The following is a 72,089-nucleotide window of genomic DNA, read 5'->3' as shown; positions in this document are numbered from 1 at the left end:
TATGGAGCAACTGGAACTTTTTAACACATTGCTGGTGGTAATGCAAAATGTTACAGACACTTGTAAAACAGTTAAACAGTTTCTTATAAAATTAAGCATACACTTACCCTTCAACTCAGTAATACTACTCTTAAGTATTTTTCAAAGGCAAGTTCAAAGAGGCAAGACAAAACTTTTATGGGTGACAGAAATGTTGCATACTTTAATTTTGGTAGGAGTTGAATGACTGTTTATGTTCCTCAAAATCCATGGAACTATATACTTGCAAAGGATGAATTTTATGGTATGTATATTATATTGCAATTAAAAAAGAAAATTAAAATATAAAGACAAACTGGGAAAAAATGTTGTATATACATCAGAGACGAAGAACTATTAAAATTTGTAAAAAGGGGAAACAAAAGGTAAATATGTTAATAGGAGAAAATAGACAAACAGCAGGCACATTCTATACACAGGGCCAGTTATATGAATAAAAAGTCAACCTCAACAGTGATCAAATAAAAGCCAATTAAATGATATCACATTTATACTAGAAAATTGTCAAAGATTTTTTTTTAAAAAGAATAATTTTCAGTATTAATGAGAGCTCTCACAAGAGGCCCTTTTATACACTGCTAGCGGGAATTTAAAATGGTATACCTTATCTGGAAGGCAGTTTATAAATATATACCAGTAGGCTTAAATATATTAATGAGTTATAATGTAGTAATTTTCTTTTTAGAAATTTATCCTAAGAAAACAATTCAAGATACACACCAAGATTTATGTAAAAAGTTGCTAATTTCAGAATTATTATTTAATAATGAAAAATTGGAAATAACAAGTGATCAAGGACAGGGAACTAGGAAAATATATTTAGGTATGTCTATATAATGGAATTCTATGTAGTTTTCCAAAATCATGTTGAAAAATAATTTAAATGATTTTCAGAAATGCTCATTATATTTTGTTCAGTAAAAGAATGTAAAACAGTTATATTCATATATATGTATATAATATGGTTCCAATTTGTAAAAATAATTTTTATGCAACAAAAGTGACTGGGTATAGATCAAAATGTTAGCAGAGGTTGAGGAGTGATATAATTAAAATAGCAGTGTAAGACATCCCCAGGAACACTTCCCCTTAGAAACAGCTAAATAAAAGAACAGATTTACTTGCTTGGAACTCTGGAGGACAAGAGAGACCACAGAAAGATGCCATAAACTCTGAATGTAAGAAAAAAAAAAAAAAAAAACCACCAAAAAATGAAAAGTGGCAGGAGCACGGCATGGATCAGATAGACTCCCAAATGCTCAGTTCCACATAGTTTAAGAGACAAATTGTGGCGGCAGTTCACCTCGGGCACCCATTACCATGTTCACTGACCATGGAGCCACCCACAGCAGTGACTTGAGTCCCACACACATTCAGGAATGGGGACCTCAGGCCAAATAGTCCCAATGGAAGGCCCTAGCCATCAGCACATGCACACATACTCTACACTTTATTTCTTGTAAGATTTAGAATACAGTTGAATAAGAAATAATCCTTTTTCCATGTCATAAAAATATAAAGAGGTAATGTGTGACAGAACAGCATAAAGAGGAGAAATGGAGGGATATAGGAGCAGAGATTGTGAATGCTATTCAAGTTAAGTTGGTAGTTTTTGAACCAGTAGTTTATAGATGTATTAGTTAAGGTTCTCTAGGGAAACAGAATCAATGAGAGGTATCTCTGACTATCAAATTTGTGAAAGTGACTCACGCAACTGTGGGTATGCACGAGTCCAAATTCTGTAGAGCAGTCAGCAAACTGTCAGCTCCAAGGAATATGTCCGATGAACTCCTCAGGAAACGACTGGCAACTTCGACAAACTCCTCAGGAAATGAACTGGGATCTTCGATGAACGTGTTCGATGAATTCCTCAGGAACCAAACTGGAAACTTCGATGAACTCCTCAGGAAACTACACTGGGCAGCCGAAGAAGAAGTGAAGGTCCTCTATCTGTCTCGCTTATAAGTCTTCAACTGATTAACCGGATTAAATCCAGCCAATTGCATTCTCTCACTGTGGAAGACACACCCTTTGGTGAGTCATCAGTCACAGCTGCAGTCAATTGACTTATGATTTAATAAACCAGCCTGTTGGTTTATTAACCAGCCCCAAACGTCCTCACAGCAATTGTTAGGCCAGTGTTTGCTTGACCAGACAGCTGGGTACTATCACCTGGCCAAGTTGACACATGAACCTAACCATCACAATAGACTTAGGTAGTTTAACACAAAACCCAGGGTAAATATATTTAAAAGTATTTAAAATATATTTTAAAAATGGAAATGAGAAAAAGATCAATCAGTTACATCACACACACAAAAAACAAACTATACTCAAGGGAAGGATGAAATGAAGGAAAAGGGATAAAAAAGACATGATGCATAAGAGAAAAAGGACAAAATGTTTGAAGTAAGCCGTTTTAGTAATTATACTGAATGTAAATGGATTAAACTCAAGAATTAAAAGGCGTAGATCGGTAGAATGGGTTATAAAGCATGATCCAACCATATGTTGTTTACAAAAGATTCATCTTAGACCAAAAGACACAAACAGGTTGGAAGCAAAGGATGGAACAAAATATTCCATGAAACTACCAATCAAAAAAGAGCTGTGGTGGATTACTAATATCAGACAAAATAGACTTAGGTCAAAAACTTTTGCAAGAGACAAAGAACAACACTATATACTCATAAAAGGGTCAATCCATCAAGAAGTTACAATCATAAACATTTATGCACCTAACCACAGTGCTCCAAAATAAATGAGGCAAATGTTGACAAAGCTGAAGGGAGAAATAGACATCCATTTCATAATATGGAGAATTTTTTTAAAACGGTTTTATTCACATACCATACAATCCATCCTAAGTGTACAATCAATGGCTGGTAAAATCAACTTAGTTATACATTCACCACCACAAACTATATGGGAACATTCCCATTTCTCCTGAAAAGAAAAAAAACTCACACCCCTCCTCTATATCCCCCTATTATTGACATTTAGCTTTGGTATAGTGCCTTTGTTACAATTAATGAAAAAATATTACAATGCTATTGTTAACTATAGACCTTAGTTTGCATTAATTGTATTTTTCCTGTATATTACCCCATTATTAATACTTTGTAATAGTGACATATATTTGTTCTAGTTCATGTAAAAATTTTTCATATTTATACAATTAACCACCATCATCTTCCCCTCTAGGTTTCACTAAATTATACAGTCTCTGTTATTCTCTAGCTTTCCTTCTGGTAACCTGCATGACCCTAATTTTTGTCTTTCAGCCATACTCATACTCAGCTTTGTTAATTACAATTACAATATTTTGTTGCCATCACACGATGTTGTGCTACCCATTTCTGAACCTTTACAATCAACCTTATTAAACATTCTGTACTCCTTACACATCAATTGCCAATCTCTGTCCTCTTTCTATCTCTTGATGACCTATGCTCTCAAATTTAACTCTCAGAGTTTACTCATTATAGTTAGTTCATATTAATGAGACCAAACAATATTTGTCCTTTTGTTTCTGGCTTATTTTGCTCAACATAATGTCCTCAAGTTTCATCCATATTGTTGAATGTATCATGACTTCATTCCATCTTACAACTGCACAATATTCCATTGTATGTATATATATACCACAGTTTGTTTATCCACTTGTCAACTGATGTACATTTGGGCTATTTCCATTTATTGGCAATTGTGAATAATGCCACTATAATCACTGGTGAACAAGTACCTATTTGTTTCCCTGCTTTTAGTTCTTCCAAGTATATACCACTTTCATCAATGGATAGAACAACTACACAGAAGACCAATAAGAAAATGGAGAACTTGAATAATACTATAAATGAGCCAGACTTAATAGACATATACAGAACACTGCATTCAAAAGGAGCAGAATAGAAACTGACTCAATAGGAGAAAATATTTGGAAACCACACATCTAATAAGAGTTTGAGATCCAGAATATATAAAGAAATCCTAAACTCAACAATAAAAATGCAAACAGCCCAATAAAAAATGGGCAAAAGACATAAATAGACATTTTTCTGAAGAGGAAATACTGATGGCAAAAAGCACATGAAAAGATGCTCAGCTTCACTAGCTATTAGGGAAATGAAAATCAAAACCACAGTGACTATCATCTCACCCTCTTAGAATGACCACTGTTAAACAAACAGAAAGCTACAAGTGTTGGAGAGGATGTGGAGAAACTGGAAAACTTAGTTCACTGCTGGTGGCAATGTAGAGCCACTGTGGAGAATGATTTGGCCATTCCTCAGGAAGCTAAGTATAGCATTGCCTTATGACTTGCCAATTCTGCTACTCAGGATATACCCAGAAGATCTGAAAGCAGGGACATGAACAGACATCTGCATATCAATGTTCATAGTGACATTATTCACAATTGCCCATCAATGGAAACAACCCAAGTGTCCATCAGCAGATGAATGGATAAATAAAATACGGTATATACATATGATGAATATTATTCAGCAGTAAGAAAAAATGAAGTCCTGAAGCACATGACAACATGGATGAACAATAGAGGACATTATGTTAAGTGAAATAAGTCAGTTACTAAAGGACAAATATTGTTCGATCTCACTGTTGTGAACTAATTACAATATGTAAACTCATAGGCATAAAATATAGAGTATAGTTTACCAGGATAATGAATGAGGCTAAAGAATGGGGAGTGGTTGCTTAATATATGCAGAATGTTTAACTAGGCTGAACTTAAAAGTTTGGAAATGGACAGAGGTGATGGTAGCACATTATTGTGAGAATAATTAACAGTGCTGAATGGTGTGTGAATGTGGTGGAAATGGGATGTTTAGAGTCAGAAGGAAAGTTTGAAGTTAAAACACAGGAATGTATATGCAGTGAATCTTATGGTGGACAATGTCCATGATTAACTGTATAAATATTAAAAAATTCTTTCATGAACTAGAACAAATGTATGACACTATTATAAGGAATTAATAATATATAATATATTAAAAATAATGAGGAAAATGTACCTATTGCAAGCTATGGACTATAGTTAACAATAATAGTAGTTAATAAGTAAGTACAGTAAACAGTTATTCTTTAAAAAAGAATATTGAAATATTATTTTTCACAACAGTAACTAATGTACTACACCAAAAGTATGGGTAAATAATGTGGGGTGGATAGGAGGTAGGGGAGGTTTGGGGTTTCCTTTTTTATTTTTATTTTTCTGGAGTAATGAAAATGTTCTAAAATTGGTCCTGGGGTTGTATGTACAACTATGTGATGATAATGTGAGCCAGTGATTGTATACTTCAGATGGTTTGTATGGTGTGTGAATACATCTCAATAAAACTGCAAATAAATAAAAGAGCAGAATACACATTCTTCTCAAGAACACATGGATCATTCTCCAGGATAGACCGTATGTCAGGTCACAAAACAAGTCTCAGTAACTTAAAAAAGATTGAAATTATACAAAGCATCTTCTCTGACCACAATGGAATTAAGTTAGAAATCAATAGGAGAGTGAGAACTGGAAAATCCAGAAATATATGTAAGTTAAACAACATTCTTAAACAACCAGTGGTTCAAGGAAGAAATCACAAGGGAAATCAGGGAATACATTGAGACAAATGAAAATAAAGACACAATATACCAAAACTTATGGGACACAGTGAGGCAGTGCTCAGAGGAAAATTTATAGCTCTAAGTACATATATTTAAAAAGAATGAGGTCAAATCACAGACCTAATCTCACAACTGAAGGATCTAGAAAAAGCAAACAAAACCCAAAGTGGGCAGGAGGGAAGAAATAACAAAGATGAGTGCAGACAGAAATGAAATAGGGAATGAAAAAACAATAGAGAGTATCAGCAAAATCAAATGTTGGTTCTTTGAAAATATCAATGAAATTGAAAAACTTTAGCTAGAATGACAAAGACAAAAAGAGAGAGGATGCAAATAACTAAATTCAGAAATGAAAATAAGGGCATTACTACTGAGTCCACAGAAACAAAAAGGAATATAAGAAAATACTATGAACAAATCCTGGCCAACAAATTAGTAACTTAGATGAAATGGATAAATTCTTAGAAGCACACAAGCTACCTACACTTACTCAAGTAGAAATAGAAGATTCCAACAGACCAATAACAAATAAAGATATTGAATTACTAATCAAAAAACTTCCAACAAAGAAAATCCAAGACCAAATGGATTCAGTGAAAAACTTCACAAAATATTCCAAGAAGAATTAATGCCAATATTGCTCAAACTCTTCCAAAAAATTGAAGAGGAGAGAACACAATCCAACTCATTCCATGAGGTCAGCATCATCCCAATACCAAAGCCAGAGAAAGATATCACAAGAAAAGTAAATTACAGACCAATATCCTTTATGAATATGGATGTAAAAATCCTTAACAAAATGCTAACAAACTGAATCCAAAAGCACATTAAAAAGATTATACATCATGATCAAGTGGGATTTGCCCTAGGCATGCAAAGGTAGTTCAACATAAGAAAATCAATTAAAGTAATATGCCACATTAAGAGAACAAAGGGGAAAAAATGATCATCTCATTTGATGCAGAGAAGGCATTTGACAAAATTCAACACCTTTCCTGATAAAACCACTCAGGAAAATAGGAATAGAAGGAAACATCCTTAACATGATAAGGGCATAAATGGAAAACAAAAAACAAACAAACAAAAAAACCCAAAAAAACCCACAGCTAACATCATACTCAATGTTGAAAGACTGAAAGCTTTCCTTCTAGGATCAGGAACAAGACAAGGATGCCCACTGACACAGCTATTATTCAACATTGTACCAGAAGTTCTATACAGAGCAATTAGATGAAAGAAAGAGAAAGAAAGGAAGGAAGGAAGGAAGGAAGGAGGAGGGAGAGAGGGAGGAAGGAAGGAAGGAAGGAAGGAGGGCATCCAAATAGGGAAGGACTAAATAAAACTTTCCCTTTTGCAGATTATATGATCCTATAAATAGAGAATCCAGAAATATCCACAACAAAGCTACTAGAGCTAATAAATGAATTCAGTAAAGTGGTGGTATAGAAGCTCAAAACATGAATATCAGTGGTGTTCCTATACAATAGTAAAGAAAAATCTGAAGAGGAAAGCAAGAAAAAAATTCCCTTTAAAGTATCATCAAAAGAATCAAATATCTAGGAATAAATTTAACCAAGGATGTAAAGGACTAACACATGGAAAACTACAAAACATTACTCAAAGAAATCAAAGAAGACTCAAATAAATGGAAGGACACTGCATATTTATGGATCAGAAAACTAAATACTGGTAAGGTGACAATTCTACCTGAAGCATTTTACAGATTCAATTCAACCCTAATCAAAATTCTAACACCCTTCTTTGCAGAAATAGAAAAGAAACCATCAAATTTATTTGGACAAAGTGTCCTGAATAGCTAAAATCATATTGAAAAAGAAGAATGAAGTTGGAGGATTCACACTACCTGATTTTTTTTTTCATTTCTTTTTTTTATCTTCATTTTATTGAGATATATTCACATACCACGCAGTCATACAAAACAAATCGTACTTTCGATTGTTTACAGTACCATTACATAGTTGTACATTCATCACCTAAATCAATCCCTGACACCTTCATTAGCACACACACAAAAATAACAAGAATAATAATTAGAGTGAAAAAGAGCAATTGAAGTAAAAAAGAACACTGGGTACTTTTGTCTGTTTGTTTCCTTCCCCTATTTTTCTACTCATCCATCCATAAACTAGACAAAGTGGAGTGTGGTCCTTATGGCTTTCCCAATCCCATTGTCACCCTTCATAAGCTACACTTTTATACAACTGTCTTCGAGATTCATGGGTTCTGGGTTGTAGTTTGATAGTTTCAGGTATCCACCACCAGCTACCCCAGTTCTTTGGAACCTAAAAAGGGTTGTCTAAAGCGTGCGTAAGACTGCCCACCAGAGTGACCTCTCAGCTCCTTTTGGAATCTCTCTGCCACTGAAGCTTATTTCATTTCCTTTCACATCCCCCTTTTGGTCAAGAAGATGTTCTCCGTCCCACGATGCCGGGTCTACATTCCTCCCCGGGAGTCATATTCCATGTTGCCAGGGAGATTCACTCCCCTGGGTGTCTGATCCCACGTAGGGGGGAGGGCAGCGATTTCACCTTTCAAGTTGGCTTAGCCAGAGAGAGAGGGCCACATCTGAGCAACAAAGAGGCATTCGGGAGAAGGCTCTTAGGCACAACCATAGGGAGGCCTAGCCTCTCCTTTGCAGCAACCGTCTTCCCAAGGGTAAAACCTATGGTAGAGGGCTCATCCCATCAAACCACCAGTCCCCTATGTCTGTAGTCATGTTAGCAACCATGGAGGTGGGGTAGGCGAATACCCCTGCATTCTCCACAGGCTCCTCAAGGGGGCACTAGATCGTTTTTTTTCCTTGTTTTTCTTTTTTTTTTTTTTTAACTTCCCCTTCTTTTTTAAATCAACTGTATGAAAAAAAAGTTAAAAAGAAAACAAACATACAATAAAAGAACATTTCAAAGAGACCATAACAAGGGAGTAAGAAAAAGACAACTAACCTAAGATAACTGCTTAATTTCCAACATGTTCCTACTTTACCCCAAGAAAGTTACATAATATAGCAACATTTCTGTGAACTTGTTCCTACTATATCCATCAGAAACCAGCAGACCATAGTCATTCCTGGACATCCCCAGAACGTCAAATAGCTTATCTGTTCTTCTTGGATTATTGTTCCCCTTTCCTTAATTGCTCTCTATTGCTAGTTCCCCTACATTCTACATTATAAGCCATTTGTTTTACATTTTTCAAAGTTAACATTAGTGGTAGCATATAATATTTTTCTTTTTGTGCCTGGCTTATTTCGCTCAGCATTATGTCTTCAAGGTTCATCCATGTTGTCATATGTTTCACGAGATCGTTCCTTCTTACTGCCGCGTAGTATTCCATCGTGTGTATATACCACATTTTATTTATCCACTCATCTGCTGAAGGACATTTGGGTTGTTTCCATCTCTTGGCAATTGTGAATAATGCTGCTATGAACATTGGCGTGCAGATATCTGTTCGTGTCACTGCTTTCCGACCTTCCGGGTATATACCGAGAAGTGCAATCGCTGGATCGAATGGTAACTCTATATCTAGTTTTCTAAGGAACTGCCAGACTGACTTCCAGAGTGGCTAAACCATTATACAGTCCCACCAACAATGAATAAGAGTTCCAATTTCTCCACATCCCCTCCAGCATTTGTAGTTTCCTGTTTGTTTAGTGGCAGCCATTCTAACCGGTGTTAGACGGTATCTCATTGTGGTCTTAATTTGTGTCTCTCTAATAGTTAGTGAAGCTGAACATTTTTTCATGTGTTTCTTGGCCATTTGTATTTCCTCTTCAGAGAACTGTCTTTTCATATCTTTTGCCCATTTTATAATTGGGTTGTCTGTACTTTTGTCATTGAGTTGTAGGATTTCTTTATATATGCAAGATATCAGTCTTTTGTCAGATACATGGTTTCCAAAAATTTTTTCCCATTGAGTTGGCTGCCTCTTCACCTTTTTGAGAAATTCCTTTGAGGTGCAGAAACTTCTAAGCTTGAGGAGTTCCCATTTATCTATTTTCTCTTTTGTTGCTTGTGCTTTGGGTTTAAAGTGTAGGAAGTGTCCGCCTAATACAGGGTCTTGAAGATGTTTTCCTACATTATCTTCTAGGAGTTTTATGGTACTTTCTTTTATATTGAGATCTTTGGTCCATTTTGAGTTAATTTTTGTGTAGGGGGTGAGGTAGGGGTCCTCTTTCATTCTTTTGGATATGGATATTCAACTCTCCCAGCCCCATTTGTTGAAAAGACCATTATGACTCAGTTCATTGACTTTGGGGGCCTTATCAAAGATCAGTCGGCCATAGATCTGAGGGTCTATCTCTGAATTCTCAATTCGATTCCATTGATCTATATGTCTATCTTTGTGCCAGTACCATGCTGTTTTGGCAACTGTGGCTTTATAATAAGCTTCAAAGTCAAGGAGTGTAAGGCCTCCCACTTCGTTTTTCTTTTTTAGAGTGTCTTTAGCAATTCGAGCCATCTTCCCTTTCCAAATAAATTTGATAACTAGCTTTTCCAAGTCTGCAAAGTAGGTTGTTGGAATTTTGATTGGGATTGCATTGAATCTGTAGATGAGTTTGGGTAGAATTGACATCTTAATGACATTTAGTCTTCATGAACATGAACATGGAATATTTTTCCATCTTTTAAGGTCCCCTTCTATTTCTTTTAGTAGAGTTATGTAGTTTTCTTTGTATAGGTCTTTTACATCTTTGGTTAAGTTTATTCCTAGGTACTTGATTTTTTTAGTTGCTATTGAAAATGATATCTTTTTCTTGAGTGTCTCTTCAGTTTGTTCATTTCTAGCATATAGAAACATTACAGACTTATGTGCATTAATCTTGTATCCCGCTACTTTGCGGAATTTGTTTATTAGCTCTAGTAGCTGTATCGTCGATTTCTCAGGGTTTTCTAGATATAAGATCATATCATCTGCAAACAATGACAGTTTTACTTCTTCTTTTCCAATTTGGATGCCTTTTATTTCTTTGTCTTGCCGGATTGCCCTGGCTAGCACTTCCAGCACAATGTTGAATAACAGTGGTGACAGTGGGCATCCTTGTCTTGTTCCTGATCTTAGAGGGAAGGCTTTCAGTCTCTCACCATTGAGTACTATGCTGGCTGTGGGTTTTTCATATATGCTCTTTATCATGTTGAGGAAGTTTCCTTCAATTCCTACCTTTTGAAGTGTTTTTATCAAAAAGGGATGTTGGATTTTGTCAAATGCTTTTTCAGCATCTATTGAGATGATCAATTGATTTTTCCCTTTTGACTTGTTAATGTGTTGTAATACATTGATTGATTTTCTTATGTTGAACCATCCTTGCATGCCTGGAATGAACCCCACTTGGTCATGGTGTATGATTTTTTTAATGTGTCTTTGGATTCGATTTGCAAGTATTTTGTTGAGGATTTTTGCATCTATATTCATTAGGGAGATTGGCTGGTAGTTTTCCTTTTTTGTAGCATCTTTGCCTGGTTTTGGTATTAGATTGATGTTAGCTTCATAAAATGAGTTAGGTAGTGTTTCATTTTCTTCAATGTTCTGAAAGAGTTTGAGTAAGACTGGTGTCAGTTCTTTCTGGAAAGTTTGGTAGAATTCCCCTGTGAAGCCATCTGGCCCTGGGCATTTGTTTGTGGGAAGGTTTTTGATGACTGATTGGATCTCTTTGCTTGTGATGGGTTGGTTGAGGTCTTCTATTTCTTCTCTGGTCAGTCTAGGTTGTTCATATGTTTCCAGGAAATTGTCCATTTCTTCTACATTATCCAGTTTGTTGCCATACAGTTGTTCATAATATCCTCTTATAATTTTTTTAATGTCTTCAGGATCTGCAGTTATGTCACCTTTTTCATTCATTATTTTGTTTCTATGGGTCTTCTCTCTTTTTGATTTTGTCAGTCTAGCTAGGGGCTTGTCAATCTTGTTGATCTTCTCAAAGAACCAACTTTTGGTGATATTTATCCTCTCTATTGTTTTTTTGTTCTCTATGTCATTTATTTCTGCTTTAATCCTTGTTATTTCTTTTCTTCTACTTGGTTTAGGATTGGTTTGCTGTTCATTTTCTAGCTTCTTCAGTTGATCCATTAGTTCTTTGATTTTGGCTCTTTCTTCCTTTTTAATATATGTGTTTAGTGCTATAAATTTCCCCCTTAGCTCTGCTTTTGCTGCATCCCATAGGTTTTGGTATGTTGTGTTCTCATTTTCATTCATCTCTATATATTTAGCAATTTCTCTTGCTATTTCTTCTTTAACCCACTGATTGTTTAGGAGTGTGTTGTTTAACCTCCAGGTATTTGTGAATTTTCTAAGTCTCTGATGGTTATTGACTTCTAATTGTATTCCATTGTGGTCAGAGAATGTGCTTTGAATAATTTCAATCTTTTTAAATTTATTGATGCTTGTTTTATGTCCCAGCATATGATCTATTCTGGAGAAAGTTCCATGAGCACTAGAAAAGTATGTGTATCCTGGTGATTTGGGATGTAATGTCCTGTATATGTCTGTTAAATCTAATTCATTTATCAGATTGTTTAGGTTTTCAATTTCCTTATTGGTCTTCTGTCTGGTTGATCTATCTATAGGAGAGAGTGATGTGTTGAAGTCTCCCACAATTATTGTGGAAACATCAATTGCTTCCTTTAGTTTTGCCAGTGTTTCTTTCATGTATTTTGTGGCACCTTGATTGGGTGCATAGACATTTATGATTGTTATTTCTTCTTGTTGAATTGCCCCTTTTATTAGTATGTAGTGGCCTTCTTTGTCTCTCAAAACATCCCTGCATTTGAAGTCTATTTTATCTGACATTAATATTGCTACACCTGCTTTCTTTTGGCTGTAGCTTGCATGAAATATTTTTTTCCATCCTTTCACTTTCAGTTTCTTTGTGTCCCTGTGTCTCAGATGAGTCTCTTGTATGCAACATATTGATGGTTCATTTTTTTTTATCCATTCTGCGAATCTATATCTTTTAATTGGGGAGTTTATTCCATTTACATTCAACGTTAAAACCGTGAAGGCATTTCTTGAATCAGCCGTCTTATCCTTTGGTTTATGTTTGTCATATTTTTCCCCTCTATTTATTAATACCCTTTATTGTACCCATACCGAACCTCTTTAGTACTGAACCTTTCTCCAAGTCTCTCTGTCCTTTCTTTGTTTCTCTGTCTGTAGGGCTCCCTTTAGTATCTCCAGTAGGGCAGGTCTCTTGTTAGCAAATTCTCTCAGCATTTGTTTGTCTGTGAAAAATTTAAACTCTCCCTCAAATTTGAAGGATGGCTTTGCTGGATAAAGTATTCTTGGCTGGAAATTTTTCTCACTCAGAATTTTAAATATATCGTGCCACTGCCTTCTCGCCTCCATGGTGGCTGCTGAGTAGTCACTACTTAGTCTTATGCTGTTTCCTTTGTATGTGGTGAATTGCTTTTCTCTTGCTGCTTTCAGAACTTGCTCCTTCTCTTCTGTGTTTGACAGTGTAATCAGTATATGTCTCAGAGTGGGTTTATTTGGATTTATTCTATTTGGAGTTCGCTGAACATTTATGATTTGTGTATTTATGTTGTTTAGAAGATTTGGGAAGTTTTCCCCAACAATTTCTTTGAATACTCTTCCTAGACCTTTACTCTTTTCGTCCCCTTCTGGGACACCAATGAGTCTTATATTCGGATGTTTGATATTATCTATCATATCCCTGAGGTCCATTTCAATTTTTTCAATTTTTTTCCCCATTCTTTCTTTTATGCTTTCATTTTCCATTCTGTCATCTTCGAGGTCACTGATTCGTTGTTCAACTTCCTCTAGTCTTGTACTATGAGTGTCCAGAATCTTTTTAATTTGGTCAACAGTTTCTTTAATTTCCATAAGATCATCCATTTTTTTATTTAGTCTTGCAATATCTTCTTTATGCTCTTCTAGGGTCTTCTTGATTTCCTTTGTCTCCCGTACTATGGTCTCATTGTTCATCTTTAGTTCTTTGAGTAGCTGCTCTAGGTGCTGTGTCTCTTCTGGTCTTTTGATTTGGGTGCTTGGGCTTGGGTTATCCATATCGTCTGTTTTTTTCATATGCTTTATAATTTTCTGTTGTTTTTGGCCTCGTGGCATTTGCTGAACTTGATAGGGTTCTTTTAGGATTTGTAGACCAATTGAAGTCCTTATCTCTAATTTATCAGATCTACAGCTTCGTGGAGTACACTTTCTCTAACTAACCAGCAGGTGGCGTCCACGAGCCACCTGCTCTCCACAAGCCAGTTCTCCCCTGCTTAGCCTTTGTGGTGAGTGGGGGAGTGAGTCTTGTGGGGTCCAATTGGTGTACCAAGCTTGCATGTGTAGTTGGTGTTGCCTGCCCTGTATATGGGGCGTGTTTCTGGGCAGTCAGGGAGGGGGGGTGGCCCTAAGAATCAAATCTCCCTGGTGATCCTAGAGTTTTAAAGCTGCTGCAATAGTCTAATCCTTCAGTTCAGTCCTGCCACAGTTTGTCTCTGCCACTGACCCACAAGTCCTTGGTATTGGCGTATGGCTCCTGAGACTTGCAAGTGGGCCCCTCTTTCAGGCTGTGCACCCCGGGTCCTCTGTTGAGGGATGACTGTGCTATGTCACAGGTGAGTGCCATCCCCCCAGGGCAGTTCTGGGCTGCTGGGCTGTGTAGGGAGGCTCCCAGTCTGCTGAAATGATGGCTGAATGGGGCTTTGTTAATTCACACTGCTCCACCTTCCCAACTCTGGGACAATCAGCTGAGGTTACAGGGAAGGCTAATGTCCACGCCCAGTTTTGTGGTGTGTGCCTGTTATTTGAAGCACTTCCGTCACACTGGGTTGTCTGGGGCAGCTCTGGGCTATGGGGCTGGCGATGGGCAGGAGTGTTTCCTGTCCACCAGGATGATGGCTGTGAGCGGACACCCCCTTTTCTTGGGAAGTTGTGGTGTTAAGTGAATTTTCTCAGCCACTGGATTATTGCCTTTTGTCTCAGAGCTCTCCTAGTTCTGCTCTTGACTTGACCTGCCCAAATTGCAAGTCTTTGAAGCTTTCTGTATTGGGCTTCTTAGAGTAATTGTTTTAGAAAAAGAAAAAAGGATTAAAAAAAAAAAAAAAAAAAGGGCCCTCCTCAGAGATCTAATGGGTTATTGAAATGCTAAGAGCCAAAGCAACCAGGGCCATTAAGGAAAGGTCCACAGGGCAGAGAGATCAGCTTTTCTTCGGGATTTGCATATGCACCTCAGGGCCTGAGCTCTGACCTTCCCCTTTCTATGTTCACCAGAACTCCAAAAATCCTCCACTTTTATTTTGGAGTTTTTCATGTTGTTTTTTTTCTATGCCTGTCTCCTCTCTGCTGGGCTGGCTGCTCTCAGATTCTCTGGTGTCTGGTCTCAGTCTATCTATGGTTGGAGTTTGGATCAGTAGAATGAGTTTCCGATAAGAGCTGCCACCGCAGTTCTCCCTTCTCCTTCCCGGAGCTGACAGCCCCTCCTCCCATGGGACTGAGCCTGGCAGGGAGGGGCGTGGGTCCCCTGGCCGCAAAAACTCACAGATTTCGCTGATCTCAGCAGTTCCACGTTTTCATGAGTGTTGTATGAAGTATGCCCAAAGTCAGATTGCTCTGTGGTGTCCAGTCCATGCAGTTCCTGGCTTTCTACCTACTTTCCTGGAGGAGTAACTAAAACATACAGCTCACCAGTCTGCCATCTTGCCCCGCCTCTCCCACACTACTGATTTTAAAAATTACAAAGCTACAGTAATCAAAACAGCAGCATACTGGCACAAGGACAGACATAGAGGCCAGTGGAATACAATTGAGAGTTCAGAAATAAACCCTCACATCTATAGCCAATTGATTTGTGAAAAGGATGCTAGTTGCACTCAATGGGGGAAAGAATTGTCTCTTCAGCAGATGGTGTTGGGAAAACTGGATGTCTATGCAGAAAAGAATGAAGGGAGCCTCTACCTCACACTATATAAAAAAATTATCTCAAAGTGGATCAACTACCTAAATATAAGAACCAAAACTATAAAACTCGTAGAAGAAAACATAGGGAAGCATCTTCAGGACTTGTGTTAGACAGTGGTTTCTTAGACTTTATACCAAAACCATGAGCAACAAAAGAAAAAATAGATAAATGAGACCTCATCAAAATTTAAAACTTTTGTGCCTCAAAGGACTTCATCATGAGAATAAAAAGATAACCTAAAGAATGGGATAAAATTTTGGATACCACATATCTGATAAGGTTTTAACATCCAGAATATATAAAGAAATCTTATGACTGAACAACAAAAAGTCAAATAACCCAATTAAAAACTGGGCAAAAGACCCCAATAGTCATATACAAATGGCTATTAAGTACTTGAAAAGATGCCCAACATCATTAGTTATTAGGGAAATGCAAATCAAAACCACAATGAGATACCATTTCACACCCACTAGAATGACTACTATTTTAAAAAGTGGAAGATAACAAGGGTTGGAGAGGATGTGGAGAAATAAGAACACTGGCTTGTTGGTGGGAGTGTAAAATGGTGTAGTCACTGTGGAAGACATTTTGGCGGTTCCTCAGAAAATTAAGTATAGAATTCCCACATGACCCAGCCATCCTGCATCTAGGCAAATAATTGAATTGAAAGCAGAGGAGTTGAACAGATATTTGCACACCAAATGTTCACAGTGGCATTATTCATAATTGTTAAAGATGGAAACAACCCAAGTGTCCATCAACAGATGAATTGAAAAACAAAATGTGGTATATTCACACAATCAAATATCATCCAGTTGTAAAAAGGAATAAAGTTCTGATGCATGCTGCAACATGAATGAACCTTAAAGACTTCATGTTGAACAAAGTAAACAAGACACAAAAGGAAAAATATTGTATTCTCTCACTGGTATGAAATAATTAGGATAAGCAAATTCGTCAAGTTAGATACTAGAATACAGGTTACCAAGGGTTGGGATGGGTGAAGAATGGGGGAGTTAATGCTTAATTAGTTCAGAGTTTGTGTTGGGGGTAATGGAAAAGTATTGTTAATGGATGGTTGTGATGGTAACACAACATTGTAAATATAATTAACATCATTTATTTGTATATTTGAAAAGGGATAAAAAAGGGAATTTTAGGTTGTATATAAGTTATCAGGCACAGAAAAAAACTCACAACTGTACAAAATAAAGAATGAACCCTAATGTTAAGAGTGGACTAAATTCAATAGCACAATTTAATAGTATTGTTTCATCAATCCTTACAGCAGTACAACACTAAGGCTAATAGGGAAAACTGTGTGTGTGAACAGAGGGGGATATTTAGGAACTCTGTACTTTCTGCCTGAATTTTCTGTAAACTTATAACTTCTCTAATAAAAATGTTTAACAGAGATCATTTCTAGGCTATAATATATTTGCTGATTTAAATTTTTATGTTAGCCTTATGCAACATATATTGCTTTCATAATTTAAAAATTTAATGACTAATACAGCAATCACCTGTATCATCAATATTTTTATAGGAGAGGGGGACAGTTGTAAATAGTACTATTTTTGTTGTAATTCTTTAGCCTATATCAGGCTAGAAATCAGTATAGTAGAGAGATTTTTTATGTATGTTCAAAAAAAATGGATTTTTTCAATAAATTTGAAAGTGGTTATAATGGGGTTCTTTCTCCAGGGTGGCACTCTTTTAAATAAGTCCCGGAGCAGAAATGGATACAGGTAAGATTTTGGCAAGATCAAGAAGAGAATCTTACCTTTTGACTTCCCAGATCAATTTTTTTCCCCTCTCAGGATATACTACCTACCATAGTATGCTCTCTTTTGTCACTACACTTGTCAGTTTTTCTGTGGTCCAAATTAGCAGGTTGAGGACACACTCTTATTTCTAGAGCAATTGTGATAGAAATCTACCATTCCTGTTGTAAAATAAACCAGCATTCCTTTTGCATACGGGCTTATTCTCATGACCCTTCTCTTCTGGGAAAAAAAATAAATATACTCTCAGAGTATTTTTTTGTTATTAGAAACATTGGATTGAGATAAGCTATTTTTTTTAATTAAAAAAAAGATGTTATTGATATACATTGACTTATATTTGACTTTTTAACCATATATATGTAGGTGATTAATTCGAAAGAGGAAAGTATGTAGAATGAGCGTTTGAACATGGGAGGCATTTGATATGAAGATATCCAGGAAGAAGAGAAGGAGGGTTTTAAGAAGCCTTTTTTGAGGTTTGAAAATTTTATATTTGAAGACTTGAGAAGATGTTATTGAGATTTGAGAAGTCATTTATAGAGATATGACTACATTCCCATGGTTAAGGAGTTTGCACAGAAACCCATCTTGGGTGTTTTAGTCAGTATTTCCCCTGCCCTCCACAGCAACTGTGCTATGAGACCACTTTACCACCTATTTCTGAGATTGCCTATTATTCAAGAGTCCATTTATCACATTTAGCTGTGAGCGTGTGGAAGCCAAGAATTTTTCTTTATTTCTTTTTTTCTTTAACAACAGGTATAATTGGCATACAATAAAGTGTATATATATAAATTGTAGAATTTGATAAGTTTGACATGTGTATGCACCCATTAAATCATGACCTCTATCAAGTTGATGATCATATCTATTATCCCCAAAAGTGTCCTGGTGCCCTTTTGTCATCACTCCCTCAGACCTTTGCTTGCCCCTTCTGACTTACATCCCGAGTCGACCATTGATATGCTTTCTGTTACTGTAAATTATTTTGCATTTTTCTAGAATGCTACATAAAGGCCATTATTCGATATATGCTTGTCTGTCTCTATCAGCATAATAATTTTGAGCTTTATCTATATTGCCATGTTTAACAATAGTTCATTCATTTTTATTGCTGATAATAATGTTATTGTATGGGTATACCACAATTCATTCATTCACTCATTCACCTGTGGATGGATATTTGAGTTGTACCCTGTTTTTGCCTATTATAAATAAAGCTTCTGTGTGCATTCGTGTATGACTTTGTATAGATGTATGCGTTCATTTGTTTGTTTTTCTTTATTAGAGAAGTTACAGGTTTACATAACAATCTTGCATAAAATACAGGCTTCCCATTAACCACCCTGCCAACAACTTGCATTAATGTGGAATGTTTGTTAAAATTGATTATAGCACATTTTTGTACTTGTACTATTAATTAAAGTCCATGGTTTAACTTAGGGTTCATTGTTTGTGTAGTGTAGTTTCATGGATTTTTAAAATTGTTTTATTCTGTTACCATATATATAATCTAATATTTCTCCATTTAATCACATTCAGATATATATTTTAGTACTATCAGTTGCATTCACAATGTTGTGCTACCATCACCACCATCCATTACCAAAACATTTCCATCATTCCAAATAAGAACCCTTTACATTTTAAGCTTTAATTTCCTGGTAATTTATATTCTAAATTCTGACTCTATATGAGTTTGCTTATTCTAATTGTTTCAAATCAGTGAGATCATATAACATTTGTCCTTTCGTGTCTGGCTTATTTCACACAACATTGCGTCTTCCAGGCTCATCGATGTTGTCACATGTATCAGAACTTCATTCCTTTTTATGGCTGAATAATATTCCATTGTATGTATATACCACATTTTATTTATCCATTCATCTGTTGATGGACACTTGGGTTGTTTCCATATTTTGGCAATTGTGAATAATGCCACTATGAAAATCAGTCTGCAAATATGTGTTCAAGTCCCTGCTTTCAATTCTGTGGGCTGTATACCTAGTAGTGGGATTGCCAGGTCACATATAGACTTCTAAGGAACCATCAAACTGGCTGCTACAGCAACTGGAACATTTTGCATTGCCACCAGCAATGAATAGGTAATCCTATTAAAATTAAAGTTTTTAATTTAAGTGAGTTCCCACTTATCGATTTTTTCTTGTGTTGCTTGTGCTTTCTGTGTAAATTCTAAGAAAACATTGCCTAACACAAGTTCCTGAAGATGCTTCCCTGTGTTTTCTTCTAGCAGTTTGATAGTTCTAGCTATTATATTAAGATCTATTCTCTCCCAATTGAGTGGTCTTTGCCCTCTTGTCAACAATCAGTTTACCATAAATGTGAGGGCTGATTTCTGGGCTTTCAATTTGATTCCATTGGCCTATTTGTCTGTTCTTGTGCCATAACCATGCTGTTATGATTACTGTGGGTTTGTAATAAGTTTTAAGATCAGGAAGTGTCACTTCTCCAACTTTATTCTTCTTTTTAAAGATAGCTTTAGCTATTTGGTGCCACTTACACATCCACATAAATTTGGTGATGGAATTTTCCAATTCTGTCAAAAATGTTGTTGGAATCTTATTTGGGATTGCATTGAATCTATAAATTATTTTGGGTAGGACTGATGTCTTAATGATAATTGGTCTTCTAACCCATGAATACAGAATCAATTTATTTAGGTCTTTGTGATTTCTTTAGCAATGTTTTGTAGTTTTCTGTGTACAGGTCCTTTACATCCTTGGTTAGATTTATTCCTAGATATTTGCCTCTTTTAGTTGCAGTTGTGAATGGAATGTTTTTCTTGATTTCTTCTTCCAATGTTCATTGCTTAGAGACACTAGTGATTTTTGGATGTTGATCTTGGCTGAATTCATTTTTAAGGTCTAGTAGCTTTGCTGTGGATTCTTCAGGATTTTCTATATATAGAATCATGTCATCTGCAAATAGCAAAAGTTTTCCTTCTTCCTTTCCAATTTGGAATCGTTTCATTTTTTTCTTGCCTAATTTCTGCGGCAAGAAATTTCAGTACAATGTTGAATAATAATGGTGACAGTGGACATCCTTGTCTTTTTCCTGATCTTAGAGGGAAAGCTTTCAGTCTTTCATCATTAAGTAGGATGTTAGCTGTAGGCTTTTCACATATGCCCTTTACCATGTTAAGATAGTTTTCTTCTATTCCTACTGTTCAATGAGTTTTTATCAAAAAGGGTGCTGCATTTTGTCAAAAGCCTTTTCTGCATTGATTGAGATGATTCATGTTTTTTTTTTTTTTTCCTTCATTCTGTTAGTGTGGTGTATTACATTAATTGATTTTGTTATGTTGAACCAAGTTTAAATACTAGGGGGAAATCCCACTCGATCATGGTGTATAAATCTTAAAATATGCTATTGGATTCAGTTTGCCAGTATTTTGTTGAGGATTTTTGCATCTACATTCATCAGAGACATGGATCTGCAGTTTTCTTTTTTGTGGTATCTATCCAGCTTTGATATGAGAGTGATGTTGGCCTCATAGAATGAGTTAGGGAGTGTTCCTGCCTCTTCAATTTTTTGGAAGAGTTTGAACAGAATTGCAGTTATGTCTTCTTGGAATGTTTGGTAAAATTCCCCTGTGAAGCCATCTGTTTCTGGGCTTATCTTTGATGGGATGTTTTTGATTACTGATTCAATCTCTTTACAAGTAATTGGATTGTTGAGATCTTCTGTTTCTCCTTGAGTCAGTGTAGGCAGTTTTTTGAAACAATGCAACTTTAAATCTCCACCACCTCTGCCCCTTTATGGGGAGGGAATGTTTGCAGACAGGCTTTGTCCAGAGTGGATTGAAACAATAGCTGGTCTCAGAGCCGGGGCCCCCAGTGATCTGAATCTGCTAAGCAAAAGCTGTGATCTGTGATCAGTTGTGCCCAACCCTGTTCTTGGGGAAGAGGGTTTTTGTGACCTTTTCTGTTATCAGTGAGCTAGCCAGGGACTGGACCCAAGACAGCCTGCTGTGAGAGTGGGCGCTGTGCAGAGAGAACAAGTTACTGCTCTTTACCATGGTTTATCAGCCTCTTCTTCCTTCTCTTCCCTGGGTGCTGTACAGTGTTCTTCTGGCCTAAGGAGTTTCAAAATAGTTGTTCCAGACAGTTCCAGCTTGTTTAATACTTATTTTTATGGAATGACTAAGTCCTGGAGCTCCCTACTCCACCATCTTGCCTGGAAGTCCACCACATTAATTTCTTTTGTTAAACATTTAGGAATAGAATGAATGGTTGGTTCACATGGTAGTTGTACATTGACTTTGAAGAAATTGTCAAAGTATTTTCCAAAATATTTTCCAGCCCAATGAGTGATGTATGAAAATTCCAGTTCTTTCATATTCTTGTCAACTCTTAGTATGGTCAGTCTAATTCTAGACATTCTATTAACTGTGTAGTGGTATCTCATTATAGTTTAATTTGCATTTAACTAATGACTTATGATGTTGAGCTTCTTTTCATATGCTTAATTATCATCCATATATCTAACCTGGTGACATGCCTGCTTAAATCATTTCTCCATTTTAAAAAATTGAGTTGTTTGCTTTGTTCTGATTGATTGTTGGGAGTACTTTATATTTTCTGGATGTACGTCCTTTAGCAGATGTTTGATTTGCAAATATTTTCTCCCAGGCTATGGCTTATCTTTTCATTTTCTTAATGGTGTCTTTCAAAGAACAGATGTTTTAAATTTTGTGAAGTCCAATGTATCAATTTATTCTTTTCTCTTTTGTGCCTTTAGTATCTTATGTAAAAAATCTTTATAGTTTAGTTTTCACATGTAGGTCTATGATTAATTTTGATTTATTTTTAATGGTGTAAGGTATAGATGAATGTTCTTTTTGCTTTTTTAACTTATGGATATCTAATTATTTCAAAATAATTAGTAGAAAAGACTTCTTTCTTCATTGAATTCCCTTTGCACAGCTGAATATCAGTTGTATATATACAGGTGGGTCTATATCTGAATTTCTGATTCTCTTTCACTGGTGTATTTATTTATCTTTGCATTAATAGCACAGCTTCTTGATTACTGTATCTTTATAATAAGTCTTGAAATCAGGGGTTTTAGCCTTCCAACTTTGTTTTTCTTTTTCAAAATTGTTTTGACTATTCAATTAAAATTTCCATATTAATTTTCAAAACTGCTTGTAAATATTCACAAAAAGTATGGTAATATTTTGATTGGATTGGTTTGAGTCTCTAGAACAATTTGGGGAGACTTGAAATCTTAACAATATCAAGTCTTCTGATCCATGAACTTGATATAGCTCCCTACTTATTTGTCTTCTTTAATTTTCTTCAGCAATGGTTTGTAGTTTCAGTGTGCAGTTCTTGCATATCTTTTGTGAGATTTATCTCTAAGTACCTCAGGTTTTTGATGTTAATGAAAATGATATTGTTTTTAAAATTTCAATTTTTACTTCTTGATTGTGATTATGTAGAAACAGAATTGATTTCTGAATCTTGCAACCACAAATTTACTGATTAGTTCATTGGTTCTAATTGTTTTTTTTTTGTTGTTGTTGTTTCTATAAAATTTTCTTCAACAATCATGTTGTCTGTGTATAAAACTGTTTACTTCTGGATGACTTTTAGTTCTTTTTTCTTACTGTATTGCCGTTGCTAAAATCTCCAGTAAAAATTTAATAGAAGTGAGGAAAATGAACATCCTAATCTTAGAGTGGAGAACATATTTTTTTTCACCATTAAGTATGATGTTGGCTGTAGGTTTATTTGTAGGTGCCCATTTTCATGTTAGAAAGTTTCCATCTATTCCTATTTGCTGAGAAATTTTGTAAGGAATGGATGTTTGATTTTGTGAAATACTTTTATTCTTTTTCTGCAACTGTTGTGATGATCATATAGTTTTCCTTTTGTTTTTCTAGTTGTTTAATATGGTGACTGATTGATTTTTGAATTTTTAATCAACCCTGCATAAATTTCACTTGATGAGATTGTATTATTCTTTTAGTGTTCAATTGTATTCGCTAAAATTTTTTCAAGACATTTTCATTTATGTAATTGAGGGATGTTGGTTTGTAATTTTCTTGTTTCATCTTAATGTTGTTTTGGTAGCCAGGTAATATGGGTTTTGTAGAATGAGTTAGGAAGTATTCGTTTCTCTTCAATTTTCTGTAAGAATTTGTATAGAATTGGAATTTTTAATTCCTTAACCATTTAGTAGAATTCACCAGTGAAGCCATTTGAGTCTGTAGTATTTTGTTATTGTTGAAAGGTTTTTAACTACGAATTCAAATTCTGTACTAAGCATTGCACTATTCAGTTTATCTATATTTTGAGTAGTGTGTGACTATAGAGAATTTATCCATTTCATTTATGTTGCCAAATTTTTTGGCACAAAGTTGTTTATATATATATATATATAATATTCCCTCTTAAATTATAATATTCTCCTTTTAATGTCTATGGAATCTATAGTGATATCACCGCTGTAATGCAGAATTGTGGTAATTAGTGTTGTTTTCCTTTTTATTCTGAATGTCAATTTCATTAGAGGTTTACTAATTTTATTGATCTTGTCAAAGAATCAGTTTTGGTTTCTTTGATTTTTCTCTGTTCTTTTTGTGTTTTCTGCTTTATTGATTTCCTCTACAATCTTTTAAATTTTATTTCCTCTGTTTACTTTGGGTTTTATTTGTCTTACAAGTTACTTAAGGTTCAAATCAAGATCATTGATTTGAGACTTTTCTTCTTTTCTAATGTAGACATTTAGTGCTATAAATTTCTTATGTAGATCTTTTCTGTAAAGACCAGATAATAAATACTTTAGGCATTGTAAACCCTAGAGTCTCTATTGCAAATACTCAGCTCTGCCATTGTGGCATAAACTGGCCACAGACAATCTGTAAAAGGTTAGCGTGGCTGTGTTCTGATAAAACTTTATTCTCAAAAATTTTTGGTGGCCTGAATTTGGCTCATGGGCTATATTTTGCCAATTCTTGCTCTAAGTACTACTTTAGCTGCATATCATAAATTTTGATATGGTGTGGTTGCATTTTTATTCATTTAGAAATGCTGTCAATGCTCCCATTTGATTTATTCTTTGAGCTATGATTTCTTTAAAAGAGTGTTATTTACTTTTCAAATGTTTGGGGATTTTACAGGTATTTTTTGGTTATTGATTTCTAATTTAATTCCACTGTGGTCAGAGAACATACTTTGATTTGAATCCTTTTAAACTGATGGAGACATGTTTTATGGACTATAAATTGTCTATATTGGCAAATGTTCTATGTGCATTTGAAAAGAATGTGTATTTTGCTGTTGTTGAATAGAGTGTTTTATAAATATCTATATATATATTTATAAATATAAATATAAGATAAAGGTTTTCTTTGGATAAATATTTAGATAAATATTGCTTTTCAAGTCTTCTAAACCCTTTCTGATTTTCTGTTTAGTTATCCTACCAGGTATTAAGAATAGAATGCTTGCATTTCTGACTATTATTTTGGATTAGTCTGTTTCTCCTTGCATTTCTATTAGTTTTTTTGCTTTCTGTATTTTGAAACCCTTTTCCTTTTATCTGAAGGACTTCCTTTCACACTCCTTGTAGTGCCTATCTGCTTATGATTTAATTTTTCAGCTATTAATGTGTCTGAAAAAGTCTTTATTCTTCCTTCTTTTTTTTAAATTCAGTTTTACTGAGATATATTCACATACCATACAATCATCCATGGTGTACAATCAACTGTTCACAGTACCATCATATAGTTGTGCATTCATCACCCCAATCTATTTTTGAACTTTTTCCTTATACTGGAAAGAATCAGAATAACAATGAAAAATAAAAATAAAAAAGAACACCCAAATCATTCCCCCTTCCCACCCTATTTTTCATTTAGTTTTTGTCCTCATTTATCTACTCATCCACCCATCCACTGGATAAAGGGAGTGCAATCCACAAGGTTTTCACAATCACATTGTCACCTCTTGTAAGCTACATTGTTATACAATCATCTTCAAGAGTCAAGGCTACTGGGTTGGAGTTTGGTAGTTTCAGGTATTTACTTCTAGATAGTCCAATACATTAAAATCTAAAAAGTGTTATCTATATAGTGCATAAGAATGTCCACCAGAGTGACCTCTCAACTCCATTTGAAATCTTTCAGCCACTGAAGCTTTATTGCATTTCATTTCACATCCCCCTTTTGGTCAAGAAGATGTTGTCAATCCCACAATGCCGGGTCCAGATTCATCCCCTGGAGTCATATCCTGTGTTGCCAGGGAGATTTACACTCCTGGGAGTCAGGTCCCACGTAGGGGGGAGGGACTGAGATCACCTGCCAAGGTGGCTTAGTTAGAGAGAGAGGCCCACATCTGAGCAACAAAGAGTCACTCGGGGAGACTCTTAGGCACAATTATAAGCAGGTTTAGCCTCACCTTTTCAGTAACAAGTTTCATAGGGGCCAGCCCCAAGACAGAGGGCTCAGCATGTCAAGCCTTCAGTCCCTAGTGTTTGTGAGAACATCAGCAACAATCCAGGTGAGGAAGTCCAACACCTCTGCATCCTCCCCCAGCTCTTCAGTGGGGCCCAATGTATATTTTTACTCTCTGTCCAAATTACTTTGGGATGTGTTGTTATTTCACTCTAACCTATACCGACTACCATATCTCACTTCCTATTCAAAGTTCCATGTAACTGTGGTGTTTGAACAAACTGACTGTAGAAGTTATATTGTTTAGAAAATATAGATCCTATACCAAAAAACATTTCTTCCCTTGGTCTCACATGGAAGTTGAAGTTTTAACATACAATCAGTTTCAACGTTTACCCTTTGGCCCAGTTTGCCCTAGTCGTAACCAGATCTGCTTCATTCATATCTCTAATTGAAGTCTGGGCTCTTTTTCAGCATTTTGTGTGTGTGTGTGTGTGTGTGTGTGTGTGTGTGTGTGTGTGTGTTAATACTGACATTCATATCTGCCAAGCTCTAGCTCTGAATTTCAGGAGTCACACAGATACCCAATGTTCCAGAGACCGATCAGGTTATACACCAAGGGATCGACATCTCAGAGCTTGGAGATAGCCATTACAATTCAGGAATAGATTTGACTGCTGTAATCTAGGGACCATTACAGTAGTCATTTCCCTGTTAGGCTGTACTCTATCTGCCTTCTTTTTTGAAATATAGTTTCACTGTGTGTAGAATTCTAGGTTGAAGGTTTTCTTTTATATTCTCTCAGTACTTTAAAGATATTGCTTCACTCCGTGCATGCATTATTTCTGATGAGAAATCTGTCACTCTTATCTTTGTTTCTTTGTACATAATGTATCTTCTCTATGGCTACTTTTACAATTTTTCTCTTTATCATTGATTTTAAGCTATTTGATTATGATGTACCTTAGTGTAGTTTTCTTCATTTCTCTTGTGCTTGAGTTTCATTGAGATTCTTAAATCTGGTTTATAGTTTTCATCAAATTTGGAAATTCACTATTATTTCTTTATGTTATTTCTCATTCCTCTGCCCCCACCTTTGAGGAATCCAATTATATGTTTATTCGGTGCTTTAATTTGCCCCACAGTTCTTGATGATCTGTTAATTTCTTTTCTTTTTTTTAGTTTGTTTCTCTGTGTGTTTTAGGTTAGATAATTTATATTGCTGTGTCTTCAAGCTCACTAATTTTTCCTTCTGCTATATGTAATCTGTCATTATTCCATCCAGTGTATTTTTTCATCTCACCCATTATAATTTTCATCTCTAGAAACTTGATTTGTTTTTTTTTAAATATCTTTCATATCTGCACTTAACTTTTTCCTTTTTCCTCTAGAAACTGAACATAGGAAATACTGTTATAAAACTGCTTAAATGTCCTTTTATGGTAATTCTAACCTCTGTGAGTTCTGGGTCAGTTTTGCTTGATTCTTTTTTCTCCTCATATTGATCATATTTTCCTGCTTCTTTGTACACCTAATTGGATGCAGACATTGTGAATTTTACTTTGCTAAGTGTTGTATATTTTTGTATTCCTATAAATTTTTTTGAGTGTTGTTATGGAATGCAGTCAAGTTACTTGGAAACAGTTTGGTCCTTTAGGGTCTTGCTTTTAAGATTTGATAGGCAGAACCAGAGTTCCATTTAGTTTAGGCTATTTATTCCCTACTAACAAGACAAGACCTTTGACCCATTGGCTAATGAATGATTACATTTTCCCAGTTTGACTGGTGGGAATAAGTACTCTTTGCCCTGTGTAAATAAATACTAGGTACTGCTTCCTCTCAGGTGGTTCTTTTCTTGACTTTGAGTAGTCTAATTACATGTGGTAATCAGTGCGCTGATGAATACTCAAGGGGATTAATCCCTCTGCAGATCTTTGGGCTACTTTCTCTGTGTCTCTTCTATGTTATCCTGTCCTGCACATTCTAGTCTCCTTCATCTCCCCAGAGTCTCAGCAACATCTCTGAAACTTAGGGAGTCCACTGGGCTCAAGCAGCTTCTCCCAGGATTGTTGTAATTAACTTTTTATTCATGGAATCCAGTACAGTACCTGAAACATTGAAGGTTCCACAGAAACTAGATCAAATAACATTTTTTGTTCCTAAAAAATTCTGTCTTTGTCACAAACAGACTAGGGGCTTTCCACTTTAGTGAGGCATTCATAAAAATATACCTGTGCCTCTTAGCTTCAATAGAGTTATTTATGAATCAAAGACTGGCCTTGTAACATTAATTTTATTAACCTGCAATGATGCATTGGTTTAAGAGATCACAATACGGCCCCTAATTACTCAACTCGTCAATGCTGATAATACAAGTCACTATATTCATGTAATTTAATTAGTATGAAGATGCATGCAAATATATAGTAAGTAGTTATATTTAAAATCCATTATATTTGTGGGCATAGCATTTATATTCTGGAACTTCTAAGCCTAGGCACCAAGAGGCTTGAACTTTTACTTTAGTGATAGCCTATAAAGAGGTCCATGCTATCCTTCTGAAGACAGGCCCTTGAGGATGAGACACTATTTTAAAAGAGGTCATGTGCATGAAAATTGGGGCCCAACTAACAACTAATAATGAGGCTCCAGTCATGCGATGAAACCATCTTGGACCTTCTAGTTCCATTCCACTGCTCTAGACATTATATGGAGAAGAAATGAGCCATCCCCACTGAGCCCTGCCGAAATTCCTGGCCTACAGAATCATGAACAGTAAAACAGTTATCTTAAGCCACTAAAAAAAAAAAAAAAAATCACCATGGCAGCTGGTTTTCAACTTCTGAGGTTTTGCTTTTATTAGTGCCCTCCAGATGATTCTACAGGAGTTAATCAAAATAAAGGAATCACTTTCTTCTTCTACAAAATGGGTAAAATGTTTATTCTCTGCCTCATGGGGTTGTTATGAGGCTCAATGAAATAATGCATTCAAAGTATGTAATGTAATATAGTAAATTCTTAAATATTATAAATGTGTAAAATATATTTTCTTGAGGAAAGTTATACACATATAAAAAGATCATTTGTTTTTTGCCTTTGAACATCAGTAACCTATACATAATCTCTAGAATTTCCTATTACCTTAACCTAGAGTAGTGTCTTATAACTGTTAAATTACTGAGAATTTAGGAAATTAGAAGTTTTCTATTAACAGATGTAAATGTAAGTAATTGGGGATTAGAACCACAATGGAAAATAGGCAGGTGAGAATAAGTGGGAAGTGGGATGAGTTTAACTATAAGAGTCACACAGAGTATTTTGTTCTAGAAAGTGAATCACAGAGGGTGTTCTGCTTAGAAGATTTCTTCATAATATTGTGAGAATCCAAGTGAATCTTTTCTCTAGGCACCCAGGCACTTCTAACTACTCTTATTTCCTTGGGTGGAACTCAAATTTGGAGACTAGCAGATAAAAAGGTAGAATATTAGAATTTGAAAATACTGGTTTTCCTAATATTTACCTGGGAATCCAGGTTTTTGCCAGCTATATTAAGTTATAATTCTAAAAAATGCCTCAGGTGAACTTAAGGTATAATCTCTAATAGCTCATGTGGAAGCCTTAGTTCTCCATTAATAGACTTGAGTCAAGCTACACTTTATTCTCAGAATGAATGTGGTAATATAGGTCAGTAATAGAAGTGGGAAAACCTCATGACCTCCTAAAAAATCAGATCATGTCTGAAGGTAAAACTGTGTTAACAGTGAGAATATCCACTTTCAAATGTACCACAATGAAATATTTCCTTGTGATTGTCCCAAATTATGCCTTAGATTAATTTTATTCATTAAAAGCCACTGCTTTAGAATGTATTAAGATTTTAGAGGGCAAGTTTCACTACCTTGCATGGGATATGATAGGAATCTCAATAAAAAAACAAAAACACATGTCCCATATGTCCAACAAATTGAAATAGAAAACTCAAAACTTAAAATTCCTTAGCAGTATCTTAACTATACTCAACTCAAACAAATGAAAAATTAAGTCTTTGTTCCAAATCTAAAAGCTTTCCAACCTACGTTTTAGCATATTCAGGATATATTATTTAGTAAAAAGAAGTTATTATGAAAAAAAATAGGGGGGGAACCTAAAATGGTGGCTAGGTGAGACAGGGCAAAAAAACACCTCTGTGAAAAATACTAGATAAAAACCAGAAAATGACCCAGAACACCACTGCCAGCAATGTACTAGCTGGACAAAGTCTGCTAAATCCATAGGGAATGTGCATTTGGTGAAACCAGGAGCCTGCATTCTGAAATGAGTGAGTGAGTTGGCTGAAAGTCCTTTGGCTGCGCTGTGGTGTGGGGAAATGGTGGGCTGGCATTTGGAGACGGACTAGATCTTTAAAAAAAAAAAGCCTGGAAGTGGCTGCAGATACCACGGGGAGAGCCATGCAGTGAAGCACGGCGGGAGCCGGCTAGGCTAACGCCTTGGTGTCTGGTGTGGAGGATACCCCTTCCCACACCCGCTGCTGATTGTCTCTAGACCAGAGGAGCAGAGGGGAGCCAAAAGGGGAAAAAAACCTTATTCCTTGCAGCCATCTCCCGAATGGGCAGGGGATGCTCCTGCCTGGGGCCAGACCCACAGCCCAGAGCCACGCCAAGAAACCCAGTGTGACAGGGAATCTTTCCCGCAGCACTACATACAAGCCACAGTATCGGCCGTGGACAATGGTCTTTAATACACCCACAGCTGATTGTCCCAGAGCTGGGAGGGCAGAGCTGTGCAAAAAGGGGGAAGTTAACGTGTCCCATTCAACCATCTTTGAAGCGGGCTGGGAGTGCCCCTGTGCAGCCCAGTGACCCAGGGCTTCCCTGGTGGGCTGGTGTACATTAGTGACGTGGCATGGTCCTCCCTCAGCAGAGGCCCTGGAAGAGCACAGCTGAGAAGGAGGAACTGCTTGGAAATCCCAGGGAACCTATGCCAATACCAAGGACTTGTGGGTCAGCAGCAGAGAATGGCCTTAGATCTCTGGGAACACCTGGGAAGTTTGATTATTAAAGCCTCCCTGCCTGCCTAACCACCCAGACACACGCCCCACATTCAGGGCAGATGGCACCAGCAACACACACAAACTTGGTGCACCAATTGGACCCCACAGGAATCAGACCCCACACACCACAAAGACAAAGTGGGGGAGAACTGACTTGAGGGGAATAGGTGACTCACAGATGCCATCTGCTTGTTAGTTAGAGAAAATGTACACCACCAAGCTGCAGTTCAGTCAAATTAGGGATCAAGTAAAGCAAATGCCAAGAGGCCAAAAACAACAGAAAATCTTAAAGCATATGATAAAACCAGATGATATGGAGAACCCAAAACAAAATACCCAAATCAAAAGATCAGAAGACACACAGTACTTGGCACAATTAATCAAAGAATTACAGACTGGCAACAAGATCATGGCTCAGGATATAAAGGACATGAAAAAGAGCATGGCACAGGATATAAAAGACATAAAGAAGACCCTAGAAGAGCATAAAGAAGAAATTGCAAGAGTAAATAAAAAAATAGAAGATATTATGGAAATAAAAGAAACTGTAGGCCAAATTAAAAAGACTCTAGATACTCATAATACAAGATTAGAGGAAGTTGAACAACAACTCAGCGTCCTAGAAGACCACAGAACAGAAAATGAAAGAACAAAAGAAAGAATGGGAAAAAAAAATAAAAAAAATCAAAATGGATCTCAGGGATACGACAGATAAAATAAAATGTCCAAATTTAAGACTCATTGGTGTCCCAGAAGGGGAAGAAAAGGGTAAAGTTCTAGAAAGAGTATTCAAAGAAATTGTTGGGGAAAACTTCCCAAACCTTGTACACAATATAAATACACAAAGCTTAAATGCCCAGTGAACTCCAAATAGAATAAATCCAAATAAACCCAATCCAAGACATATTCTGATCAGACTGTCAAATACTGAAGAGAAGGAGTAAGTTCTGAAAGCAGCAAGAGAAAAGCAATTCACCACATACAAAGGAAACAACGTAAGACTAAGTTGTGACTACTCAGCGGCCACCATGGAGGCAAGAAGGCAGTGGCATGACATATTTAAAATTCTGAGAGAGAAAAATTTCCAACCAAGAATACTTTATCCAGAAAAACTCTCCTTCAAATTTGAGGGAGAGCTTAAATTTTTCACAAACAAATGCTGAGAGATTTTGCTAATAAAAGACCTGCCCTACTTCAGATACTAAAGGGAGCCCTACTGACAGAGAAACAAAGAAAGGAGAGAGAGATATAGAAAATTTTAACAGACTTATATAGAATATTACCTCCCAGGTCACCGGGACACACATTCTTCTCTAGTGATCACGGATCTTTCTCCAGAATGGACTGTATGCTGGGGCAGAAAAACAAGCCTCAATAAATTAAAAAAAAAAAAAATGAATTCATTCAAAGCACATTCTCTGTCCACAATGGAATACAAATAGAAGTCAATAACCATCAGAGACTTGGAGAATTCACAAACACTTGGAGGATAAAAATGAGGGGGAGGTAAAAACATTCCCAGATAATCAAAAGCTGAGGGACTTCATCACCAGTAATCAGTCCTATAAGAAATGCTAAAGGGCATTTAGCTCATTTAGCTAAAGTCCTATAAGAAATGCTAAAGAGCAGGCTGAAAGGAAGGGACACTAAACAATTGACTGAAACTACATGAGGAAATAAAGACTTCCAGTAAAGATCACACGGTAAATATAAATACCAATACTACTGCATTTTTTATTTATATCTACACTGTTTACTTCCTACAGGATCTGAAATACATAAACTGTAATGATATTTGGACTCAATGTAAAATATGTAATTTTTTACAAGAACTGCATAAAGGTGGGGGGAATAATGGAGCATAGGAACATAGTTTATGTGTCATATTGAAGTTAAGTTGGTATCAAAGGAAAACAAAATTGTTATAGATTTAAGATGTTAAATTTAAGCCCCATGGTAAACACAAAGAAAGTATCAGAGAATATGACCATAGAGATGAAAAGTAGAGTAGGGGTTCTGAGAAGTGGGGGAAGCGGCAATGGGGAATTAAGAAATGAGAGTAGGGTTTCTGTTTGGGGTGAAAGGAAACCTCTAGAAATGGACAGTGGGAAGGTGATAGCATTGCAACATTCTAAATGTGATTAATCCCACTAATGGAATGCTAGGGAGGGTGCGGAATGGGAAAATTTAGGCTATATATATGTTTCCACAATTAAAAAAAAAAGTCTAAATAGATGACAATTAAATGCCAAGGACGATCCTGGATGGGATCTGAGGATGGAGGAGAGGAGGCTTAAAGGGACACAGATGGGACACACACACACAAAAAAGGAAATATAGAATGTAAGCTTTGTATCAATGTTGAATTTCTTGAACTTCTCAGCTGCGCTTAATGAGATTGCATAAAAGAATGTTCTTGTCCATGGGAAAGGTATATGTGAATTATATTGTTTGTTCAAAGATATATGCAGCTAGCTCACATATGTTCAGGGGACGGAGCAATAGATGATGGATGATAGATAGGGAGGGAGGGAGGGAGGGTGGGAGAGAGGGAGGGAAAGAAAGAAATGGTGGTGTGACAGGATGTTAAAAGTGGTGGATCGGGGTATCGGGGGAGGGGGGTTGGGATATGATGGAGTTCTATGTATGGGGTTTATACTGTTTTTGCAACTCTTCCTGTAAGATTGAATTTATTTCAAAATAAAATCTATTAAATTAAAAAAAAATAGTTCTTTTGTTCAAATATCCAAAACAAAATAGTGTATACTTACAATTTTCAATAATAGATTTGTTATTAGTATCAATAAGAGAAATTTTACATACTAGTAATTAACCCCCAGGTACCTCCCTCATTCGTGATATTGTACAATAATATATGCAGATATGTTTTGAGCTCAGTTATTGATGTATATAGTCAATTGCTTTATGTACAAAAATCAAACTCAATAATTAAAGGAAAAAAATCTGATGGAACTGAGGCATCATAAGAACACTTACTTTCTAGATTGTGTATGTGTGCAGATTGTAGGGAAAAAATGTTTTTACTGTAAAAAGGTAAGGCAATGATTGCACTAGCTACAAAAGCTGAAATTGTGTTTCATTTGTAAAACAACTTTCAATTTGATAAGAATGATGTTAGGATATCTTTTCCACACCATTTACCTAGCTCTTCTCTTTATTCAATTATTTAGCAGCGATAACTCAAATAGCATTTAGTTTACTAAGGTTTGTGCAGTACCATTTGTTGAAATCAAAAGTGATTTATAGCATGTAAAATTAAAAAAGTATGTGTACTAGGTCTAATTAATTATATTTATAGCAGACAGTAAATATTCCTGTATATACTAATTATATTTCAGCTATTATACCTGAAAACAGATAGATTGATTAAATAGCATAGCCACAAATGACATTGTTAATAAAGTTAGGGCATGGAACTAACCAAATCAGTTTTTTGGAGAGACATGAAAAACAAATATTTTTACGGTTAAGAAATTATTTGATTGTTTATCTATTTTCTGTCTCATTTTTACCAATAAGCCAATGCCATCTTTAAAAATATGCAAATGTTTTTTGAAGATATAGTATTTTTAGTGGATTATTTAATCCATTCATTAAACTACAAGCTTTTTTCCCACATATTTCTGGTAAGTGATCTTACCACAAATTCAAGTGCAAATTCAAGTGTCCAGTTTGAAGCAATCTAGAATATTCACTGGCAGCCTGTGAGTAAATGAATATTTCTTCATGAGGAGGTTACACTATGCTCCTCAAACACATTTGACATCAGGCCTATTGAGAAATCATTGTAGGCAGGGTAGATTTAACAGTAGCTTTCTCACAGGTTTATGTGTTTAATTAGCTGACAGAGCAGACGAAACAGTAGGGGCTGAAGACTTGCAATAGAAAATAATGTGAAAGTGCAGTACAGTTCTTACTGTGTTGCAAGCACTATTAATAACAAATATGAAGAAAAGAATTAATTGTAACTCTCATTTTTGTAAATCATCCAAATTTCATAATCCACCTGGCTATAATAAATTTCAGATTCCGTAAACCACTCACTCAGTAATACAAATGCCCCAGTTTCTGATGGTATATCTGAGTTCAGGTCAGTGAAGCCAAATTGAAAAACAGGGATGAGGTTGTGGTCCTGGAGGTGGTGAATGAAACTGAAATTAATGTAGTCTAACTCTAGGTCTCATTTTATATTTCTAATACATAAATGGAAGCTCAAGATGTAGTTTTCCACATGCCACATGCTTTCCTCTACCCCAGAAAGTATTTTTCTATTTTAATAAAATTATGCTGTATTTACAAATATTCTAAGATCAGCTCTATTCAGACTAGAGCCGATCACCTGTGTTCACCTAGCTAGCAGGAGTCTAGGGTTTCCAGAAACCATGTGGGAACCTGGAGAGTGGCCAGGGGAGCCCTGTTGCCTGTACCAATTAGTATTCATGCCCAGCTATTAGGTGTGATAATATAGCTAATTTTCTTTTTTAATTAATTTGAAGTAAAGGTAGCAAGTAAATTTATTAACATTCTGGACATCATTGGGAATTGGTTAAAAGCTGAAGGCCCTCTCCCCAGGAATATCATAAAGTTCCTAAAGACCTGAGAGTGGGAGTGTGCCTGAACCTCAGGATAGAATCCTTGTCAACCGATGGCTACTACTGTTACCTGGACTTGAAAATCTTCTTGTGCCTCCAGCAATATGTCTGATTTGGTTTATTATGGCCCTTTGAGACAGTCACCTTTGAAATGTGGCAAAAACTGGCTTTTACTTAGAGAATCAGGATTTCCTCTAATAACTTTGGCTTTTGGAGGAAATAATATTTTAGGTCTATAATTCTGTGATCAGTGCAATGCATGATGAGCAAACATGCAATAAAAACAGTAGAATATACTGAGTGCATTCTGATAAGTGCTTTATGTATTACCTCATTTAATCCTCACAGCTCTCTGAGGTAGGACTAATATTGTCCCCATTTTGTAGACAAAGATAAACAATTCCCTGAAATCTCAAAGCTAGAGAGGTAAATTGAGGTCAGAAACCGTGCGGGCTGACTCCAAGCCTTGATGACCTCTGCAGCCAAAATGAGAAAAGCTATCCTTGAAGCCTTCTTTTGGTTGTCTTAATTCTGCTCCCCACTCTTCAAGTGGCTGAAAGCTGCTCCTATCTTTTGCCTTAATTCTCTGCTCTACTTCTTTCATGTTCAGTTTTAAAATACCCTCTCTTGTATTCTTTTTTTTTTTTTTAATAATTTTCCACAAAAGTCGAGAAAGGGAGATGAGATGGGGGGTCACACTGGGGATGGGCTTGCACTTTTAGATGCCACAGTCATAGTTGGTGAGAGGGAGGTGGATTCTGATTTTTTTAATTGTGGGGATTATTACAGTTCCTTTTTTATCCCACCGCAATCTTTCACTAAATGGTGGAAGTATCAACACAGAACCGCTCCTGAGTAACTGCTCATCTGCAAGATTTAAGAGAGGCAGGTCAGGAATAGGTGACAGTGAGTTTGAAAAGACAGGTTTGAGTATAGGACAGGATAGGTAAGGACAAAACTCTTAACTGCTACATGGATTAGTTTCGCCCAACTTTTCCTATTAAAGAAGTATTGCCCTCTACTTTCCACCTTGTGTTTTGACTTTTGCTTGAAAACATCTTAAAACAAGCTTTTCAAATATAAAAAAAAATTTGAAATTAAGATTTTAAAGTTACTCATCTGAAAGTGCAGTATTGTCCAGTTACTTCTGTTATGTTAAATAGCTAAAGAATAATTTTCTGATCGTCATAGCCAGGAACTCATCATGAACTCATAGTTTTAATAAAAAAACAGATCAAACACTTGAAAGGCATAACAAAAGCATGATTTGGATTCCAGAACAATTGAAATTTAAATATCTTTATTTCAAAGAACTGCTTTACTTTGATTAAAATAATTTAATGTGGTTAATGTTTTGTTCCTCAAAATAGTCTATATGATAAGTATTATCTTTATTTAGAGATTAGGAAAATAAAACAGGGTATGTTTTATTTAGGATTATAAAGTAAATTAATGAAAAGAGTAAGTTTTAATTATGGAACAAGCAAGAAGGCTTTAGACTGACTCACATAACCTTTCTTTTGCTATGTCTATTTAAAGAAAGTCATGAAGGAGAAAATCACAGCATGGCAGCTATGTTAATGACTAATGAAAAAATTTAAAGTAGAAGACATTTTACTATACACAATTAACCCTCAAAGCCAACTAGATTAAATAACTATATTTGCTAACTGTCTTTTCCAAAATTTTTCTAAAATGATTTCAAATAACCAAACTTGAAAACTATACTGCACAGCATTTACAACTAATAAATTATTCCAAGGTATATTTCATAACAAATTGATTTTCAACAAACAGTTTTGGAGAGAAACACAGAAATTAATACAAAAACTAGAAGCGTGGGTGTAAGTGCCACTGAGACTAAGATAGAAATATATATTATCATTCACAGAACTACATACAGTTCTTTTCTTTATAAAGGGACTAGAGAATAGAAACTATAGCTGTATCCTTTTACCCCCCTATTTTCCTCTTTTAAAAAAATGCAGCCTCTTTGTTTCCTAACATGCAATGGAAAACGCAATAGTGTGTGATTTTCTTACAGGAACTATTTCCTTTTCTTAAATCACAGCATGATGTTAGAAGCCTCACTTATGCTTAACTTCCTGTCTTGGCATATCAGCAATTCAAGGAAAAGGAATTCCCCCACACACACCCCCCCCCCCCCATGTCCGCCACTCCCACCCCCAAGAAAGGATGAATTGGTTTGAAACTGCAAGAGGAACTAGAAGATACCATGACAATTGCTGGAATTAGAGGGTTGCTCTGCTGAACCCCCCACCAGCTGCTGTCACTTGGAGTGTGGGTGCCAGGGAAGCTACAGTGGGTACAGGCATCCTCTTGAATAAGGAAGAGAACATTATAAACTAAACACATTAATTGGCCAAATGTAAAATCAATAAAAATAAATTAGTTGTGAACCAAAGCAGATGGACACTGGCAGCTTGGCTCTTTTCTTCATCAGAGGTTTTCTGTTTAAAGCCATTTGGAGAAATGTAATGATAAAGTGAATAAGCATGATTCTGGTGATTGTCAAACAAACACTGTTGTTAATTCACCATTTTGGAAAATATTCACTAAACTAATGTAGGACTACTTTATGTAACATGCTCTGAACTTGCCCAGGAGAAAGGGTGAATGATGAAAACTTAGATTTGGATGACAGTCTTGGGTACAGAGAATGAGATTAACTAGTGTTCAGTCAATAAAAAATTATTGTTTGAGCCATTAGTAGCTTAATTTCTTGCCATTTTGTATAAGAATTTGCCACATCACATCAAATTGCTTTAAAGCCTGTGCTCAAACATTATCACATAGGAAGAAAAACCTGACATCTGTATTTTCATGCTAAGGTCCACATTGGGTCAAATCAAAACTTTTTATAAAAACTTAAGGTATGAAATGGCCTTCTTTATGTGTTGTAATTGGAAGTGTTCATTAGAAAGCATGAAGAAACCAGAATCACAGAACTGCAGAAATAGATTTGAAATGAAATAATAATGTCCATCATTTTTGTTGTTAGCAATTATAAGTAGAAAAAAGTTGGCTCTCTATTGATCATTTCAATAGAACACCAACTAATGGTTATACTATTCATATACTGTCAAGAATCAGGCCTTTCATAAGTCATATCTTTTTCATTCTGCTACATACCCTAGAAATGAACTAGGTATTAACTGGAAATACCTTCCCACATTTTGCAGATGGTAAATGTTTCTTCAGAAAGGTGCCAGTTTGATGTAAATTGCACTCAAATGTCCAGGTGCTTAAAGTTATTATCAGTAACACAATCAATGATTGGCATATAAAGAAGTGGTTTTGCCTCATTTCTTTAAAGAAAAATAACACCTACTTTTTAATATCCATTTTATATATTCAGTCATGGAGGCATAAAGAGACAGAAAGCCAGCATTAGTAGTACACAGAACTGCTTCAACATGTTTAGAAGTAAAGTCGAGATATGGAATAATTTTCAAATTTAGACCCTGTGATTATGGTAAAAGGAGTTTTTTTTTTTAAACCTTCATTTTATTGAGATACTTTCACATACCACACAGTCATACAAAACAAATCATACATTCGATTGTTCACAGTACCATTACATAGTTGTACATTCATCACCTAAATCAATCCCTGACACCTTCATTAGCACACACACAAAAATAACAAGAATAATAATTAAAATGAAAAAGAGCAATTAAAGTAAAAAAGAACACTGGGTACCTTTGTCTGTTTGTTTGCTTGTTTGTTTGCTTCCCCTATTTTTCTACTCATCCATCTATAAACTAGACAAAGGGGAGTGTGGTCCTTATGGCTTTCCCAATCCCATTGTCACCCCTCATAAGCTACATTTTTATACAATTGTCTTCGAGATTCATGGGTTCTGGGTTGTAGTTTGATGGTTTCAGGTATTTACCACCAGCTACCCCAATTCTTTAGAACCTAAAAAGGGTTGTCTAAATTGTGTATAAGAGCGCCCACCAGAGTGACCTCTCGGCTCCTTTTGGAATCTCTCTGCCACTGAAGCTTATTTCATTTCCTTTCACATCCCCCTTTTGGTCAAGAAGATGTTCTCCATCCCACGATGCCGGGTCTACATTCCTCCCCAGGAGTCATATTCCACATTGCCAGGGAGATTCACTCCCTTGGGTGTCTGATCCCCCGTAGTGGGGAGGGCAGTGATTTCACCTTTCAAGTTGGCTTAGCTAGAGAGAGAGGGCCACATCTGAGCAACAAAGAGGCATTCGGGAGGAGGCTCTTAGGCACAATTATAAGGAGGCCTAGCCTCTCCTTTGCAGCAACAGTCTTCCCAAGGGTAAATCCAGTGGTAAAGGGCTCAACCCATCAAACCACCAGTTCCCTATGTCTGTGGTCATGTTAGCTCTTTGGGGTTCTTGCTACCACTCTGCCTGTTACCAGATTAAGATGAATGTGGGATCAGAACTTCTAAGCCCTTAAACTTTGTTCACTGACCTCTTAAGTTTGTTTAGCTCTAATAGAAGCAGGACCAACTACAAAGACTTAACCATCTTTTTAAATATAGGCAGACACAGGTATTTTAATGATAACAGTAGCCAAAGAGAACAGGCTTGCAATATCTGCAACTAGATCTATACCTGAACCAGGGAAGGGAACTGACTCAGAGAGAAACCTAAATGCTCTGTTCTGTGGAGGCTGTGCCACAGTCCCAGGAGATCTGCTATGAAGTGGCAGTGGGTCTCTATTAAAGAGAAAAGACTAGGATGGGGAATCCAGCAGCAGGTGGGCATGGTCTCAAGAGGCAGATAGGGGAAGTCTGTACCTTGGCATTTATCCTGGAAGTGAATCAAGTTCAATTGCATGCAGTAAATACAGGCCATTGGTCTCAGGTTCAGAGACTGACTCCAACCTAAGAGGCAGTAATAAGAGCAAGGAAGGTCTTGGTTCTGGAAGAGCTATGCTATGGGCAATGGCAGAGATAGGTGCCTAGACAGAGGGAATAAGACAGAAGCCACCTGACCAAACCTAAGTATAAGATCAGCATTGACAGGGCCAGAGTTTCTTCCCAGAGGGTTGGCTAGAACTTCATAAATACAATCTTCTTTCTGCCTCCTGGTCCAGATTGGTCCTTGTGACTGGATCAGGAAGTAGTAGGCACAATCAAATGACTTTATCTCTGGGGAGGAAGGATTCAGAGTTGGGAAGTCTTGGAAGCACCCTGATGGTGAAAAACATTGCAAGCAACTGTCTGTGTTCAATTGATGTCTCATCTTGGATTCCCTCATAGACTATAGAAGTTTTACTTCAGAAGAAGTATTAGTGACAGACAAGGCCTCCAATAAAGTTCCTTAGTGCCTACTTTATTCAAAACCAAATGTCTCTAGTCATAAGGGATAATTACAAGGAAAAGCCAATGAAAAGATCTTTGTCTCCCAGAAATTTAAAATCGAATACTTATGAGGAAAGCAATACTGAGGTCCTTTCAATGTGGAAGCTGGGAGCTAATTACAGATGTTAGCTGTTGGAGCTGAAAATCTCTGACTACACTAGGAATGATAAATTTGGGGCCACAGTTTCAGAAGGATAGTGTAGGGGATTGAATCATGTTCCCCCAAAAAGGCATGTTCAGGTCCCAATCCATGGTCCTGTGGATGTGAATCCATTTGTAAATAGGATCTTTTGATGAGGTTACTTCAGTTATGGTGTGGCCCAATTGAATCAAGATGGGTCTTAATCCTATTACTTGAGGCCTTATAGAGACAGCCACAGAGAGGGAAGCCAAGGGGAGCATCCAGAAGCTGGAAGTCAACAGAACCCAGAAAAGAAAGGAGAAGATGCTGCCATGTGCATTGCTATGTGTTGGAAAAGCCAAGGAACCCAACATTGCCAGCCTGCCATAAGAGACTGATCCCAGGAGGGAGCAAGACTTTTAGCCTCTGAAACCATGAGCCAATAAATGCCCACTGTTGAAGCCAATCTATTGTATGGTATTTGTTTTAGCAACTGACAAACTAAAAGACTCCAGCTACAGCTCTAAGAACCAACACAATACCAGCATACAGTACAAGAAGACAGATTTTAATATGAAGATGTTTAGCATTTGCTACACTATTGTAAAAATAAACAAACAAACAAATAAGAAGGAAAACCTAAGGAACCTAAAAGTGGAGAGGCAGGGAAAATTCAAGACTATAACTTCCAGAAGCATAGGAAATTGTTCTCTGTACAACCGACAGGAGGAACCTGAGAGAGTGGAGTAAGATGTCCTCTGCATGCCTCGGGATAACTGCCCTGTATGCACGTCTCAGGGTAATTCCAATATATTAAGGAAAAAATGTCATCCAATTCCTACCCTTTATTCTCAAATTTTGTCTTAATCACCAAGTAACTGTGCCTATTGTTACAATATTTTAGGAAAGCTGTTATTCAATCTTATTTTGCTATTGAACATTTTCTCAAATGATCCAACTTTCTTTTCCTAAATGGAATGCATCAAGAAGCCTATACATTGAAGGAATTAGAAATGAAATTTTATGTTTTTTTTTCCCCCTTCAGGCCTTTAAAGGATTCAGCATTAGGTGCTTATATAAGACAAAAGAAAAATAAAATGATCCAAGGAGCTAGCATGATTTTTTTTACAGTCAAAATTAGAGGAGGGGCTAAAAACCATAATTGTTTAAGAAGCAATTAGACTAATTTCTAAGTTCTAAACCATGTTATAATATACAAATAAAACACTGTGTACTAACTGGGTGGTAAAAGAATAATCTTGAAGAACAATTTCAGAGCAGCAAAATTAAAAAAGTATAATTTTCCTGATGGAGTATCCATGATTGAATGAAAACTTGTAGCCAATCTCAAATATCCTTGATGACATAATATGCTATGTTAGAAGAATATTAATTGGCCACACAAAAGATAATACATTCATCAATGAGACAGAAATGAAGCTCATGCCATGTGTTTAACATGGAGTCTTACAATGATGATGTGTGTGATCTCACTTTTTGCATCTTCCAGAGATGGATGCGGTATATCTTGCTGAAACTTAAGAAATTGCATTTAGGTTAACACTCTGAGAAGATACCATTACTAAATTAAGATAGAAAAACCTGAACTCACCTTAATCTTTCCTAGAGGAATAATTAGTTCATAATTGCAAGACCCACAAGTTGCACACAGTCAAAAATTTTAGAGCCCATCTTCATTGCTAGTCATGACTGGGAATTACCATATACTAAGTGCATCACAAGCTGCTTCACAGTAGTAAATTGCTGTAAGAAAACAGCAGCAGATTTCCAGAAGGGATAAATGCATATCATAAAAGTTAAGGTCTCCACTAACAATAGAGAAGTGAACTGTAAAAGAAAATCAGAAACTCAAAATTATGGCACATACATGCTTTTACATAATTGAAAACATTATTCAATTTTTAAAGAATATACTTATGCAAAACAACTGTTAGAATTATCTCGTGATTAAACTTATTAGTGTGTATTTAAATGATCTCCTGATTAAGGGAGAGTTTTCTCAAATTCTTTGACAGCACTTAATAAGCACTGGAGCATATACGTTACGTTAAAAACAAATTTGGAACTTGTGTGCATATATATTGATGTGTAAATTATTTTTCATATTACTGTATTCAAAATTTGGGTCTTTTTGGAACGGACCTGAATTAAAAATAAAATTCATATGTGTGGTAGGTTCAATGTTATCTGAAGAATATATTAAGTATTAGCCTGTATGCTAAGATTTGTCTTAAATTTTACTTATTGTGCATATAAACAAGGAGATTTTGTCACTCAGAAGGCCTATATTCAAAGGAACTGTAACCACGGGGTTTACAATTTTCAGCTTGTGTTTCACACAGAGCCGCAGGAGACTGGTTTGTAAAAGAGTGGCAGGCAGATATCTGAGATATGACTATAAATGACTATAGGGCAATGTGTTTGAACCTGTTAATTAACATAACTAAACAGTGACCAAAATCAAATGCTTCAAAAAGGTCAGTCATATCGCTACTGAATAAGTCTTGCTAGATTCAACACTCGTTTGAATGATGCTACCATTACACAAACCTGTATTGGAGTCCTTTTTTGATAACTGCCTTCAGAGCCCAATTCCCACTCTTTTGAACATTTAATCTTTGCCCAATTAAGGAAGATCTGACTTTGGGCAACTTATATGGAATTAAGTCTGGTGAACTTTGGTATCTCTGTTTGGGGTTTAAAAATGAAGGATGACTATAAAGTGAAAATATTTTTCTTGCAGCTAATAAATTTACTTTGAAGGAATTCCAAAAGGTTCTGAGCAATGTGGAGGGGGAAGGGCATCAGCTTCAGTACAACATCTGTATAGACTCTCAGAGTAGTCGCTGTAAAGAATAGTATCTGAAATGACTCTTTGTTTTGTAATCACACTTTTTAAGTAGAAAAAGAGGAGTAGTATTGCTAACTGACTGACTTTCTGATCAAGTGCCCAGATAGGACCATAGACTTAATATAGACTGAAAGTGAGGAGATTTGACTTGACTTCTCAAAGTTTTCCCTCTGAGAAGTGGTTTGGCGTCTCAGAATTGTTTTAACAGATACATCCAATTTCCCTATGCCGAATGAGAAAATTAATGCATGTATATTGTAAATATGTACTGAGTATGAATTGCAAGGCCTTATGAGGTCAAAAGAAAGCCTTCAGCTTCCTACACAAACATCTCTTGGATATTCTAATGAAACTGAAAAGAGTTCTACTAACAGAGTTTATTTTCACCATAATAAATCTTAGGGGAACTATAGTTGAGTCAATACAATATTTTTTCCATTCAGATAACTTCATGTGAAAGCCCCAGGGACAAAACAACAAATCTTAAAATTTTACAAGGAAACACGTGAAAAATACTGTAAAATGACCTGCCCTAGGAAATGAAATTTTCTTAAATCTTTCAAGAAAAAAATCCAGAGTAAATGTGAGGTTCTGAATAACAGGAAGAGAAGAACCCTCATTTGTAGAAAGCACTATGTGGGTTCTTACTGAAATAACAATTGAAATGGTTTGCCAAAATTTGTTCCACTGAATGTACCACAAATAAACAATATCGTTGAGTTAGAAGGGTGTGAAAAGAGATAATTAAAATGTTACTACCAATTCAATTTAAAAAATTGAATATCCATTTCCTCAAACTAAAATTTCTCTTAATTGTAATATTACTTGAACTTAAATAAAAAGTAGCTCTGCCAAAAAAAATAAAAAATAAAAACGAATATAGCATATATCACTAGAAAAAAGTAATCATATTTAACCCAACAGAAATGGTTTGTGGGATAGATCCTAATAGTCTTTAGGGTATTTTCATTATGGCTATTCAGTATGCAAAATTTATTCAATTTTTATTTTGACGCCAGATGCACAGGACTGTTTGAGGTAAACTTTTTATTTTAAGATAGAAGGGAATAATGCTTTGTATATATGTTGATATAATATTGCAGGGTTGGTCTTAAAAGATATAGGAGAAAAATCTCTCTTTTTAAAAATAATTTGATTAATTTGTCATTTAAAAAAAATGTATATTGCTCATACATAAAGAGTAAAATTGTATGAAACAAGCTGCTTTTTGTGCCCTCAACAGTTTGAAATAATTAAGTGAAACATATACCACTTTTCTTTTTAACCATAGCTCTAATACAACTTAATTTTAATTATTTTGTAGTATTGTTAAAACTTCTAGATAAGTAAAATTTGGGATATAGTGGATAGTTGCTTATGAATATGTAAACATATACATTTCTAGCCAGAGATCATAGAATTTACTAGATCAAATTATATGTAATTTGAACATAAAACACCACATAATAAAATAGTAAAACAGAATTAATTTCCAATTTTAAGGAAAGTGATAAGGATGAATTATTACTATTTTTTAGTGTTAAAAATAAATTAATTTCTCACTTGTTTGCATTCTTTAAATGCAATGAAAGAGAAAGTATTTGGAAAAGTCAGCTTCAAAAACATAAAAGGATGATCTTTAGCAAAAATTAAGTTTTTTTAGTTATTCTCACAGTCAGAGGTAGGGAGACAAAAAAATTTTGATAATTTTGTTACTATAATGATTTATTATTAAAAAAATGGTTTCAGTATAACTTGCCCAAGGCAACTTAAAGAAAGGCTAAAATTACAGCTTTTTTTTTTTTAAATGGAGAGCAGTAAATGAATTTTAAGGACATTAAAAATATATTATTATTGCAACATACATGATCAGCTCTTTTACATTTTTGCCACTTGTGTAAGATAGAGGGCAGTCTAAAATTGCCAACTGATGCCTGAGTTAAAAATTTATCATACACGAAGAGGATAATTCTCAGGTTTCTTTTAGGAAACACAAATCAGCAAAGGAACCGAACTAATCAGTATAAAATTAACAGGTAACACTTTCACTTGAAAAAAAATCAAATCTAATGAAAATAAAGTTAGCAATAGATTTCGTCATTTAGTTATCTACATCAGGTATGAAAATTTAAAGCTTTTAAACTGGTTTGAAGCATTTATAAAAATGTGTGCATAATAACAGGCTTTCAAAAGAAAGCCTCATTCAGCACATAGCTTGGCAACTTTTTTGTTAACTGTTCTGCTAAAAAATGTTTTAAAATAATAATTAGATAGATTCATTTAAAATATTAGGCATAACTTGATACTTTCAATTTTCATTTGAAGCACAGCATTAGGAAGTATGGAAATAAAGCAGAAAATTAAAATTAATTTTAATATTTGATGTCACACAATTAAAAATGTTAAAACTATGTAAGGCGCAATTTAAAAGTTTAAATCCAGGAGACACTACACATGGAAAATATTGATTAGCAATAAGACAAAGTTTTAAAGATAGATCAAATTTTATATGGTTCAAATAATAAAATCTAATGTATAAATACAAGTAAAAATTTGAAAGTTGTCTCAAATTATGCAATATTAAGAAATGAAATTTTGGCTAAAACAAATTAGTTGTGTACTATTCTTGCTTTCTATGTTTAGTGTATCCAGTTTTAAAAACTATTTCCTGTGTGTAGTTTGGAGATCCATGATTCTGAGGTGGATTTTAATAAGAAAGAAAACACCGTTATCATTAATGATTTATTTTCAAGTAATTACTACTGTTTTTATCCATCAAGTAGAAAAGAATTCACTGAGATACATTTGATATTCAATTTCTGTTTCAATTGTGTACAATCCTTGATTTCTGTAGTCTTCAAAGACAATGATAATTGCTAAAGATTTTTTTTCAAATGTCATTTCCACTGTATATAATGCTATTCTACAGACAATGTATTTCTGTTGAACTGGAAATTACTTTCCTTTGGTAACAAACCAGTAATTTTGGTATCTGGTCCTTTAAACTATGATTGTTTTCAATAGCATTCTAGCTGCCTTTTAAAAAAATATTAACCATGAAACTACCTTTTCAAGAACAAAGTTAGTTGCTTTTATACCTGAATCTTTTCTTTTTTTTCTTTCTTCCTCCCTCCTTCACTCCCTTCCTTTCTTCCTTCAATTCTTTACTCCTTTCCTCTTTTTCCTTACCTTACCTTTCCTTTCCTTTCCTTTCCTTTCCTTTCCTTTCCTTTCCTTTCCTTTCCTTTCCTTTCCTTTCCTTCCCTTTCCTTTCCTCTTCTTTTCCTTTTCCTTTTCCTTCCCCCTTCTTTTTTTGTAAAGGTATTGAATCAAATAGCTGAATAGAATTAGGAACAAATATCACCTGTAGTCAACTAGCAAGAAAAAGGAAAATCTTAATCATGTGAGAAGAATTTAAAGCAGAATAGATTTTCTCAGTGTAAGGCCTGAAAACAAGGAGTAAAAGTTGTAGTCTAGCACATAAGCTGAATTCTTGGGACTTTTTGGTGGAGTGGGTTTCCCTTACTTTCTGAGATGTACACTGCTGATAAAAAAATGAATAAATAAATAAAAAAGAACTGACAGTTAATTAGCACAGAGTCTTATTACAGAAGTCTCCTCCAAAGCAGACATATTCAAGTTATACTGAGGTGATTGTCATAAAGTGGTTGTTTGCTGTGGTGCTCACAGATGGCAAAAAAGACAGCCCAGGAACGCAAGCAGCCTGATAATCAAGATAGCCTTAAAATATGGGTGAGATTTTAACTCTGATTCTAGCAGCAGTGTTTTGTTGTTTTTTTTTTTTTTTTCAAATATCCTGGTTTATGTCCAAGTGGTGTACTTTAAAGCAGCCTTGTCATCAGAGGGGTCCCAGAGTCAAGAATAATTATGATAATTACCCAGAATTGTCCCCCCTAATAATCATAATAATAATCCTGAATCCTAACCAAGTATAATATTGTTTGTGCAATACATTGCTACATTGAAAAAGATGAAGTGCTAGACAACTGCAATCTATTCTTGACTGACAAAGCTGCTGTAATTGTATGACTTTCTGGGATAATGGTTTAAACAAAAGTAAATAGTAAAAAAAAAAAAAAAAGCACCCCCCCCCCCAAAAAAAAAAAAAAAAAAGGAATGGAAAGCTTAGCTGTGTTTAGTGCCCATTGATGAAAGCAGTGTTCTCTGATCCATGCTGCTATTGTTGGCTTTAGTTTAGCTCCCTCTCAATCAATATCTAACAGGGCATGATTTAATAAGGTTTTATAATCTCCAAAACTGAGGGGGGGGAGGGTGGTTGCGGTATTGTCATTCATCAAAGGGGGCCTTTCAGGTTTCTTTGCTTTCACCTGCTGGGACCCATTTGGTCTCTTTCAAAGAGAATGCAATGACAAAATGAATGAGAAATGCTAGAATAAGAGTCCCTTATTCTACCCAATAGTATAATCAATGGGTACTTGTAATCCCTATTGTACCTCACAGAGGTAGTTGTAAGACAATTAAATCTCTCTTCTCAGGCAAATGATTTAGGTAGTTAACCTGAAACAGCCAACAATATTGAAGAGAATGAATGCATTTGAAGCAGTGATGTAATGGGATACTGCTGGCTGGAAGAGCATGCATGTGCATTGGCGTGTGTGTATATATGTATGTGTGTCTGAATGCTACGTACATGTATGGAGCTGCAGTTTTCATGATTCATAGTCCCTTAAATACTACATGGTAAAGTGGCAAATATTTTAAATAATTTCACAATTTTCACTTTTTATTTTAAACAAATATGAAGATATTTTTGCCTTATACACTTAAAATGTAGTTTCATAAACAGAAAACATTTACATAGTTAACATCAGTTTGATGTGACAACCAATTTAGTTTTAATTTCATTTGCATCAGCTAAATTCAATTTCTCTTTCCTTCCTTACTCAATTGCTTGAATGTCAAAAGGGAGCTTGTAGTCTTTTGAAGCGACATGTACGCATTTGAGTTTGTATTATTTGTCTACCTTCAGTTGTGTGGACTTTATATTCTATATCCCATATTGCCTATCAAGAAATCTAATGGTTTTCCATTTGTAAGAAAGAATTAAAATATGGCCAGTAATAAAATTGCATAGCACATAGAAATTTTTAAGAGATTATGAAAAAAAATTATACTCTTATCAAGAAGTCCTATGCCTATTTATAAACATTAAATACAAAATAAAGGGAGCAAAAAGATTTCTATATCAGATACATAGTTTATTATAATTTAGAAAGTAAAGAGCTGTTCCTTTAACATAATTTAAATATACTGTTTTAATTTCTGTTATTTCTCATTTATGTTGAAAATGCCCATATTCCTTTGCCAAAGATTGCTGAGAAACCTTACTTAGTTATTATTTACAATAACTCCCAATTTTATTCCTGAGGCAAAAACTTGCATTTAATTACATACCCAAACATGTAATAAACATACTTTTATCTCTGGAGGCACACATTTTCTTGTCTACCTAAGGAGTTTTTAATGAAGAGCTATCGAATTGGGAGATCTATACTCAAAAAATATATTGACCCAGGCACACAGGTATTCACAGATGTGTGATATGCACACAGATGCATATGTATTTTCATTAAGTTATGCAGACATGTAGCTATCTCATATAAAAATAAAATAGATCTTCATTGATGCTTATGCACATAATTCTTTCAATAATCCTTAAATATTGAAAAGCAGATCTCAGGGAACTAGAAATGTCCTCTATAGCTTCCAAGGTAGAAATATTTGGTATTAGAACTCTACATACTTGTAGATTATTTTTTAAACCTATTAATTTGCTACATTTAGATCTAGAGGAATAAAGAAATACACCAGAAAAATAAATTGACCTGAATAAAACGATGTATTTTCTCATAATGCTGAGTTTAGTGAAGAGTGAAACACCTGACTCCTCTGTATACTTCCAAATGAGTCTAGCTAATTGGGGTAACCCAAGCCAATGGTCATTTGAAAGACTCGAGGTCAGGTGTTTTATTGCCGGGATAGTATTCAAAAAAATGACTGTCAGGGGTGAACGAAGAATTATGTCAAGAGCATTCAGCATTACTGCCACTAAAGAGAGAGGAGGGGAAAAACACTGTGAAGAAAAACATGTCATTTTCTAAATGAGCTAGGGGAGGAGGATAAGGCAATAATGTGGGTTTCAGCTGTTGGTTTATTAGGTTTTCATTCCCATGATCCACATCTGCGTTAGACAGAAATAGTTTTACTTTTAATACAGTTGCACTCTACTACTTGGCTTTCTTGTGGAGTGAAAAATAGCTGTGAAAAACATGCAGATGAGGTTTGTTCTTTGTGGTTGTTTGTTTCCCCATCTCCTATGCTATTTTCCTGGTTCTATAGCAAATCTTAGCATTGTTGTCTGATTTGCCATGGAACAGTGAACATTGCTTTTCCTAGCCAAATCATCCAGTGTTAAATGGTATGTGATACAGATCAATAGGGCATCTACAGCTGTACAAAAAGGGCAATGTTGTTTCTATTAACAATTTTGAAAGAGAGTGTGGCCTAGTGGTTAAAAGATTAAATTGGGTTTTGGGGTTTTAATGTCTTGAATTCTAATTCCACCTAATCCATTGGATTCCTGACGAATCCCTGTTAGCAGGTATTTTCATTTCTCACTCAAATGATCCAAAAGACAAAAATGATCCAAAAGAATATAAACATGGGTTATATACTTGACCTACACTGTTTCAGTAAAAAATGAAAATCTGGAGGCTTGATGAAGATTGAGAAAACACTTTGGTGGCTGCAAAATGTATGTTACTCCCAATATTCTACTACATTAATTGCTTGTACTACTTTTCACATAATGCTTCTATGCTTTGGCTGGCTACTCTCTTCCATCCCATCTGAGACCATTTAGCAGCATCTTCACATTTATATATATGATATTTCAGTCAAACTGGGACAAGGGCTTGTTTTAATTCTGGTTACCTGCATTCTCCTTCAGGAACAGGATGCATTTTATTTCGTGTGAACCCCTTGTGAGTGGCATTTTAATGAACTGTAATGCAGAAACAGCCTTGAAAAGCAGTCAGCTTTTTGTTGCTACTGCCAACGCCAGGTGCAAATGGTGGTTCGTAAGGATTAGCCACACAGTCCCCTTTTATTTCATGTTGGGTTTGGGGCCTGTGTGGATGTAGGTGTGTGTGGTTATGAGCACACATGTCCCTGTGAGAGAAAGAGACAGAAAGAGAGGTAGAGGCAGAGTAGAGTTTTATAGAGTGGTCTGTACATCGTTGCTGTTAACTCAAGTGAACCTTTGAAAGAATCAGTAGGACAGACCCTCGTATCGTATTCCCTGCTCAGATTCCTGGATTCCAGTTGATCTGAATCCTTTCTTTCTCTTTTTTTTTCTCTTTCTTTCTCCTCCTCTTTCTCTCTTTCTTCTTCGCTCACTCTTCCTCAGTTCATTTCAGAAGACTGGTACATGTTTTGCAAACAATTCACTCACATAGCAAATCAGAGAAGAGCAAAGAGGCATATTATTCTTGGTGAAATCAAATAATAGGGGTTCAATATCAATTTTATTAAAATGCCTGTGGTTTTATTATTTTGTTTCATTTGTTTTGTTTTGATATGTTGGGTATTATACTCAGTCGAAGTGGAAATGTAGTACTCCGTAGTTGGAGATTGGTGAAAAACTAAAATTCTGAGGCTAAAGAGCTTGCCAAGGGAAATGGAAATTGTCACTTTAAGGCTTGGTGACGACCCAAGCTTGGTCACAGATTAAATGCTTAGGGCAGTGCATTGTGGGAAGACACTTTGTGAAAACACTTAGAAAACTAGAATCAAAATATTGATAAGGTAGTTCTTTTGATTTTTAATAGCTGACAACCACTGAAGTGTCTATGAAGTAATTAAATGAAATAGCCAACAAATAAACAGCCTCCCTTCTCCAAATCAATGTTGAATTTTTGTCATTTCTTCTACTACTTACATATAAAGAGATATGAGTTTTAGCCATCACATTATGATGCAGTGTTTTCTGTGGCCTATTTGTTCTCTGTGGCCTTCTTTAAAATTTTTTATTTCCTTAATTTGTTCCAACTTAAAATTTTTGTTTAAAAAATGTAATTCAAATGTATAGTACTCCATACTAAAAAAGGATAATTTGTGGGTTTTTTCCCCAAAGATACATATTTATTTCATTAACAGGTTCCAAATTATTGGTGGGTCTCTTTTTTTCTTGAAAATATACAAGGACTTTTCAGAATCCTTACCACAAGTAATAAACGATGTATAGCACGAAATAAAAATTTATTAGTAAGAGAAAGCAAGGAACTTACTTCTGAATAATTATTCCTCTACTTCGTATGTGCTATTTCACAGGGATGAATTTGATATTCAATTATGTGAATATTCAATTATTAAATTATTTGATATAAATTAATTGGTTGGCCAAATAGCCAACCAACAATAAAGAGAAAAAAGCCTCTCAGAAAGAAAAAATGCAACCTTTTGTTTACATGAGGTTCTGATTAATAAATATTCTTTAAATTTTATTAATATTAATATTACAGAAAATTATTTGACAAATGAGAATATAATGCATTACTAGTCATTTCAAATACTTGTTAATTCTCTTGGTGTGATTCCAAATATAATTTGAATTTGGGCCTTTCTACTTGATCTAGTATATCTGCAAAAGCATTTACAAAGTTATTTTCTAGTCTCAGTTCTTTTGCATAAAATAATTTCACAAGTTTCATAAAACTCTTTGAATAAATGAATATAAAAAGAATAAAGCAAAATATTGGTCCATGTACTTCCATCTACCACATTTCTACCATGATGCTTGGAAGTGTTCCATTTTGCATGATTTCATGGAAATACTTTAGTCCTTTATTCACATGGCAGTCCAAATTTTAAGAAAAAAACTAAAAAGATTTGAAATAATTTATTGCAATCATTATGGAGGCAATGCCCCTCTCAGAATCAGGGAGAAGCTTTTATTTTTCTGCAAATGATCAAACAGAACTGAGCGGGTAGTTTCTATAGTTCATGTATATACTCCCAGGTGGATTTGCAAGCACAGAGTGACTTTATGCTCCTCTGGTGTTAGTCAGATGCCACAAAAAAACTTAGTGCGCATTCACAATCAGTTGAAATCACATTTCTCAAAAATGTTTTAGATCAGGACATAGAATTATTCACTTTAAAGTTATTAAAGTATTGGTTATTTTATCCCTTGTGGTAAAATTGGCTAACCTGTCACAGTGTAATACATGGGATGTTTAAGGAAAAATATCAGTTGTGCACATATAGGGCTCCTATTTTAGGATAACTTATCTCTCTATCTCTATTTTTCTCCCTCCCTCCCTCTGTCTCTCTCATCTATCTGTCTGTTTGTCTATCTATCATCATCCATCTCTCTGTTATATATAGTAACTCATTGTATAATGATAATGGTATTTGGGCGATTATACCCAAAGTGAAGATTTTTAATGATACCAAAGATAAGAGCCAGTTAAAACATGACTCACAGGATTCATTCTATAGATGTATCAATGTAACAAATCAACTTATGCTCCGGTAAACCAGAACTACACAGGGTAAAAACTAGATGTAGCTAGCGCTGCCTTTTAAGCAAGTTTTGCCACATTGTTCATTCTCTCTCTAACATTTGCATTTTAAAGAAGTGTGATTATATTTTATTGAACCTTTTTTTTCTAAATGTTTTAACTGAGTGGTTTTATAAAATCTGTAGTTTTCACAAATTCATTGAAATCAGGGCTAAGGAGATAATTGAAAAATCATACATCTTGCTCAAAGACACTTACAAGGAAAAAAAGTTTTCAAGGGTGTAAAAAAAAACAAAATGCTTTAAAAATTTTTTTCAGATTTAGAACTGATATGACATTATATCAAAACTATAAAACCTATTATATGTATAGACAGCTGTATCAATAGCACGTGAAATAAATTATACACTTCAGTTTGCCAATATGTAATATCATTTTTGATCATATGTAAATTTGCTAGAAGAGGTTTTAAAAGGAATCTTTAAAAATATACTCCAGACTACAACAGATTTGTCATTCATGCACTGCTGAGCATAGAGGCTTAATTTTATCTTTTTGCTATTATTTTAAATTACGGCACTTACTCAAAAGATCAAAACAGCTTTTAAATGGACATTTTGTGAAGGGAGATAGTGGTAATATCTGGAAGAATATGATAATTGTTCCTGTTGTAGACGTATAGGGAGGTATATGCCTAATACGTATATTGGGAAGCTAGACATACACCAAATATATAAGTATATCTCAAAGTTTGGAGGGTAAATTAGAGGGTGCCCAGTGATCAGGCAGAAACATTAAATGAAGCAAAATGTTGCATTTGAAGATCAACAAAGACATTTCCTTTTGCTTTGCTGGTAAAAATATTAATGGAGGACACAACCACCAGTCTGCCAGCAGTTTTGAATCCAGCTTTTCATATACAGTCTTTAATCAGGGATCCCACAAAATCAGATGAAGAAAGACAAAGAGAATATTTGATGAAAAAAAAAAAAGGAAAAAGAGATGACTGAGAATATGCAAACTTTGCCTGCAGTTGTTTGGGCAAAGGCCTCATACTGAAGGGACTTCTCTTTTCTTATAACGACCTATTAAGGAAAGCTGCATAACAAATAGCAGACTATCCCCTAAAGAGCTGAAAGGTAAAGTTCTCAGGAAACCCCAGTAAATACTGAAATGATTTCTTTGAGTCCAAATTTAGTTCGACATTTTCTGAGTGTGTGTGGGGAGGGTGGGATACCCCCTTTGTGTCCTGAAAAGTGTCACACGACAGAAAGATCTCTGTGAAAGAAAAAGCATCTTACTTGACTAAACACAGAACTCCCAGCATGAGAATAAACACCTCAGCGTTTCATGCTGCAGTGACTGGCTGAGTTGGCCCAAGGCAGTGCTTTCATGCCATCTAGTGGCTTTATGAGAAGTCTCTCAAAGATCTGATTTCAAAGAGCCCTTCCAGTTTGTATTTATGGTGTGTACAAGGCAAATGGAACAGAGACTTGGCATAATTATTCAGAGAATTCAGGCAAAAAGGAATTAATATAAATATTTCAGGTCAAAATATTCTAGCGGTTTACGTAAGTTGGCTTTTAATTTTTGGTGCCATTTTTGGGTGGATACAGTCCAAAAATTAGGATATTTTCCTTTCCTTTTTTCTTTTTCCTTCCCTTCCCTTCCTTTGCCCTCCCTTTCCTTCTTTTCCCTTCCCTTCTCTCCCCTTCCTTCCCCTTCCCTTTCCTTTTCCCTTTCCCCTTTTCCTCTGCTTTCCTTTTTTTCCTTCCCCCTTTCTATTTAAAATTCCTGTCTTGATTTTCAGTTTCTCAAAGACTTGAAGTGTTTTTTTTTTTTTTTTTTTTTTTTTGGTATCAATCAGACTTTCTTTTCCTAAAAATGCTCTTTCAGCACTCAAATATTAAGATGTTGAGAGTGTTAAATTCAAAGAGCTACATTTCTGCTTCTTGGAAACACCTCAAATAGTTATACCCTCTGACACTCTTCCGTTACTACCGTCCAGACATACTGCCCTGCAAGCAGCACTTGGAACATCTAATTACAAAGTTATTTACAAGCTAAGGTATTTTTGTTCCTCTCAGAAATACAGCTGACCATTGTTATTCTTGGATAATGTCATTAAAATGACATTATCCACAGTATTTATATGTATAGAAGGTGTGCTTGAACTTTATCAAGTAAATCGGCAACTAGCATCAAGTCTATTTAACAAAAATTAAACATTTCATTCAGTTCCTCTTTGAGATTTTTTTCAAATTTCCCCTTTTGATTCCATTGATTCACATTTTGGTATTACATTTATTATACCTTCAGATATAAACCATTCCACACTGGGAACATGGAGTTACATTCTTAGATAATGTGAAAAGATTATATTTAAAATATTTTCAGTAATAAGGCATAGATGCCTTTTAGTGATACAGAGTAGCCGATTTTCAAAATTTGTATACCAAGCATCTGCATAACTTTGGTAATGGATCAGGGATTAAAGTTTTTAATCACCAAAGAAGGTGGCTCTTGGCAGAGAAAGCTATAGAATTATATTTGTGAAACAGGAATTTTGAAGACCTAATGGATAAAAATAATAATCTTTTTATTGTGATTAGCGATCGATGAGAAATACAGGTTGTGACTTTATACACGTGGTGGTCAGTATTTCATAAATAGTTTTGATAACACATCCCTACTTGGAAGAATATGATAAATGAGTTTAGTACTTGTTGAAGAGGTGGTCAGATTTAACTTGTCATACATTACAAGTAATATTTTGTTGGGAAATTATTTTATTGGTTATTTTTGTTATTTTGTCATGTGTATTTAAAGCACTCAATTTCAAAAATTGAATTTTGAACATAAATAGAAATTCATAAAAGGAGTATTTAACATTTTTCTCATTATGATGTATTTGCTGTAGTTGTACTCTGATGTTTATGTTTTCACCACTTAATTTAGACAATAAGCAGGCATTTAAAAATAAGAATGGAATTCTTTTTTAGATGTTAAAATAGAGGGAAGATTCTTGAATTTCTCCTTTTTGTACCAAATTTTAGTACAAATTTGCTTAAAGGGAGATCAAATTTGAATTTTCACCTTTCTCCTCATCTATAGATTTTAAACAACTATGGAGAATAATTCATGTCACACAAAATGCGAAAGATTTTTCCCCCAATTTTTTTCTCCTTAAATGGCAATATTAGATCCTAAATAAGAAATACTTGGTGATATGTGATGTGTGTATATGTGTGTGTGTGTGTGTGTGTGTGTGTGTGTGTGTGGGTGGGTGGGTGTGTATATATATATAAATTATCATTAGCTCTGATGGTGATTTTTTAAAAAGTGATTTTCTTATAAAATTTTCTTTAATTGTATTTAATTTTTACATTTTCTGATAATTATTGCACATGCACTTCAATTTTATTTACATATGTAAAAAGAAACTACCTATAAAATTTTGAGAAAATTTCCCTGTAATCTATTAATGTACAAATATTTCAAAGTCAGCAGATTTTCTTCACCTTTCAATGTCAATAATATTGAGACCCATAGATAACAGTGTTCCTTAAAATGACATTCAGTAAAAAAACTTTTGAAAGCTAGAAAGTTTTTTGTTGAGTAGTTATGTGCTTTTCTGTACTGTTTCTAAGTAGCTTCATATAGACAGAAAGGAAGAATAGACTTCTAAAGAGCTTTTAAAATGTCTCTCAGTTAAATGCTACTTTTCTGATAGAGATAAAATAGATAGAATTCTACATATTTGTCGTTTCAAAGAAAAAAGAATCTCAGGGAGGTTTCATTTCAGAAAAAGAGGCATATGGGCATCACACACGTTGCTGTCTGGGGACAGTCTTGAATTTTGATTAGCCCAAGAAGCTATAATTGGAATGATAATCTTTGACACTGTTTTTAACTGTAGTCAGTGCAGATGTTTGTAGCTTTATGATAGGAAAAATCATGCTTTAACATATATATAGCTGATAAATTTTTAGGCCACAGTCTGCTCAACTTGGCTCATCTTAAAAGAGGAATTTGATATTCAAAATTACTGAAAAATAAGAAATTCCACAGGTATTTAAAAACAAACAAAAATCAACCATTCATGTTGAATTAATTGTGTATGTTTTAATCTTACTAAACTTACATAGGCTATTTTTGTTTTCTTTTTTGTATCTTTTTTTTGTATGAAGTGAAATGAACAATAAAAGCTTCATCTGTAAACTAAAGAAAAGGAGAATTCAAATGATGATTAAAAAATACTCTTGATAAAGAGAAAATTAAGGACTTCATAATTAAGCTTGCTCCCTTCAAGGATAAAATAATTTGGCTCATTCTTTAGGTGTTAAAATTAAATCAGATGAAAACTTCTATGCAAATATTACATTTTACAGCTCTTTCTTTTTGTCTATTTTTACCTTAGGATGAGTTTACCTGGTGACATATACATAAATGTTTGGATGGATACAGATATTGGAAACTCAGTTTTTATTCAGATGCTTTCAGTGGAATTATTGGAATTAACCTTTCTATATTTTCTGGTGTAATGATTTGCAATTTCCTCATAAACACAAATCAAAGTGGCCCTTTCCTCCCTTTCAGGTGTAGGAGTGCTCTTAGTGCATAGAAATCTCCTAATGAATGTCCTCCCTCAAGTGTTTTCCACCTATTTCTGCACTAAGAGGCAGATATTCTGGATGGTGGAGCCCTTCACTTTTCCTGAGCTATATTCCTTTTTTGGGCCACACAGCTAGGCTGCAGCACTATCCCATTCTGTATGCCTCGTAAAAGAAGCAGAGAGTGGAAAACCATACCCCATGCATAAACATCTGCTGTACTTAAAACAATGCACATGTTCAAGTTAAGACTCAACAAGGCATTTTGAATCAAAGTGAGGTTTAGAAATTAGCAGATTAATATTCCACAAGATTCCTTTGGGAAATTGCCTCTTTTCTTTATATTTATATATAGTCATTTGACCAACCTCAAATGTCTGGTTATATTTTGTAGAAATGTGAGTGAATATATGCTGTAGCTAAGATGCAGTGCTGCTTAATGTCTGAAGGGTAAAGAAATTTAGGCAAGATATTTCTGCTTTCAATTTTTGACCTCAAGTTCCTAAATTAAGAAAGAAGTCCCGCCTTCATTACAATAGCAATTCAGAAATTGATTCATTGCCAAGGTATTTTTTAATTTTACAAGAGAACTTGTAATTGTTATATGACTAATGATGATAATTTTAATAATAATAGCTGCTATTTAATGCTATCATCTATGATTTACATTTTATTAATGCACATCTTTAGCGCAATCTTACAAAATAGGAACTATTCATATTTAGACATGAGGAAAATGAGGCTCAGAGAATTTGGTTAACTTGCCCAGGTCATCATTTGCAGTCAAATGGCAAAGTAAATTGAAATCCATATTTTATTCTACCACCCATCTTTTTTTTCCCCATGGTATGCTAATTACTAATATGAGTCAGAAACTGTCCCATAATCTTCATATATATCATCTGTTTGATTACAGAGCCTATGATTTTTCTAAATGTTTGTTAAATTAACTAAATATGGATCTGTAAACAGCATTATATTTATTGTATTCACTTTGTAGCAAAAGCAGACACAGAACTCTAATCAGGTGTGTCAATAATCAAAGCATTATTCTGTGCTTAAAATCAAGGGTCATAATGCTAACAAACTAGATTAAATACAATATTAAAACAAACTCTAATGGATGAATTTGATAATTATTCTCTCTGACACGTTCTGTATAAAGCATTTTATGAATTGTGGAATGAAGCCATTTTTCCCTTGTTCATACCTGCTACCTTTTTAGCCTAGAGACTCTTTACTTGACTCATTCTTCTTACCACTTTAAACATAAAACAAAATAGACCTAGTATGGTTTGTTGATCTCTTCCTTGCCTGGTCTCATACTTTCTTCAAGTTCCAAGACAACACTCATCTCCAGGGAGTTTCTGGTAGTTGACCTCACTTGACTGGATTCCTCTCTGCTGCTTTGGCACTGCTCAGTGCTAGTATCTACCATATTAGTTTGTAAAATAAACTTGTTATTTCATTTCATATGTGAATTTAGTGTCTTAAATCATATCGAAGTAGACGTCATTTCCATTTCGTCACATTTCTATAACATTCACCCAGGGTACCCAGTGGAGTACTCCAAAGAAGGCTGCCCAATATAAGAGTTAAAACTGAGAAAAGTGGTCACCAGGTCTTGCTCCTGTCTTAGAATAAGGAACAACACTCCATTCTATCAAATAAGACAGCAACACATTGCTAAATAATCCTTACAGAATACTAATTATTTAATATTTTTGGGTTGGTCCTGAGTCTGGTAACCTATATCTGGGTACAGTTTTATCTACACCTGAAAATTTTTGCTGAATCATCATCATAGTTTATGGATGAGCCCATCATGAGGACCAGATTGACAAGTTTTGTTGAAGTTACAATACACGTAACTATGACTATTCTCCCATCTACCAAATGTTTTTAACAGAGTGTCTAAGAGGAATTGTTCTGAATTCAGACATGTTAATTGTGACCCAATCCCTTCACTTTTTAAGGGGTTTTTGAAACAATATGTTTGAGAAATAGCTGCTTATATATCTAAATGTTGCATGGGTCAAGTAGGCAGGTATGGATCATTCAGTCCACAGTAGCCAGCTGGGGGCCAAGTCACATATGCTTTATTTGGCCTGCTCAGTTTTCAAATAATAATAATAATAATAATAATAATAATAATAATAATAATAATAATTCCCAAATCAAGGCCTTTCACGTTTTTAAAAAACTTTGTTTCTCATGAAGAACTAGAAAGTTTTGTAACACTGGGCCGTCTTTCTTGCAGGGTAAAATCATCTGGGATTCAGTATTATCTATTCTCTTTAGACAGGTCACACTTTCTCCAATTTGTCCCAGTCCTTAGTACTTCTTAGAGAGACTTCCACCAAGCCCACTTCAAGCATTTATTATATGCCTTCCATCTGTAAGCATTTAAGTGATACCTGATTTAGTCGATGCTCTGCATTTTAAATTATTAAAAGGAAAGCTGAGTCATTTATAGTGGCCCATGTAAGCCCTGGGTGTTATTCTGAGTGATGAAATGCTTCAGAAGGGAGTTACTTTTAGACATTTCAAAACAGCGTTTTTAAAGTAATAAAAGCATTCTAAATTCACACATACATACATGCATAATTACTCAGAGCCACTGTTTCATGATATATTATACAAAATATCTTCCACATTTTTCTAAGGGTTGGATAATAAAACAGGTAATAAGTGTTTTCATTAGGTACAAAAGCTAGAATGTGTTCTGTGTATGTAAGAGAAGGTAACAGAGAATTACATTGTAGATAGTTCTGCCTAGCTGAGAGACTTGATTTCTTAACTATATTGGAGGAGAACATTCTACCACGTTGCCTTTCTGTTGGTTAGTGCTGGCATACCTGACAATGAGAAAGAGACCAATCCCTGAGATACGTGTAGATGGTGCAACTTGATATTGGCCCAAACACTGGAGCTTTGTGCCACCCCACATCACCCCAAGAAGGGTTAAAAGAACTGACGGATCTTATCGTTCCCAAGAATTGGAGAACTGGCTAACAACCCGAATTCTTGGAATTTTCTTGGCCTACTTTGAGCAGAAATTCTGACTTTGGATTAAATAGATCTTCTAAATAGGTCTTTTTCTTCAGAGAGAACTAACCTGGGGGCACTGAATTTAATTTAAAGGGAAAAATTTTGGCCATGTATTTGATTTCTTATTCATTCATAGAAGAGCATTTCTTACTTGAGAATGCATACCGCCACCCCCCTCCCACACACACACTCACGTGGAGTTACATCTTGGGCAGTTTATTTTTATTGTCTTTTCAGATTTATTCCAGGCAAACTAAGAAACCTATGCTAGACATGACCAGTTTCAGCATAGTAGTGATAGCTGATAAACTCACCTGCCACCATATATAAGAGATTTTAGCAAGACATAATAAAATGTTAGAGAACTAATTATAGTATCATTTTTTAAACATGGCACTCTCTAGAAGTTCAGGTTAATTTATTCCTTCAATAAGTATTTTTGAATGCAAATGTGATAAAAACCACTGGTCTATGTGCTGAAGGAAATAGAACAAAAATACAAGATAAAAGCCCTGCCCATCAGTGGCTTACTATCTAATAGAGAAAAGTTACAATGAAAAATTGGGTAGACCAACACAAGTGATATGGGCAACAAATATTATGGTTCTGAGACAGAAAAGAGTAATGAATATGTTATAGGAGAAGTATGACTTGAGCTAGGCCTTAGGGAACAGGGAAGACAGAGTATGAAAAAGGCTCTTGGTCAGAAATGCGCCTTATTGGGTTGACCGGGAGGATCTCTAGCTGTCAAAAGAGGAAAGTTCACATTGGTAAGAAACAATTTAGGTAGACAAAAAGGGAGCCTCATGGCTAAACACTCATGCCTTGACTTGAACTCCGGATGTCACTTACTAGCTGTGTAAGCTTGGCCAGGGGGCCATATCACTGAGACCTCAATAAAGCATCTGTAAAATAGAGCTATGGTTACAATAGAACCTATTTTTCAGAGCCATTGGGGAGATGATGTGAGTCCACTTATATCAAATACTTAGCACAGTGCCTGGCACATTAGTGCCCCTCCCAGAAATGTCAACTACTGTTAATAGAGGTAGCAGAGAACACAATGTTAGATGGATTTGAACACCCAAATGATGAGTCTGAAGTTGACCCTGTAAGTAGAATGAAAGCCATTAGTATTTTTTGTTTGTTTTTTTAATGGATTTGAAACATGCTACAGATGATGTTTTAATAAGATTGATCTGGTGAAATTTCTATACCTTTTTCATTCAGAGAGTGAATTGGAGAAAGGAGACAGGAGGGAGGGAAGGTAGCTGATAGGCCACTGGCAAAGTTTGGGTATAAAGTACTGACTGTATTTAGATGGGGAAATTTTGAAGGGAAAAAGTCATTGGAAAGTTGTGATTAGCTACAGGATACTGAATCTTAACCATTTCGGGGTCATGAGCTTCTTAGTGTATCTGCCAAAAGCTATGGATCATCTCACAAACACACGTCTACATGTGCACCAAAAATTTGCATGCAATTTCAGGGGGCTCGTGGCTACTCCAAAGCCCCCCCATGGATCCCCTTGGATTCCTTTCATCCCAGGGGATGAAAGGAAAGGCAGAGGATAAAGGCATGATCATAAAAAATCCCATAATAAAAACAGCATAGTGATGAAATAAATATAATAGAGCATATTGCATATAGAATATTGCTACTTTGCATTTATTAGTTGATGAAGTATTTTGCATTTTTAGTTTGCCTATAGAGCACTGACATTAGTTGATATCTCAACTTGTAATAATCATATTTCTATTTATTTTATTCTTAATATTTTTTGAAAAATTTTACTGTATTTAACTGATCTGTCAATGCTACATTCATCCTCAATTAGTAAGTACAGGATATCATATTATGCTCCATACCACCAGATTATGCTTTTTTCTTCTGTTTTGAAAACTGGTATCCTGTGTCTTTTCCATTTAAATTTCAAAATCAGGTGGTAAACATTGCTCAAAATTATTTTTTTTTTTTCAATTTGAAAATTAAAATGTACCTATATTGGAATCTTCCCTCCTCCATTTCTAACACCAATTAAATCTGAAGCCTGGGGAGAAAGGTATGAAGAGCCTATTTTATCAGGCTTAGCCTCACTTACCACTGATTATCCTTCTGCCCACTTCCTATTCTTATGCCCCATATCATAATTAAGCCTACTAAAAATTACCCAGTGGACCTCTTATTGCAGTTTCCCACCTTCTTTCCATAAAAAGAGACAAGAAAGTACAAGCAGAGGATATGCATTTTATTTGGATCAGTTGTCTAATTCCCAATAGTCACTCCAAATATCTATCTTTAGGCCCTTTATTCTTTCTTTTATGTTCAGAGAAACCTCATACATACTTAATTTTGTGGCAGATACCGAGAACAAATTGTGTCTTAATTAAAATTATTAATATATCACAAAGCATGTGAACATAAGTTTTTACTCATAATGTATCCATTTTCTTTCTGTCAGATTGATCCTTTAGGAAATCTCAAGTAACATTTTATGAATATTTACCAAACTTTCACCATCAATCCTTAGAATAAACAGCCTAATTCTGCCATTTAGGCTACATCTAATGCAGGACTGCATCTGCTGTTTTGAAAACTAATTTATCAAATTCTATCAAATGGAGTAATGGAGGTAGAAAATAGTTTGAATGACCAACTGACTCATCAGTTAAGTAAAACATTTTTATATTTTTATGGCTGTCAATCACATGAATATACATTTAAAATTGTGGCAATGATCGCTAACAATTCAATTCTTCCAAAAATAACATAGACAATGCCTTTGAAAAAGGAAATGCAGTAAATTCTACTTTCAGTAAATACTACTTTCATCACTAGAAAGATTTGGATGTACCATGACATAAAGGTATTAATTTTATAAAATGATAAATGTGTTCTAATAGCATTAGTCTATGATTTGGATTTACCAACAGCTCTGATAGTTTCCCCAACTTGTATATAGATTCTAATTAGAATATTTTGAAAATAGTTTCTGCTTGTGGATAATTGCTAATTTATTTATTCAGTAATGACTGATGTTATATGTGCTCATGTGGATTTAAAGACAGCAAATTAGACTAAAAACAATTTAGTTTGTCAGAACATTTAAATTAGAAATAACAATTTTGCTTAAGTCATACCAAGACTAATTAAACAAAACCCCAAAACTTTCCGAGTCTCACTGAACTGAGAAAAATGAAAAAGCTTTAGGCATGGTCAGCTTGGTGCAATGGAGGCATGGCAGCCAGAAGTCTGAGGATCTCAATTCTGCTTACAGTTCTGTCACTCAGCATCTCTGAAGCCATTTCCTATTCTGTAGAATGAGGATTAAAAGACCTTTTATATCTCCTTTGTAGGGTGATTGTAAAGATCAAATAAAATAAAGGATGAAAACACTTGAATAAAGAATCATTAATTTTAGGTGACACAAAGCTATTTAAAAAATGGGTTAAGTTATTCCAAATGTTGACCTTTTGATGGCCATATTTTCCTTTGATTTTTAGTGATAGTCTCTTCCTTCCTTCTCTGGATAAAACCTTTGAGGTCTTTTTCATATTTGGGTAAAGAATCCTGTACCAAGGAGCAAGATGTTTTAATTATTACATGTAACATTCCAAAGAAAACCAATCAGGCATGTGGGTCCTATTCAGGCATTTCTGTTTTATAAGTGACGTTGGTGTGGAAGTGTGTGAGTAGAACTCCACGTATTATATGTAACATTTACCCCTGACAAAGCAGGTAAGTCCCTGTGAAAGAAAGCCCAGATCTCCACACTTGCTTCCAAGTCTCATGCTAAAACAGAGAACTGCGTCTGTCAATATCAGCAAAGTCAAAGGAAGAACCTCTTTTGCCTAAACTACCTTTAACTGGCAACATCCTGCATTTCAGGAAAATCCTAACAATGCCACTACAGCAGGTGCAGGCCAGCCCTGAGCACCCTTCAACTTCCAGGCCTGGGGGGAGAACAATTGTACTACCAGGGGGTGGGGAGCTGGGAGCAGGGTATGACTCCTGACTCTTCCCAATGCTAGAAAAAAATCGGAGAGGAACACCAATTGGTATCCTTTCTAAGTGATTCCTGGGTTACTCTGACTTTGTTTTAGTCATCACATGAGCTAATTACAATGCTAATTAGCCCAGTTTACAGGGACTGCTGTGCATTTGTACATGAGGGCTCTTTGTTTGATATGCTACATCACAAGCTTAGTCATCTGCTTACCAGCACGGAGGGGTAGCATGTATAATTGAACGTGGAAGAACACACCTTCATCTGTATTAACAAAGAAAACTATTGAAAATCCACAGGCTAATTAAGGGTAATGATGAACAATGTTAATCAGCAATTATTTTTAATATTGAAGTTTGCTAGTGGAAAGAAGAGGGTGGGGGAGACTCGTCTTCCAGCTTTCTACGCAGAAAGAGATAGAGAGAAATCCTGCTTTGTTTCCATTTCTTCTCCCAAAATTGCTTTATTTTTTGTTTTAACATATAATGGAATTGATGCCTTTTTGCCTTTATTTCAGAAGAAAAAAAACAATTATAGAGCTTGTTGGGTTCATTTTCTGAAGAGAGGACATTATGTGTGCATGAATTCCATCGGTGATCTGAGGAGGAGCAGGCTGCTTGGACCATTACCCATCATTGTTGAACAGCAGAGTAATTAATTGGGCAAATATGCCTAGATCTGGCAAATTCACATGCACAGTAACTGGGCAGCAGCAACACACACACTCTTTTAATGTGAATAAAATAGCAATAATTTTATGTGACTGTGTGCTATGTAAAATGGCATTTTTTTCCTCCTGGCTTTATCCATTCCAGATTATCTTGTTCCTCTTTATGTACTCATTTGAAAATGGATTGTTTATTACAGAGGAAAAAGATCTGCAGATGAGCAAGTTTGGATTGTATGTGTCTGTTTATTTTAAGGGAGTGATTTGGTACACTGTTCCTTCAGTAACTAGTTTCAAATATAATCTGATATTTGCTCTAAAATGGTTGGAATCAATATAAGGAGTCTCTTTACTAGTTGCAAGGGGCTTCTCAAATACCCACCAAGGCCTTGTAAATACTGTACAATATTAATGCAAAAGTTTAGTTTTTCATTTAAAAGTTATCTATGGAAGTAGAAAATAAGGCATAGCATTTGCCCTGAATAAAGTGATGAAAAATATTTGATCACCACCCTCTTATAATAGTTCCCTGTAAATTATAGACACTCAAAAAATCTAACACTGTTTATTTGAACATTAAGAAAATGACAAGTCTTTAGAGGGAAAAATATTTATTAGCATTGTTATTGTTTTTAATGCAAATCATCTTTGATAGTTAAATCTAAATGTAATAAGAAAGCTTAAGTCTTGATTTGAAAGGAAACTCATTTCCGCAGCATCTCCACTTCTCAAGAGGTTAAATTATGATTTTTCTTTTTTGTTCTGATCACATTTTAATCCAGATAACAGAGGACTCACACTCCTAATTCAGACTTTCTGGTAAGGCTCAGCTTGTCACAATGTATAGCTTTCTTTCCTTTGATAAGGTCAGTTTGCCAAAAAGAACAAAGTGCATATGAGTAATACATTACTCAACCACTTGTATACATTCATCTATTTTTCTTACCAGGTCTCACTATTCAGAAAGGTACAGACATGGCACCATGATAAAAAGGGTCATTTAAAAGACTTCGCAGAGGCTCTGTACTGTGAAGGATTGAATTTTCACTTGAATGCCTACATTTTCACATCTTTTTCTTTGCAGAAATATTCCTTTTGAATGGCAGACTGCAATTGGGTAGGGTTGTTTTTTTTTTTAAGTCACTGACCAGGAATACATAAAATATTAGAAGGCATTTGTCCCAGTGGAAGAACACAGTTCACTGAAAAGTCCTAGGTGGTTATTACGGAGGTTATACAACTTTGCCTTATCAGATTGGAGGGTCTCCTGTGACAGAGTCTCAAGTTTAGTCAAGGTGGAACACTAAGGTATGCCACTTCTAAATGACAGATAGTTTAAATAACTTGTGAAATCATTATCCCCAAAGCTATCCACTGGGTAATTTTTCATAATCACCCCCAATATATATTCTTATGAACACAATGCCGACTCCAGTTTATTTCGTCTATCTACTTTTGATCACAATATTATGAGACATATGGTAATAACTAATTTTTGAAACCTCTAATTTTCCTTTAGTGGTTTTAAATATCCCAAATTTACTTAAAAGGCCAAGGGCGATAGAAGTCTATTTAATGAATACACTAAAAAGTTTAATCTTGGTTATTGGATTCCCTGTGGAGTTAGTGTTAATTCAGTTCAGTTGACTGCAACAAATATTTCTTCATCTCCAGCTATCACTGAGGTATTTTGCTAGGATTATGGGGAGATATAAAAATGAATAAGGCATCTTGTCTACACTTAAGAATTCTACAATCTAAGGAAGAAAGTAAGGTGCACAACCATAGTACCAGGTGGAATATGATGAATAAGAATAGAAAGTCACGAAAGTGTCAGAACATATCAGTGAGATTTCTTTTGACTGACTTAAGGAAAACAGAGTAGAAATAACACTTAAACACATTCAATTGGGGGTAGTTGTGGAAGAGGGACAGGGAATTATGTGTCCTAGATAGGAAAATGGCAAGAGAAAGAGCAGGACATTTTTGTGCAACATGGAATGGCTGGAGTGGGTGCAACATAAACTGTCTGAGGGAGAGAGATGGAAGTCAAAAGTGAACAGCTATGTTGACACTTGATGACTTTGCCAAGGAGCTTCATCGTGATTCTATAGGCAATAGGGAGTTTTTGAGCAAGAGAGTGTCTATCAGAACTGTGATTTGTATAGCCCATAAAATATTGTTCCTTTCTCCTCATGTATAATTTATCTGTTTTTACATATACTACTAAAGATTTTTCTTGAACTTTAATTCTCTTTCTTTCCTCTCCTGTTGGAACTAAATCAGAGGAATATAGGAGTCACAGACAATATATTCCACACACACGTATTCATGCCCATTTGGGAACCACACTAAATTGTCAAGAAACTCCATAGTAACAATAATGATTTTGTGACTCTAAGTCTAGTAGAAATTGCATATTGTTATTTTATAAAAATACTCAGAATTACTTCTGAGTTATATGGAATCAGAAACAATTTTAAATTCCTTTGAAAGCAGAACAAGGACATCTTGTTCACACTCTATAACAAACGGGTGAAAGGGTATATCTCAAGCTTTTAAGAAATGAACTTGAAAGCCTACCTAAAATGTGGAAAATTTTATTTCTAAATGTTGTCTTTTGGAAAATTATTAGGAATAAAATACATTGATTCATCAGTATATAACGACATCACATTATTCAAATGCAATGCTCAGCACACTCCATCCACTGCTGTCCAGTTCTCCCGCTAAAGTGTTTATAGCTAACTGAAAAGAAACTACATTTTACAAACTTGAGCATTCATTAGTAAAGACAGAAATAAATTATCCCTTTCTAAATTTTATATTACTTTTGGAATACATGGAAAATAAGACAAATTCTATTTTGGAAAAAATGAAAGACTTTTGACATAGGAGAGAAGAAATAGCAATAAAAACAGTGAATTTTAGCTTGATATGGTTTTCAGGCAAAATAGGCTATTGTGCACAAGGTAGTGGAACTGGAAGGTGGGTTAGAACTGTTCTGATGGCCTAATATATCAGTTGTTTGTGATGTACACGGGAGAATGACAGATCAGACACATTCTATCCATCTTGGTTTCATGTGGGTTTTTTAATCCAATCAGTTGCTTAATATTTAGCTATTTGACAGCTGAAGCAAACAATTGCACATTAAAATAATTGGGTAAGTGGCCCCACCTTCAAACTCAGTATCTGGAATGGTCAGTCACAATGGAAAAATGGGAAGAAGAGCTCATAAGACAATTGGAAGAAAAAAGAAATTGTCCTCTTTCATTTATATTTAAAAATAGGAATGTTTTCATATATAGGATATAAAATATGGCATTAGTCTTTGCAATTTCAAAATTAACAAGCCATTTTTGTTTTAAAAAAACTTGAGAATAATGTAATTAATTTAGTTATGCTCTCTTGGCTTGAGATGTTGACCAAGCATGCAAAATTGTATTTCCTCTTATACTGAAAGTTGCTACAAATAAAAATTACAGTCTAGAAAGGAAACAGAATTGTAAACCTTATAAAGATATATAATGACAGACACTGCAACCAGCAAAAAGGCTGGATGACTCATTATATTGTCAAGTCTCATGAAATATATTATTCTGGTCTTAATGTGACATTCTTAAATCCAGACTCCCATGTCCATTTCTAAACTTGTTTTGTCTTCAAAGAAATATAGTTCATGCAGGGATTCCTATCTTTACTTAGATCTCCAGGAAAAAAATGTCTGGTAGCCATTCCTCTTAAAAATTCCATGAATTTTTTATTCCGTGCACCACCACCCCTAAACTGGAATACTCTCACTCTTCTATCCCAGAAGAACTGTTTCACCCACACCAAATTCTCCTGTTAGAGGTATTCACCAACACATCTAATTACTGCCATGAACAGTCTCCTGAGGAGTAGCAGAGGTCTCTTGCTCTTAATTGTTTTCTTGTAAGATTCCCTCCTCCCATTCCTTCTCGGCTTTATTTTTTTTCTACTCTTCTCTCATTCCTCTTTCCTCTACGGTTAGGTTGTTCTTTGCCTTTTTCTCTAATCTACCACACAAATCCAAAGAAATTCTACCTTTTGGAATGTGGAGAGAGAATGGGAGGGGGGTAGGTGTGGCTAAGCAGGGAAGGATGCTCTGAACTGACTGGAAGAAAGCAAGGATGGACCTCCAAGTTGCAAATGCTTTCATCCCTTTTGGATTGGTGTGATGGTGTGTTTCTCCTTCTGTCTCTCAGACAATCATTGCATCATGGCTGCTTAAATAGAATAACTCAGAGACCTTCCTGATCTCTGAAAATATTTTATTAGGTATATGATTTTCCTGGTATAAGTTCATATGTTACCTCCAAGTTCAGGGACATGCCTTTCTGTCTCTCCAAATTAGTTCCAAAACATATGGTCTTGTATGTGTTTATGTGATAAATTGGCATTTATTGCATAGTATTAAGAACAACATGCTATGTTTAACAATGTGTGAAATATAAATCAGGATCTCATAAGGGGCAAGAGTGGAGGATCTATAGTTAGAAAACCTGAATTTGAGATCCAGTTAACATTTAGTATCCCTAGCATGGGGTAAAACCTTCACCTCTGAAAGTCCATTTCCCTCATTTGTAAAATACTAATTTTTTTATTGGGATTCTGATTTAAAATACAAGGACTTCTGTGCAAGAAGTTCTTTCTAAATAGTAAATGATTAAATGATCATGAAGAAGTATAGCAGGAATCCTCTGGGAGGGATGGTCTGAAATTGGGAATGAACCAGACGTAGATAAGGAATTGCCTTGGGGAAGCCCCAGTCCCTAAGTAATATAAGGGAGATAAGAAAGATAACAGTTTCCCCTGGAAGCAGCAAGAAGTTCCCAAGACTTCCTGGCCAAGTTACAAGGAATAACAGAAGAAACTTAAGAAAGATTTCAGCTCCTGGTAGAAGAACTTACAAGTTCCAGGCTTGGGAACTGGCAAAGGCAGCCTCTCTCCAGTCTCAATGCTGGTATAGGGAAAAAGAAGTAGCAACTCATTATCAATGGCTTCACTTTGTGCACCCAAATTCACAAAGTGGAACTTAATGGGAGGGCATAGATCTGGGTTCAGGGCCCAGAACTTGAAAACTTAAGCCCCCTAAAGAAGTAAAAGCAGCACTGAAAGAAGGAGACGGTAACTAGAATAGGGTTGGGACTTAGAGGGGAGTCCTGGAGATGCAGCAATTACTCTAATGGGACCCAGGTCCATAAATCTGGTTGTATTACTCATGTTCTGAACCCTAGTCCTTGATTTGATCCCTTTGCTTGCAAAGCCTGGAAAGCACTTGATACTTAACTATATGAGAACTCTTAAATTTAGGTACAACTTCCTTTAAGGGATATTTGACATGATTAGGATGAAAGACTATCCTTACTATATATAATGTCACCAATTTCCAGAATTCCCATTGGATTCAATTTTGGTGGAATAATCAATGAGATTCTAATTTGTGTTATATTCTCTTACTGCTATATGTATTTTCCTTTCACACATCCTAAGGAAATAGCCAAGTCCTTGTTTTTCTGTGCCTTAGTAGTTATCACATTTCCAGGAATCCAAAAGACAGTTCCCACCTAGCTTTTGGTTCGCAGCCTCTTAAGAATGATGAGGCTGGACTGGCCAGTAGGGAGAAGATCTTCAAGGACTAAAAGACTCCAAAGTGTGCTAATCAGAGAAGTGAGAGGTATGGAGAGTTTTCTGAGAGACAGAACAAGGAAAAGACTGGGGTCCTGGAGATACTGCAGGGGACAAGACCAATGTTTTGACCCCATGCAACATCACACAGAGATTGCTCAATCATAGATGGAAACAGCCATGGCAGTACCCTGGAGAGGGTGGGCTCAAGGCCCTGAGTTTCTGATCTGGAGCAATGGAGCTCCTATCTTCAAAGGACCTTGTTGTCATAAGCAGTGAATCAATCAGTGTAGTCAGTATAGCCAGTGTAGACCGCGGACCAGATGGGGCTTTGTCTAACAATGAAGAACCCTGGGACACTTATATGACGTAAGGAGTAGAAGATTCCTAAATTATCACCAATATTGACTTTCCCTCCATCCAATTATGAAGATACTTGAAGTAGGTTTATCTGCTTTAGAAAAAAATACAATAATGTGGCAATTCTTAAACTGTTAAGAGTTGCAAAAGAAAATTCATGCCTACTACCCATGTAGGGTATCAATATTTTTGAGAACATGTATATTAATAGTAATATAGTATATGGAAGGTAGAAGGAATGATAGGGTCCTGTTTGCAAATGATGATCAGAGAAGACATCTTTGATGAGGTGAAACTTAAGCAAAAATGTGAAGTCATTGAGTTA

The sequence above is a fragment of the Choloepus didactylus genome, chromosome 13 (genome assembly GCF_015220235.1).
Source record: "Choloepus didactylus isolate mChoDid1 chromosome 13, mChoDid1.pri, whole genome shotgun sequence".
NCBI classification, from domain to species: domain Eukaryota; kingdom Metazoa; phylum Chordata; class Mammalia; order Pilosa; family Megalonychidae; genus Choloepus; species Choloepus didactylus.
The sequence above is the reverse complement of the archived record's forward strand: the minus strand, read 5'-3'. Positions refer to the sequence as shown.